Source organism: Ochotona princeps, chromosome X, assembly GCF_030435755.1.
Source record: "Ochotona princeps isolate mOchPri1 chromosome X, mOchPri1.hap1, whole genome shotgun sequence".
NCBI lineage: Eukaryota > Metazoa > Chordata > Mammalia > Lagomorpha > Ochotonidae > Ochotona > Ochotona princeps.
Window position 1 is genome coordinate 81,441,033 of NC_080865.1, and position 68,710 is coordinate 81,509,742.

General features: G+C 43.3%; 1 protein-coding gene and 1 pseudogene across 1 annotated transcript; both read left to right on the forward strand.

The window, feature by feature from the left end:
- The first annotated feature begins 37,290 nt into the window (after nt 1-37,290).
- Nucleotides 37,291-43,338, forward strand: RHOXF2B (Rhox homeobox family member 2B). The gene is made up of 4 exons (XM_058658761.1): nt 37,291-37,557; nt 37,724-38,174; nt 40,323-40,368; nt 42,248-43,338. The coding sequence occupies exons 1-4, from the start codon at nt 37,473-37,475 to the stop codon at nt 43,181-43,183; spliced, it is 1,518 nt and encodes a 505-aa protein (XP_058514744.1). The 5' UTR covers nt 37,291-37,472; the 3' UTR covers nt 43,184-43,338.
- A 10,170-nt stretch (nt 43,339-53,508) lies between these two features.
- LOC131478648 (speckle-type POZ protein-like) lies at nt 53,509-54,046 on the forward strand (annotated as a pseudogene).
- Nucleotides 54,047-68,710: the final 14,664 nt, after the last annotated feature.

Genomic DNA, 68,710 nt, shown 5'->3' on the forward strand with positions numbered 1-68,710 from the left:
AGACTTGGGGCAGCCATAGCATGGTAGTTTGCAGGACTTGGAGTGACACCGATTCTGGGTATGGCTGTGGGCTCTGGCATCTGTAGCAGCAAGGTGATGCAAGTCTTTCTGGTAGTCAGGGCTTGTCATATGTAATCAGAACTTGTAATTGCTTAATACAGCTCTTTAAAGGAATCTTCAGTGTCACACTTGTCATGGAAACCCATGAAGGTGAAGCAGTGGGAGTCCTTGGTGTAGTAATCCCAAGGTATGTGCATATCGCCAACACACAGGTACTTCTTCTTTTTTTAAAGATTTACTTATTTTTATTACAAAGTCAGATATACAGAGAGGAGGAGAGACAGAGAGGAAGATCTTCTGTCCGATGATTCACTCCCCAAGAGAGCGCAACGGCTGGTGCGCGCCCATCCGAAGCCGGGAACCAGGAACCTCTTCCAGGTCTCCCATGCGGGTGCAGGGTCCCAATGCTTTGGGCCATCCTCGACTGCTTTCCCAGACCACAAGCAGAGAGCTGGATGGGAAGTGGAGCTGCCGGGATTAGAACTGGTGTCCATATGGGATCCCGGCGCATTCAAGGCGAGGACTTTAGCCGCTAGGCTACGCCGCCGGGCCCAACAGGTACTTCTTGATAGACCACCTCAATATGCCAGGTGATTGGCTGGAAGCTTGGGTCGTTCACCTTGAAGGACAGCGTACCTTTCACATGTGGGCATGAGTTATGGACAGCCATAGCTCATGGCTATGAGGTGACCTGAAGCTCAGTGAACTGGTGCTGAAACTCTAACACTTGTCTACACCTTACATGTACGTCTTCCATCAGTTTTCCCTTGAATGCTGTATATAATGTGAATAAGGGATCAATTTAACTTTTATGTTTTTGAACATCCAGTTTTTCAAGCACCATTCACTGGAGAGTCTATCCTTTCCCCATTGTGTATTCTTGATGCCTACATTGAGCACACATGTATAGGTTTACATTTGGGTAATTAAGTCTGTTCCACTGGTCTGCACTTCTCTTTTTATGCCAGTAAAGCAATTTTGGTTCCTATAGCTTTATATTCTTCATACAATTTGGAATCTGAAAGTGTGTACCTCTCGTTTGTTCTTGTTAGTTCAGAATGTCTTAACTACTGGTGGTTGTTGATGGTTCCATGACATTTTTAGGGTTGTGAGTTTCTATGTGCATGATGCCACTGATGTTTTAAATATTTCCTTCAATCTGTAGATATTGGTAGGTAGCATGAATATTTTTACTTTATTCTTCCAATTTATGAACAGAAAATATCTTTTCATGTGTTTCAATTTCATAAAACTTATAATTTTACATATATGTTTTTTTCACCTCTTTGATTACATTGACTCTTAGGTATTTAATTTTTTCCAACACCATTGCAAATGGAAATTTTCTTTTTTGAGTAACTGACTTTAATGTATATAAATACAACTGATTTCCCCATAGTTATTGGTATTTTGATTTTATTAGTTGTCATTTGCCTGTGGTGGACTTTTTAAAAGGCATGTTACATATAAGATGATATCTGAAAACAAATAAATTCTTCCTTTCTGATTTGGGATTGGAAAATTGAAAAATAATTTTGGGGGTCAGGTGTCATGGTGTAGCATGTTAAGCTGCTGCCTATTAAACCAGCACTCTATATGGGCACCAGTTCAAATCTTGGCTGTTCCACTTCTGATGTGGCTCAAAGCTAAGGTGCCTGAGAAAGCAGAAACAATTGGTCCAAATGCATGGGCCCCAGGCATCTCCATGGGAGACTTGGGTGTAATTCCAGGGTCCTGGCTTTAACTTGACCAAGCTCCGGCAGTTTTAATCATTTGGGAAATGGACCAGAAAATGGAAGAGCTCAACATCCCTCTGTTTTTCAAATAAATACATATTTTTAAAATGTTTTATTTTTTATTTCAAACTCCACCTGGATCTTCCATGTTCTACTGGTTTCTTACTAGAGATGGATAAGAAGGAGTGCTGGCATTGTAAGCATCAGCTTAACCAGCTGCACCACAATGGTGGCCTTGTGTTTAATTTCTATTACTTGCCTAAATGTTCTGGCTAGGACTTCCTGTGTTACCTTGAATAGAGATAGTGAGAGTGGGCATTCTCTTCTTGTTAAACTTTTCATTATCAGAGCAGGCTTATGGCGAATGACTAATGTGTATTGAGGTATGTTCTCTTTTCTCCTGATTTGTTGAGAGTTTTTTTTTAAACATTTTGAAAGCATGGTGACTTTGTTAAATGTTTTTGTCTACATCTATTGAGATAATCATGGGGTTTATTGCCCTTAATTCAGTTGTTCTGTGGTGAATTATTTCTTGATTTGTGTATACCAAGCCATCCCTGCGTACCAGGGAAATTCCACATGACCACGGTGTGTATGATCCTTTTTGCTAACATTTGTTCTAGTTTTCTGATACTTGTTGAGGATTTTTACATATACGTTTGTTAGGTATTTGGGCCTGAATTTTATTTTTTTTTTTACTAAGTATTCTTGTCTGGCATCAGTTTCAGGGTACTGGTGGTCTCATAAAGTGAGCATGGAAGTGTTCTTTGACATGGAAGACCCCTGCTGATCCCTTTCTCCTGCTAAAGTTCCCTCTTCATTGCCCAAAAAGTAGCGTTTGGAAGCTTTAAGCCTCTAGACTGTGTCATGCTGTCAGTGATTTCTCCACCCCGAAAATTTTCACTTAGTTTCTGTCTGCTACTGCCACCTTGTGGTCACATATTTTCCCTTGCAAGCTCAGAAATCACTTGAAAGTCTAAAACTCATTTTTTTTTTTTTCTGGTTTATATTAAGTAGTTCCAGATAACACATTACATAAATACTACTGGGTAACTGTGTAGTTAGCTAATTATTAGAACAAGAGAATTTGAGTTTGGAAAGTGAGCTAGTCGGTTGGCACTGTGCCCGTAGCCCTGGTGCTTCAGGGCCACCAACGATATGCACCGTGCGCTGCCTCCAGCCATGGCCTCCTCCTGGGCCTTCAAAAACCCATGGTGCACCTGCTCTTCCTGGCCCTGGCTCCAGAAGACGCCCTCATGCACCGCGGTGCTCTCCTCCAGCCTGGATTGTCCTGCTGATACTGGCTGCCAGTACTTGCCCTTGGGTCCCCAGTGCTTGACTAAGGGTCTCCAGGGCGGGTCAAGAGCTTTGGTAGCCAAGGGAAGAGCTGCTTGTGGGAGTTCTGCAAGATGAATGTGGAAAGAAATCTATGATTTTCAGTCTGACAAGAACGTCTGTAAAACCAGACACCCCAAGTCTCAGCATCTCCCAATCCTATACCCGACAGAAGTTGATTTAGCTCTTCCACTTCACCAGTTGGGCTGCTTTGCCTGAGCAGGATGCACTGCAAGAAACTTGACCAAGTTCTTTGTAGTGCAAAAGTACAGCCAGCTCTTCCCTCATTCCTGACCTTGCCAAGTCGGGTCTCTTGAGTTATGAGTCCCTCTTGGAGGGGCTCAAATGCACCTTTTTAGGTGCTTCTACAAAGAGGAAGAGGAGAGATGAGGTCAGAGAGGAGTATAATATTCCTCAAACTGGTTATGACTCCTATGTGGTCATTTCTGTTTGACCTTGGGCAGCTTTTTACCTCACTGGTCTACAGTTTCATTGTCTCTTTGTTGTGAGCTTGAAGAACATGATGTTGCTGCTTTATCTGAGTCATTAAGGAATTCAATGAGAAAAAAAAACGTGTTTTGATGAAATGAAGCTTAAAAACACCAAAATCCATGAGATACAGTTTTGTTGATCTTTGTTCATGAGATCTATCTCCTGTAGGCAATAAATAGATGGATTTTGTGTTTTTAATCTAGTCTATTAAGTTGTGGCATTTGATTGATGAGTTTCAGCCATTTACATTCAGGGTCAACCCACTGTGTACACATGTGGCTCAGGTCTGAGAACAGGCTAGGTTGGGCCAATTCATAACATTCACTGGCAGATAGGAGAACCAGCACGGGTTGCAAGATGTGCCAGTTCACATTAGCGATGCTGAGATAAGGTGAACCATGCCAATCTGGGCACGATGGTTGCTGGGTCCATGAACTCTAGTGGCAGGGGAGTCCAGTAGGGTCTGGATTGCCTGACCTGGGTCCCTGAGCCTGTCTCTGTGGTGGGTGCTTTGTCCATGAACCCCAGGGGTGAGGGATCTGGCGGGCCCGGGTCCCATGGCCTGGGTCCCTGGGTCTGCCTCTGTGGTGGATGCTGGGTCTGTGAGCCCCAGGGGTGGGGAGTCCAGCGGGACCTGGTTCCCATGGTTGGGTCCCTGGGCTCACCTGTGCAAATAAGTGCCGGTCCATAAGCCGGGGGTAGGGGCTCCAGTGGAACCTGGTTCACTTGGCCCAGTTCCCTGGGCCCACCTTCGTGGTACATGCTGGGTCCATATGCCAGTTCCTTGGGTGTCTGCTACTGATGGTGTGGACAGTTTTAACATGTTGGGTTGTAATTTCTTTCCTGCTGACAATCAAAAGATGCCTTCCAAATCTTGTGCACTTTCATGAAAAGAGGATTGCACTCTGTTTCACAGACATGAGCAAAGGAGACCTTGACAGCGGATGATACACTTTGAGGTTGCAGTGGTAGATGGCCTAACTGCCTTCCCCCAACAGATTCTGCCCTTAGACAGGGAGGTGGCCTTGGGAAAGGATCTCAGACAGGCTGTGTCTTCAGTGGTGAGAGACAAAGAGCTGAGGAGTAGTCCAGCAGCATTCCTTTTCTCTGGGTGAAGGACAGGGCTCTGGATAGACTATGGAAACAAGAATCCAGGAGTGTCTGGTCATTGTAGTCAGGTGCATGAGTTGACAGTCCCTATTTCTCCAGGGGTCAAGCTGAAACAGGCAGGAACTTTCATGTCCTGGTCCACAAGATGTTTCTGCACCACTGAATATCATCATCTCTCTTTGGCTTCTGGAGGGTGGCAGAACTGTCTGCATTTTCATCTGTGAATGTCAAGGTTGAACGGGATGGGCACACAGATCCTTCTCAGGAGAAGTAAGAACACAACTGAGGCACTTGTAGTCCCATGCAGGAAGGGATGGCATATGTGGCAGTGTGGCACAGCATGGTGGTTTCTTTGCTTGATGCCTTGACCTCTGCAGAGTTCAGCTTTCTTTCCTGCCAAGAGCTGAGGTTTCTTAGGGAATGCAGGACTTTGAATTCCAAGAGAGCCTGGCAGATGTGGCATACACAAGCCTCAGGTACGGATGGGGACATCGCAGATGCAGGCTCACACTGGCTAGGTTTCAACCCCTCTGGACCCATCCTCAGGTTGCCACCTGCAGATCCCTTGATATGAAGGCCTTTCAGTGGCAGAGCCTGTGTGCTCTGTGGCCCAATGAGGTGTCTCATTCCCCAAGCAATTCCCACCCTCAACAGTATGACAATGGAGACCATGTATAGTGACTTGTGTAGGGTTTGTCTCTCCAGATCTCATGCCAATGATTTTACTCTGATATTAATGGTAGACTGATGAATTGTGATCACTTGGTCTAATGATGGCTTCTGAAACGTGAGGTAGTCAGGTGGCCTTTAGGACATCAGGAGTGTTTCTTTGGAGAGGTCTGATGGTTGGAATTCAGTTCTACAGAGGGTCTCTCTGCTTCACCCTGTTTGTGACTGCACACCTGTCATACCAAATCAAGTAGATGCTCAACACTTTGACATCTGAATCCTGTTTCTCAGTCTCTAGGCTTAACTTAGTAGGCTTTGAACCTGAGGCCAGCATTCTGACATGTAGTCCAGGCAACATGAAGGGATCAGACCTGGGGGCTGTCTTTGCCTGTCATGCTCAATATAGGTCACAGCCCAGAGGCTGCTAGGCCCATGATGTCATGGTTAGCACACAGACATGAACCTCAACCTTGATATGGACACAATGACAGGGATGCTTGTCAGGTTTAGGCCTGTTTCTCTACCTGGACCCCTTCCCACTGTTTCTGAACCAAACAACACTAGGAATTCAAGGTAGCTAGGAGCTGCCTGCCCTTGGACATTTGGGTAGTTGGAACAAATGCTCATTGGCACTCAGGTAAATATCTCCACCTGATGTTTAAATGAACCATGTGAAGAAAATTCTGCCTTATCCCATGCTTATATAGACATGGATATTAGAGAGGCTTTTTATGGAAGCATTATAAATTGGGAATGAAAGCAGTGTGTGCATTTGGTAGAACTGAGCAGGGGAATAAAGGCACAGTCTACTGAAATACCTAGTAGAGTGCTTTACAGGAGACACAGATGCTCTGATATGTTAGCTAGTTGTGTAATATCTCCTGTTACTACACTGCAACTCATGGCCCAGATGATGCAAAATATGAGAACTAATTAGAAGTCACACTGATTAGGAGTTCAAGAAGTACCAGCAATGTTTACTAAGGAAATGTTGCACCCTTGTCCTTTGAATCACAGTAGCCCTAGCCAAATGCCAGTGTTTGGAGGATGTGTTATAATATTGATGAGAGCTGTCTATGAACAAGTGTTGAAACTGAGTAGTGTGCTCAAGAAATTCATCTTGTGATGCATTGTTTCTTGTCCTTTTGGCTAAGATCAAGTGTAGCATCTTAGGATGTTCCCTACTTTTCTATGTATGACATTTTGTAAAATTAAAAGTTGTGATGATAAGCCTGAAGAATCAAATGCTACCAAGTTCAGTCAGATGAGGCCAATGAGAAAAGAAAATTGAGTGGACTTTTAAATGCACAGGCAATATTCAGTTCCATTTCAGTGTTGCTGGATGGTATTGTTGGGCCAGAAATGCTAAGTTTTAAATTCTTTTCAAGATTGATCTAAATCAACGTGTTTATATGAAGGCTCTAGTTCTTTGATTGATGGAAAGTGACTGGGGGGTTTGTATTAGAAAGCGTGATGTATCATTTAGAGACACAGAAAGTTATGATTATGGTGATTAGATCATTGGATGCTTATTAAGTTCCTGTGATCCACCCCTAAACCCAGAATTCTGTACAATAAAGGAAAAATAACTCTCATATGTTGATTTTTTCCTGCTTGGATGACTTTCATTCGCTGAGGTTTTTTTTTTTTTTTTTTTTCATTTAAAAAAATTCACCCTGAATGCACTGATTAAGAAACCCATTAGGCTGCTTTAGCCATAATTACTTGTAGTCCTGACATTTATTGTGAGATATTATATATAGTGTTGCCATTCTGTCTTACATCTATTGAGTTCAATCTGCCCTTGCTGTATTCAAATTCAATTCAATCTATAACCTCCACTGTAAACCACAACGCAACAGTTCTTATGTATATCTCAGCAGTTACATAAGACTTTATAAACAAACATATTTATTCTTATTTGAAAGGCAAAGTTAGGAAGAGAAAGAGTGAGAGTGAGAATGAGAGAGACATTAATCTTCCATGTGCTGGTTCACTTCCCAAATGGTTGCATGATTGGAGCTAAGCCAATCTGTAGCCAGAAGCCTCTTCCAGATGCCCCATCTGAGTGCAGGGACCCAAGGACTTTGACAGACTTCTTAGCTTTCCCAGACCATAGTAGGGGCCTGGACTAAAAGTGAAACGTTTTTACATAAACCACTGCCCACAATAGGATGCTGGTGCCATATGCACAGGTTTAATCTACTATGCCACAATTTTTCAATAAAATCTCCCCAAGTAGACTGCATTAAGATCTCTCCATTCAAAAACAAAGAAAACAAATTTATTTACAGATAAAACTGGTAAATATTCCCATAGATATACAGCAATGAAGGATGACTGAAGACTGAAGTAAAATTTGTTGAACACCCTAGATTGCCACTGTATAAATACTTTGAAGCATCATACCTACAATTTGTATTAATAAAAAGATGGAAATGATAATGTGAATTTTTCAGTTAGTTTATTTGAAATCCCAAGATAGAACAACAGACAGAAATTCAATGATTTTCCATTTTCTGGTTTACTCCCCTGACACCCAGAATAGTCAGGTATGGCTGAGAGTAAAGTCAGGATCCTGGAATGCCATATGGAATTTTCAGGTGGAGGGGAAGCACTCAACTACTTAGTTCATCACTTACTGTCTTTTAGAATTTAAGCAGGAATATTGAATCAGAAGCAGAGACAGGTCCCCAAACCAGACACCCTGACATGGGATAACAGCATGCCAAACAGCATCTTAACTGCTACAGAAAATGCTACCACAGGACAATATTTAATTTCCTAAAATAAGCTTCTGAGTCTATAGGATGCATGGCTCATTATACTACCTTTCAGATTTTCTTAAGAATTCCACGAGTCAGCTGCTTACACTAAGAACAGCAGCAAAACGTGTCAGGACAGGTGTTACCAACAGCCTGATTTGTTATCCAGCAGCCTTTTTTCTTGGAAGTTTGAAATGTGTTGGTGCTCAACAGGCAGATTTTGAAGTCTTACCTCCAGAAAGTAGTAAAGGACACAGAGCAACACATGGGATGCACCCATTCCATTATCAGATTCCTTGTGTTTGAGTCCTTTTGTGGTAGCCAAGGCAATAGCAAATGGTGAAAGTCAAGTTGGGGCCCTTAAAATAATGACGTGTCCATAACTTGGCACTCGCCGTGACCACAAGTTCTAGGAGAGTCCCTTTCAAGAGTGAGAGTCTGTATCTCAAGAAAATATCTCATTCTGGGATGGGATCGTACTTTTTGTCTGGCAAAGCCTCTGAAAGTCACATCCTGTTTGATATAGGCCTCCCAGAGAATGAAGGGAGATTACAGACACAGTAACATCATTAACAGTCTTATTGTTTCTCATGTTGGTGCAGGTGGTCAACTTTCCCCTTATCCTCAGATTAGCATTCAGCTACAAAGTCTCCTCTGACAACCCAGCCAAAACACAGATCTTTTGTGCACTTATCACTGCCTTTACCAGCTGGTTGGCCATTTCAGAGCCTGAGTATTCCCATGCATCTGATAAGACTCCAAGGGCAACAATGACAGGAAAGAGTACCTAACCTTGAGAAGACAAAAAGAATTCCTGATAGTTCCCCCTTTGTCACATAATGCAGTGCCAAAGTTGGCATGGTTCATTGGATAGTTTTTTTATGCCCATGCCAATGTTAACTTAGTGGACTAGCTTTTCATGCCACTGTGAGCTTAAAGAGCCCTGACAGTGGCCCATTCAGGACTGTTCACCCTCTTCTACTTGCAGTGGTATGGGATAGTCCATTGGCTAGTGACTAAACTGCTGAGCTTCTACGAATTTGCCTCCAACTCATTTTTGGGATGCAGTCAGTCAACACTTTCTCCACTTTTGGCCCAGTGTCTTGCAAATGTCCACTAGGAGAGGGAGCAGAAAATAATTCAAGTACTCAGTTCCCTGAAACTCATAGTGGAGACTCAGAGTTGCAGGATCCTGATTTCAGCTTGTTCCAGTTTCAATAGTTTTGAGTATTTGGGGAGTGAATCAATGAGTGGTAGTCATTTGCCTCTCCATCTTTGCTCTCTGCTTCCCTTGCCCTCCCCCTCCATCTCTTTCTCTCTCTCTCTCTCTCTTTCTCCTACCTATATCTCTGCCTTGCAAAGTAAATAAACTATAGATGAATTTGTAACATACATTAAAGCTTAAGGAGTGGAGAGTGGAGGATGAGCATATAATAGAATAAAACTTACAAGAAAAAAATGACAGAATAAGAGCTTTCCAGGATTGTTAGTTTTGGCTTTCCATTTAATGCTACAGAGTCCAAGCCAAAAATGACCATGTCAGAAGCAACTGTAAATTTGCAGCTGCTGGCTGCTGACTGAATCTGACCAATTTTAAGTGACCAGACCACATTTTGATTAAACTGGTGAATTTGTGGCCACATAAGAAGGATAAAATTTTCATTAAAAATAATTATATTTCTGTCCAATCTTTGAAAACAAGAAAATCTTTATAAAAAATCTCAAGAGTGTCTCCATGGCCCCACATTCCCAACCTGGTTCCCAGAAACACAACTGAATACTAGCTTTGCCTTTTTGAGGACACACTCAGACCTCCACAGATGCGCCCCCCCCCCATGGTGTTTGATCCATTAGTTCTTGTTCAATATTTAAGATAGCCAATGTAATTCAATGGACTCCTTAAGAACATCTCCTAAATTCCCTCATATACCCAACAGGGAAATTCAGATATCACAGTATCTGATACATTATAAAATACTATTCAGACATAATAGAGAATGAAATCCTGTCTTTTGCAACAAAATGAGTACAACTGCATATCATTATACTTAATGAAACAAGCCACTCTCAAGTGCTATACTATTGTAATAATACGGGGGAAAACAGCAGGGAAGATGGGGATTGGAGGAGGTGAAAGGAGAAATCCTTGAACCTATGGAACTGTATCATAAAAAATTAAAAAGTTTTAAAAGTACATAGAAAATATGGATTATGAAAAAATCCTGCAGATTTAAAATGTTTTACACTAAAAATTGTTGATTGCAAAACAAAGAGACAAAAGCGTGTTTTCTCTGATATGTGACAACTGATATAGAATACAAAAAAAATGCACAGAAATGAAATGGCTATTTTGGATATGACCATCGTTTTAGCCCTTGTTTATACTTCTGTGGAATTGTGGCCTTTCTAGCTTTTATTTGTTGAATATTGTGATTAGTGGTGAATTAAGGCTACGGATAGAGTAAATTAAATTTAAATCTTTGCAAAAAGGACGAAGAGAGGGAGAGAAGGAATTTAGGGGGAAGCAGAACGACGAGTAAAATGCCATTGTATTCTTGGAATGTACCTAGAGAATACATAAAATCAATTCTCTAATAAACATTAAAGAAATAATAATCAAAATTAAAAATCATACTTCAAACATTTGTCTCTAAATGTTATAAATATTATAATGATAAATTACAATAATTCTGGTATTTATTAAAAAGTGAAAAGCAACATGAATTTATTGGAGTGACAAATACTACACACTCTTAGACTTTAAGAAGCATTATAATTCCATACTATCTTTCCAGAATTTTTCATTAATTATATTACTACAAAGGTTTCACATTAAACTCACCATATTCTCAATAAAAAAGAAAACCTATTGCTGAATTTTTCTCTTTTTAAAAAAGATTTATTTCTTTTTATTGCAAAGGCAGATATACAGAGATGAGGACAGACAGAGAGGAAGATCTTCTGTCTGATGATTTAATCCCCAAGTGACCGCAACTGCTGGAACTGAGCCAATCTGAAGCCACGAGCCAGGAGCTTCTTCCGGGTCTCCCATGAGGGTGCAGGGTCCCAAAGCTTTGGGCCGTCCTCTGCTGCTTTCCCAGGCCACAAGCAGGCCACCATCTGTTTCTCCCCAGTGGGAAACTGGAACCCAAGTACTCAAGCCATAATTTGTGACTTCCCAGGCCCATGTCCAGGGAGATAAATGATAAGGGAAAACACCAGATCTTGAGCTTCCACTTGATAACGGGTGCAAACGTCACTTATATTGGCTTCACAAGCTGCATCATAGGGTCCACTGCGCTTTGACTCCGTAAGTTTTCTCCTGGATGAATCCACCATCCTGTTTATGATTTCCTTTAAGCTCCTGAGAAATTCAGACAAATTCACAGAATTGTATTTGAACCATTCCTGTATTATACACAATCCTGTAGGATGTTACTTCAAAAAATAATAGAAAATGGGCCCGGCAGCGTAGCCTAGCGGCTAACGTCCTCGCCTTGAACGCACCGGGATCTCATATGGACACCAGTTCTAATCCCGGCAGCTCCACTTCCCATCCAGCTCCCTGCTTGTGGCCTGGGAAAGCAGTCGAGGATGGCCCAAAGATTTGGGACCCTGCACCCGTGTGGGAGACCCGGAAGAGGCTCCTGGCTTCGGATTGGCTTTGCTCCAGCCGTTGCGGTCGCTTGGGGAGTGAAACATCGGACAGAAGATCTTCTCTCTGTCTCTCCTCTCTGTATATCTGACTTTCCAATAAAAATAAAATAAATCTTTAAAAAAAAAAGAAAAGAAAAAAGAAAAATGCTGACAAATACAAAATATTGCTAAGATGACACTGTTAGAAAACTGAAGTTGTAATACCCACAATATTTAGAAACATACCTTTTATTATTAAACTTTTATTTTAAATGATAGTTGATCAGGGTAAGAAGGATTGAGGGTCAGGGAAAAGTGGGTGTGATCATTGTTTCCAAGTTTTCCATTTCTTTTTCCTGTATCTGGGGGCAGGGTGGAGACCAGGGGAGAAGCCACACCCAGCCTCCCAACCATCCCAGCACCTGGGAATAGGGAGCGGCCACCCAATAGCAACCTAGGGTCCTGATGTATCACACGCGCAAAGGGTTCTGCCCAGGTGGTTTTGATAGTTCTGAAATGTTGTCAATCTTGCCCATCCAAAGAAGAGCGAACACTTTTAATATCTGTTGGCTGACAGAGTCCACCATAGAGTCTCCTCCCAGATATTTGATGTCATCTTGGGCCGGGGTAGTTGTCCAATCTGTTCTATTTTCCTTCCTCTGCTATACTAACAGATGTCTTCTACAAATCCCAATGTGCTGCCATATCCTCTATGTGGATATGGGCCAGCCATCCACTACTCCGTCTTTTCCCCTGAGGAGGATGAGCTCTCACAGATGGGCCCAAGGACCTGACCCTGGCAACCCAGACCCACAGGACCACCCGCCCCTGGGGCTCACAGACCCAGCACCCACTATGCAGGTGGGCCCAAGGATCCAGATCAGGAGACCCGGACCCCGCCGGACCTCCTACCCCAGGGCCTTACGGACCCGGTACGAAAAACTTCTATAAAAGCAAAAGATACACTGTGCTAAAAATTACAGGTCCTCAATTCAAACCAGCTTTTTGCAAACTAGCATGCTTTGGTGTTAGTAGCTATGTAAATAACTATTATACTACAATCATAAATACATGAGCTAGAATTGTACATACAGACTAGATAATACATAAACTAGATCATAAACATACCATTTAGTCTCCTGTGTGCTCAGAGCGTCTGGGTTACATGCCTGGGGCCTTCTGATTTCAGAAGGCCAATCTTTAAGTTCCATAATGAGACATTCAAATGAGTGCAAAAGAAGACTCTTTGGGGGAAAACAAAATACAGAATCTGCTCATCTGAATGCCTTTGCTAGGCAACCTGTATTGCTACTTTTAGACTTGTATTCCCAACCGAACATATGTTAATGGTAACAATACTGAAAATCACTAATCAGAAAAAATTGATGTGTTAATGCTCTGCTACAGCAAATGAACCTAGAAACTCAAAGCAGAATTGAGTTTTCAACACTCTGGGAAGGATCTACCATATAACCCAGCCTTCTACCCTGGGAATTTACCCAAATGAGATGAAATCATCATATGAGAATTACTGAAGCTGAATTCAAAATAACTAAGATATGGAATCCATGGAGATGTCCAACAATGGATGACAATATCAAGAAACTTTTGCTTATATGTACACAATGGAATACTACACAGCCAAAAAAATAAAAGTCTGTCCTTTCCAATTAAATGGCTGGAATTAGGAACCACTGTGCTTAGTGAAAAGTAGTCGTTAATTATATACCCAAGAATTAGCAAGTTTGTTTTGTTTTGATTCTTTTTCTGCTATCATAATTTCCTACTTGCTAGTCCCTGTATCTTTACCTAATGGAATGCGAATCCTATGATTTAAAAAAATTAAGGCTAAATCAGAGAAAAAATGATCACAGTTATATTTTTTCTCTAAAAAAAACTAAGCATTGTATTTAAACTTTAGCATCAGGGCCAGTGTGGTAGCTCAACATATTAATCCTCCACCTTCAAGTACCAGAATACACCATGGTATACTATTGAGCCAGAAAAAAATGACACCCTGTCTTTTGCAACAAAAGGTATCCAACAGGAAACGATAACACTTAGTGAAATAAAACAGTCTCAATGACAAATGTCATGTTTTCTGTGATCCGTGGTAACTAATTCACAAAGTACAAAAGAGTACTCTATAGGAGCAACATTTTTTTTTTCATCTCTTTAGATGCTGAATTCTTTAAAGCACTGTTGGGCCCGGTGCAGTAGCCTAGCAGCTAAAGTCCTTACCTTGCATGTGCCAGGATCCCATATGAACACCAGTTCATGTCCTAGCTGCCCTGTTTTTCCTTCAGCTCCCTGTTTGTGGCTTGGGAAAGCAGTCCAGGATGGCCCAAAGCCTTGGGACCCTGCACTCATGTGGGAGACCTGGAGGAAGTTTCTGGCTCCTGGCTTCGGATCGGCTCAGCTCTGGCCTTTGCTGCCACTTGGGCAGTGAATCAGCAGATGGAAGATCTCCCTCTCTGACTCTCCTCCTCTCAGTAGATCTGCCTTTCCAATAAAAAACTTTTTTTTTTTTAAAAAAAGAAGAAGTGTTAAGCCTGGGATGCAGAAGTGAATTGAAAGAATGCCATCGTAAAAATTTCAAAAACAAAATGGGGTGGGGGCAACAGAAGGATGGACAGGGAATATGAGCAGGGGGAGGTTCCGAAGGGGAAGCATTATTATGCTAAAAAGACTGTACTGTGAGATTCATAAACTGTGCTTACTTTAAACAGAATCATATATATGTGTATGTATGTACATATATGTATATATATGTGTGTCTATCTGTATAAAGTAAGCACAGTTCATGAATATATACACCAAAAAAACACAAAACAAAACGAAGAAGGAAGACAGACTTACAGCTGAGAGAAGACAAGTAGAAGAAAAGATAAGGGAAGGGAAGTGAGGATGAGCAGGAATGTGGGAAAGGAAAATTTAAGAGGATCAGAATGGCAGAAAGGTAGCCCAGGAGGAATATAATTCAAGATCTAGGCTACAGTGTGGTAGGACAGAGTCCTGACTATAGAACCACTGCTTTTCTCTCACTCTTTGAGAAACTGAAACTGTCCCCAGGGCCTCTAAGGCTGATTTCAAAGCAAGTATTCTAATTGTTTCTAACATACAGCTTCAATTCTGCAATGAAGAGGCAGACTCTGTGAGTTTTTTTGAAAGCAAATTCAAGTATATGCTGTCTACAGAAAGTCATTTTGATTCAAACACACAAATAGATTCAACGTGACAGAAGATGACATATTTATGTCATATTGAAAAATCCAGCTCATGTTGCCACACTAAGATCATGTAATGGATGCCTTACCCAGAAAATATTACAGGACATAAACCAGGACATTATATACTGATAATTATATATATATATATATATATATATATATATATATATATATATATATATAAGGGAAATCAGTGTGGGCAGGGGAATTGGGGGAGAGGGGAAATCCCTGAGCCTATGGAACAGTATCATAAAATAAATAAATAATTCTTTTTTTTTTAAAAAGAAGATAAAATATTCAGTGAGCATTTGGTTTGTTGGTTAGTACATCTGTTAGGATGCCTGTACGTGGGCTCCACTCATAGCTTTGGCTATTGATAGGTGTTCCTGATGATGCCTATCATAGAAATCAGCAATGTGATGGCACAAAAAGGGTCCCTCCCAGCAATGTGAGAGATTTGCATGGAGTTGCATGTTCCTGCCTTGGGGTTTGCTTAGAGCTGGCTGTTGCGAACTTCTGAAGAGTGAAGAGCAGCTTTCTATGCTTCCAACCTAGTTCGCTGCTAACACAACTAGGGAGTAGCAAATGATGGTTGAAATTTCCAAGTTCCTCCTGCCATTGAAAGACTCCGATGAAACTTTTGGTATCTCGATTTGGCCTACTTCTTTACAGGCCATTGAGCTTATTCTGGGAGTGAACCAGTAAATGGAATCACATGCGAACACTCTGTCTCTCTTCCTCCCTTCTTCCCTCCCTCCTCCTCCCTCAATCCTTCTCGCTATAGTCTCTTTCTCTCTTTTCCTTTTTCTGCATCACTCTGCTTTTTTTTTTTTAAGATTTATTTATTTCCATTGGAAAGTCAGATATACAGAGAGGAGGAGAAACAGAGAGGAAGATCTTCCATTCGATGGTTCACTCCCCAAGTGAGCCACAACGGCTGGTGCTACGCCAATCCGAAGCCGGGAACCTGGAACCTCTTCTGGGTCTCCCACGCGGGTGCAGGATCCCAACGCATTGGGCCGTCCTCAACTGCCTTCCCAGGCCACAAGCAGGGAGCTGGATGGGAAGAGGGGCTGCCGGATTAGAATCAATGTCCACATGGGATCCCGGGCATTCAAGGTGAGGACTTTAACCCACTACGCTATTGCACTGGGCTCCACTCTGCCCTTTGAAATAAAAAGTTTTTTTTTTCTTAATTACTGACAAGAAAACTTATTTTAAAAATAGCATAAATTTCAAACTCTTCTAGATTAACAAAAAGACACTCAGAACCCCAAATCAGAAATTAAAAAGAAAATAGTGCCACAGAATTGACAGAAATCAACAGAATTGTAAGGGAATTTTATCAACATTGAACTCCAACAAATTAGATAACAAATGTTTGGGATAAATTTCTATAAACCCAGAAACTATTAAGACTATCCAAACTAAAATAAAACAATTCCGCATACACATGGAACAAACATAACTTGTGACTTTTGCTGAAGGGCTATACCATTGTAATAATATGGTGGGAAATAGTAGGGGAAAGTGTGGGAGGGAGGAAGGGGAGGTGGAGGAGGGAGTCTTATACCTACAAAACCATATCGTGGAAAATAATAATAACATTAAATAATTATATTTTAAAAAGAACAAACATGATAGTTGACAATGATGTTAGGTTCATTTGAATGTTAAGTGTACCGCACCAAAGCCAAGACACAAATTTAAAAAGGTTGAGATCTTTTCTTGTAGAAAGAAGCAAATCTTCCTTCCTACCACCAGGGGTCGACAGAGAAAGGGATGTAGATCAGTCGGGAATTCTGTTCTCACAGTGCAATCTGATTGCCGCACAGAGAACCTGCTGGAGACTTGGTTGCGGTGTATCCCAGCTGCAGCCACCATACAACAATCAGCAAAGGAAAAGCTATTGTATGAACTGGAAAAATACTCACTTTTAAAATTTGGTTTCATAAAATTGATTATTTCAGGAATTTCAACAACTGAAAATAAAGCTTAAGTGCAGAAACTGAGCAATTATTTCATCAGATGTACTTTTATGATTCTTGGGATTTATTGTTTCTGCTACTGTTGTTGAATATCCGTGGCTTTCTCATCTCTCACATCACTCAAGAGTACTATGTCATTGTAAATATACCAGGATGGGGCTCCTTGTCTATCTCTCTTGTGAGGAGGTAATAAGGGAATTAACAGGCAGAAAGATAGGAAAAATAATGGGTTCTAAGAAAGGGAACACTTCTGTGTCCTTAAAATAACTATAAAAAATTCAAGCTCTGGTGTCAGATTGATCACAGTTATTTGTAGTTGGTCAGAAACCTTTTCAACTGTAACATCTTGGAAGTAGTCAGCAAGATAACTTCTTTCAATTGTTTCTGGTCAGCAAGATGATATTCTCAACTGATCAAAGACCATGACCTCAACTGCAAGATAACCTCACAGAACTCATGACCACTTTCTGAGATGTATTCGTGATAAACATTTCTCACATAACCGGAAATCAGACCCTGTGAAACAAACGAATGCAAAGAAAAAAATAAATAAATAAAAGGCACACATAATTCTACTTTCAAAATTTATCAGTGGTAAGCATTCCCTCATCCAGAACCTTTCTGGAACCTATCCGTGGGTCCCCTTCCATTTAGCAGGAGTCTTTGTTCTTCAATAAAAATTTTAATTTGTTTTTGTTCACTCTCTTTGTCTTCTAGGAGACAAAAGATCAACTCAAACTCCTGCAACTATTTTTAAAAACGATTTTATTTATTTTTATTGTACAGTCAGATATACAAAGAGGAGGAGAGACAGAGAGGAAAATCATCTGTCCGTTGATTCACCCCCCCAAGTGGCCAGGAGCCTCCTCTGGGTCTCCCATGTGGGTGCAGGGTCCCAAGGCTTTGGGCCATCCTCGACTGTTTTCCCAGACCACAGGCAGGGAGCTGTATGGGAAGTGGGCCTGCCGGGATTAGAACCTGCACCCATATGGGACCCTGCCCGTGCAAGGCGAGGGCTTTAGCCCCTAGGCTGCTGTGCCAGGCTCTCCTGCAACAATTTAATTACATAAATCTAACCTTTGAGATTTTTTTTTTTTTAAAGATTTATTCATTTTATTACAGCCAGATATACACAGAGGAGGAGAGACAGAGAGGAAGATCCTCCGTCCGATGATTCACTCCCCAAGTGAGCCGCAACGGGCCGGTGCGCGCCGATCCGATGCCGGGAACCTGGAACCTCTTCCAGGTCTCCCACGCGGGTGCAGTGTCCCAATGCATTGGGCCGTCCTCAACTGCTTTCCCAGGCCACAAGCAGGGAGCTGGACGGGAAGTGGAGCTGCCGGGACTAGAACCGGTGCCCATATGGGATCCCGGGGCTTTCAAGGCGAGGACTTTAGCCGCTAGACCACGCCGCCGGGCCAAACCTTTGAGATTTTAACTAGAAATTGTTCAAGGACATGCTATGAACTAACGAAAAGCTGCAGATTGGTGAAAATTGCTGAGGGTTTTACAAAAAACACACACAGGTAATGTTTAAGAACATAAGGGTTCTGCTGTCAGTGAACTCGTCTCCTGGAACCATCACCATGGAATGAGGATGGCACCAAATTCATTTGATGGAGAAATAGTAATTCAGTCTATAGCTCTGAGGGGATCAGCATTTGGAAGCAGTCTAACACATTTGTGACTTTGCAATTTCTAGAAACATATGTTTCCCCATGGGACACTTGTTTATGATTATTAAAATATTCAGCTTCTCTATATTACACAGAAACAAGATGGCAAACAGAATACATGAACAATAAATATATTCAGTAATTAGTTTTGTAGCAGTTAATCTGACCTAGAAAGTATCTAGACTTTTATTTCAGGCAGACATAATATTAAACAAAGGGAACCTTCATTTTAAATAATTTCCTAGTAATTATTTTCACAGCATGTGCATGTTAGGTAAGCAGCACAAAAGCAGAAACCTAACTAGTTTCAGCATAAAAGTTGGAGATTCAATGTAACACTTGATGCACAGGAGGTAAAGGATACCACATACTTCACTTTTACTTCATCTTTACTTTTCCATGTGACCTTAGATTGTGTTTTATGGTTTCTCTAACCCTAAATTTCCACTAGACACAATAGTGGCTTATTGAACAAGTAAAGGCATGTTAAATGAAAACATGTGCTCATGTTGTACTTAAAGCTGAAAATTCAGAAGGCAGAGCTGCTTTTATTAAGCCTATAATGTTAACCTTCCTTATTTATCAAAGATTTATCTAACACATGTATATGTAAAAGGCATTTTGGGGGGCCAGCATGGTGGCACAGCAGGTTAACCTGTAGCTCTGCAACACCAACATCCCATATGGGCATTAGTTCATGTCCTGGCTGCTCTACTTCCAATCCAGCTCTCTGTTTATGGCCTGGAAAAGTGACAGAGGATGGCCTAAGTCCTTGGGACCCAGCACCCACATGGCAGACCCAGAAGCTCCTGGCTCCTGGCTTTAGATCAGCTCAGCTCTAGCAGTCACAACCATTCAGGGGGTGAAAGCAATAGATGGAGGACCTTCTCTATGTCTTTCCTTCTGTTTCTGTAAAATTTACCTTTAAAATAAAAACAAATCTTAAAAGAAAACCATTTCTATTTATGCATTTCTGGGAGTTACACAAATTAGAAACACATATATAAATATATATGCATATATTTAGAGAATTACATATTTAAATATACATATACTTATTTACTAAGGTAATCTGAATGGAATTTTTCTACTTCATCCAGATGTGGAAAAATCACATATATATCACATATACTCATATGAACATAGAGACAGGTCCAGAGATCTTACAGCTTTCACTCTGTAACATTAGCCATACATCAGCTATACATATGTCAGCTGGTAGAATGTCTCCAAAATGCATTAGTGTTGAACAAATATTCAGTTTATTTTCAAAAAGCTTTTTCTGCTTGAGCCTCAGGTTGTTCCTTTGGGGGATCTGAGTACTTTGAGAGCCTAGTCATAGCTGGGGATGTAAAGTTAATGTGACTGAAGACAGCTGACTGACTGAATTGGCAGCGTGTACCCAGGGGTGCAAGGAGCAATGGTCCAGAGGAGAAGTATTAGAGCTTTCAAGGCAACTGAAGAGAGAACTAAAGATGACAGGAAGAGGAAGGAAAAAGCTAGTGGGAAGAGACAGGCATTAGTTTAGTTTATTAGGGTATATCTTATTAAAAGGTAGACTGGTTGATTGATTGGCAGTGACAGAGACACATACATACAGACAGATACCTTCCATCCGCTGCTCATTGTAAACAGCTACAAGAACCAGTTCCAGGCCAGCCTCAAACCTCAAGTCTGGAAATCCATGCAATTCTCCCACATGAGTGGCAAAGTCTAGATACTCAGGCCATCTTCCACTGTTCCATTGCAAAACAGAAGAAAATGAGGAACACAGAAGATCCACAAAAGTCAAAGAAGAAAAACTCCAGCCCTGAGAACCATGGAAGAATCCCTACTCAAAATGAAAAGCCAGGAAAAAGACTTTCCAGTCAAGGAAGTATCTTACAAACAAAGCCCAGGACGCTTAGGGAGCTCCAGACAAGGCACTCAGAATCCTAGCTAGTGTAAACAGAAGTGTATCTGGGGCAAAGCATCAGGAGTCTGGTCCACCAATAAGTTCCAAATCCATTGGTAAGGTGTGAAGAAAAGGAACTGCCCTGGGTAGTTAGGAGACAGGAGACAGGTGCAGGAGTGCAGTGATGAATCTGATATTGTACAAGTCATGGTCCCATGGCTGTCAAATTAAAAAATATATACATATATACTTGTTTAATATAGTTGTTATAATTTTATTTAAAGGCAAACTAAAATAGGTAAAGAGACCACTGTAGCGTGCTCTTACAGTGAAGATTAGAGATGGAATTTATTGTGAATATAGCAATGGTCAGGTTGAACTGAATAACCACACAACAAGAATACACACATTTACTCAGAGGATACATTCAGACTACTGATGATTCTTGCTAATGCAGCCTAACAGGCTCCTTGACGAATGCAGACCAAGATGATCAGAAATTACTGGAGAGAGAGGAAGCTGAGGGATCAGATCAGATAGCAAGAACGATCAGACATGGAAGATAGATTACAATTTAACAGAATTCCTATTAAAATTAGGCAATACATAGAAAAAAAAGACATCCAGAAGTCTAGACCAAGCAGAAAAAAAAAGCGGTTGAGTGAGAGCTATCGTTATCAACACTGCTATTTTGCAATAAATAAAATAGGGGTCCCCCTTGCAGGAGTTCAGTCTAGTGGAAAATGAAGACATGCTCTTATTGATAGATTAATAAAGTGAATTCCAGTGACTGTGATAGGCTTGTCATGTGGATTCCACTAGTGTGGAAGGGTGAGAACAGCAACCAGGCCATTCCATGAAGAGAGCTGAGGAAAACTGAGTGTGGCAGATGCCTATGCAGTTGCTTCAGGCAGAATGAAGCTGGAAGGAAAACGGGTGCAAGGCAGGCAGGGAGTGGCAACATGAAAAGCGGTTTTCTGGAAAGCAGAGGCCCCACTGGCAGAAGAGCTCGCTCACTACTGTTTTAGGCTGTCTTTCTCTGCATTCTGGCTTCTGCAGCCTTAGTCAAGGTCACTGGCTGACGGTTGAGTTTATACTGGTTCCCAGACCAAAAGTGGGAGTCTGAACAAAACTGGTGGCTTATGGGCAGTGGGCAGATCTGATGGGCTTAGGCATCCTTGTTCAACCTTGTTCCTAGGCCTCTGAGATGGCACAGTCACTGCTGCTGCTGAACAAGGGGACCTCTAAAAAGCAGCCCAGACGGGGCTTCATGTGGTTGTCACACAATAGTCCAAGGCTAAGGCAACCTAGGACACAATTCCAGATACACTGACAGACTTTCTCACACCTGGAGTAGACTTCTGTCGACGGATGAGAGCAAGAGATCAGTAGAAGCAAGCCTACTGGGCAATCTTCTATGGCTTTGACTCCTACCACCTACAAGTGATGGCAGTCTTAGCTGAACAGGAGACCTTGTCTGTGCCTCATTCTGGAAAGCCTGAAGGAAAAGGCACAGGCCACAGAGCAACTCTTCAGCAGCACAGTCAACTCCACTTGATTTTCAATGTGTGTTTACATTCTCTACTATATAGCATGGGTTATATACTGCAACAGGATTATGTACCTGAATATATTTATAGATATATATATATGAGAGTATTTAAAAACACTAGCAAATTAAATTAAAATACAAGTTTACTTGCTATAAAATTGTGAAATGTATACATAAGGGTTTTTCTTTTTTGGTCATTTATTTAAAAAGTTTAATGAATTACCGAGAGGTAATAGAGGTAAAGTACAACTGTGAAATTTAAGGGGCGTATTTTCTTCAATAGCAAACAAGTCTAGAAAACAAAATATTACAGGATGAATAAGGGAATTATAAACAAAAGTTTTATAGAAAAGCTAGTGACTGGTTACAAAACCCAAATATTTAATTCAAAAAATTCATACATATATAATCCAGTTCCATCCTAAATTAACATGTGCCTAGGATTATATCTGGATGGAGTTCCTGATTTCTAGCTTCATGATGGCCCCATCTTATCTGTTGCAATCATTTGGAGAGGGAGAGCGAGAGAGGGCAGGCTGGCTCCCTACAGAAGGTTTTTCATCAGATGCATGTCCCATGAGCTTTTTAAAGACACTATAATGCACAGATTTAAATATAAATATAAATATAAATATAAATATAAATATAAATATAAATATAAATATAAATAAATATATATAAGACTAAGAATAAACTTACTTTGCATGGAAGTGTCATACCACAAACTGTGGCTCCACCCTCAGTAAGCCTAGCACCTAGTCAGAGCCTACTACTTCTCTCCAGTGGTGATGCAAGCTCCAAGAAAAGGTTTGGGGTTGGTTTTTTACCCAGAAAAGCTTGAAGTAAAAGAGTTCAGACCTGTGTCTATATCTGGATTGCAGCTATGGTAGATTTGTGGGGTGCCATTTCCCACCCCATAATAAGCACAATTCCCAGTACTCTGCCCCACCCCCATTTCCATGCAGGGAACTCACAGAGATGGCCAACTGCATTTCAGATTCTCATGAGAATCTGGAAGATACTGTGACTCGAAGAATGTTAAAGGAGCTGAAATGGTGAACCTGTCCAAAACCAATCATCATCACCAATCCTGCAAGGAAGACTACATCTTTTATGCTTGAAAATGACAATGTATATCATTGGTCTTCCTCCTGCTTGGCACCTCAAGATATCCCAGTCCTAGAACTGCTGCAAGTGAAGTGGCAGGTGCTTTCAAATTACCCTACCTTACTTTTTTTTTTTTTTTTTACTGCCTCTACTCCTCCAACTCCTAATGTAGTAAATAACATTCAGTGGAATCTTGCTCTATGTGAGCTCTTACTCTGAGCACTTCGTGTCCATCAATTAATTATACCATCAAATTAATCACAGGAAGCAATTAACAGTACACAAGAGATTCAGAGAGGTGAAAAGATCTGCTGAAGGCAGTATGTGGCTGACCTAGAAGTAAAATCCCTTCTGTGTAAGTCTGGAGTTTTTTTCTTCTACTTAGCCACATCACCTCTTATATTTACCCTGCCCTTCTCCAGTCCCTTATCTCACCAAATCATGTCAGCATGCACTTTCCACACTCACGTTCTTGATCTATGTGGTATCCGATAGGCAGGGGTCTCAGCATTTCTTCCTGGATGAAGAACAAACAAAACACTTTACTTTCTTTGTTGGAATGGAGTCCAATCATCTTAAAGCAAGAATACATCCCATACACCAAAGCATGCTGTTTAAATGCAGGGTAACTCAGACTTTTGGAAACTCATGCACTAAAAAATTAAAGTAAAACTGGGTTCTCATGTCGGGTCATAGTTTTAGCATTTCACCAGCTGAGACTTCAAAAAAACATCACTTACAACAATACTGACTGCACTACTAGTTGAACCTCTTCAGAGAGGTTATACAATTTCCCTTGCAGGATTTTCTATGAATTTACATAAATATGTTAATCTTCATAAAACCCTTACTCAGGATATATTACCATCCTTGTTTTATAGCAGAAGAACCGCAGAAGGCGCTGCTCCCAAATCTATACCAATAACTGTGAAACTGTGCTCTGATTCCAAATGCCTTCCCACAAGACATCTTTGAATACAAGGACATTAAAAGAGGCCTGATTTCAGACCTGTGGAATCGCTCAGTAAAAGCACAGGCACTGAAGCCACTGGATTTAATACTTGTGCACATTATATAACACTAATTCTTCGTGAGTATGTTCATGTGTCATACGAAAATACATGTTTCCTCTGAGCATTATGGGAGGATTTGACTTTATACATATTGAACACCCAGCTAATGAACTGTCTGGCACAGCTCAAAGTTTTAACATTTACCAGCTGAGGAACTTTCACTGATAATCCCTCCTGACACAAACCTGTAAGTTTAATGCCTGCTGGGATGAGACCAAGAATGTGTAACACAGGCTGGTTTTGTTATTGAAGCCATTTCCAAGATTGTCCATACCCCATCTTCTCTCACCCATTCTATCGCTTTCTGGAAGTACTGGGGAACAGGAACAAGGGGAATCCACTGGGAGGGCATCACAAAGTAATTTCCCCTATAGTGTAAAAGGGTACAATTTTGCCATCTTCCCTTTCCTGTTCCAGCAAGGGACTCCCTGGGGAAATTTTAAAGCTTGAATCTTCATAGACAAAGACTTAGTGATTTTTCTGTAATGTAATCAATCCAGTTTCTCAAAACCAAAGTGCTAGAATAACCTAGTAAAATGCTAAGTTCTCTTCAAGATAAAGTTGCTCTCTGTATAACTGAATGCCCACTAAAACACCAATTTACTCAACTCTACCCTGTTTTCTTGTGCTTATAGAATGCACATAACTGAAATTTGCTCTGTTACTCAGCTCTACAAATCAACTAAATTTCTGAACCAATACGAACTGCTCCGTCTCCCTCTTCACCTTCCGTGTGTCACCAACTGGGGATTGACAGCCCACACAACATTCCCCTCCCACCGTGGAGGCCCTGCTTCCCTATCCCCCACCCACAGTTGTAGGAACAAAACTAGGACGGATCCTCTCACTAATACTTTTGGATATTCTGGTTCCTAGACAAAATAAGATGTCACCTTGGGTTTGCAAACTGTTGCTGTGGCGAAGAAAGTGGGGTGCTCTAGCACACAGTTAATAACACATTTCCCTGGCTCCCGAGAAAGGCCATAGTGGGACAGCCCCAAACGTCGGTTACCATGGAAACATTTCCTGGTACAGCATTAAAATCTTCCCCAAGCCAGCATGTGTCAGCAGGTAAACAATCCTCTACGGAAACCAGTTTCTTCAGGCTTTCTAGTTCCACTTAGGGTTCCCCACCTCTTCACACCCACCTCTCCACTGCCAACTTACTACAATGGACTGGAAAGTGGTGTCCGCCTAAAAGTTCAAATGCCTTAAAGGAGGGAAAACATGCCACACAATAAAAAATTTTAAGGTGTATGTATTTATGTGAAAGATTCATTGAGAGGGAGAGAAAGGGGGGAGAGATAGAGGCAGGGGAGGGAGAGAAGAAAGGAAAGAGGGGGAGAGAGAGAGAGAGAGAGAGAAAGAGAGAGAGAGAGAGAGAGAGAGAGAGAGAGAGAGAGAAATATTCCTTCATTCGTTGATTCACTCCTTAAATGGCCACAGTGACTAGAGCTGAGACGATTCAAAGCCAGGAGGCAGGAACCTCCTCCAGGTTTTCCATGTGGGTTCAGGGACTTGGGCAACACATTACATGAAACGGACTTCACAGACATGAATGACACGTTCCATCCAGCAGCAGAAGAGAATACACATTCTTCTCAGGCACACAGGACCAGTAGCCAGCATATAATACAGGCTAGGGGACATCCTGCAGCTCTTTAAAAGAGACTGTGACAAAACAGTTGTGACCAGCACTGACTTGTTCCTTTCTGGCTCCATGTTCTAGCTGGTCCTGTCCACTTACGGTAACAATCAGCCTCCTGAGCGGCTCTTCTTCCTTCACACAAGTTAAACACATGGTCTTCCACAATGGCATGCATCTGTCCTTTAGTTCCAAAAGTGGCAAAATGTGACAAAGAATAATTTGAGATTAAATGGGAAACTTGAGATCTCTCTCGACTGGCTCATATGAGACCTCACCCTTTTCCAGCACTCTCCTCCTTTTCCTACTTTTAGTTCCTTCAAGGTTTCCTTCACTTCTGTCAGATCCTATGATAAGTCCCATTTTAATACCTTCTACCCTTCTAGGCACACCAGCCAGGCACCATCACTGCTATAACAGCCCCTCAACTCTCTGTAACATTAGACCCCTGTACTCATTAGAAGACACAATGGGACTTGGAGGCCTGAAAAATAATCACATGACACGGAAAACATTCACTGGAAATAAAATTATTTTTAATCCATTCAAATGATGGTTAGACTCAATACAGAAATCTTTGAAGTCAACCTAATCCCTCAACCAAAATTTAGCTCACTGACCTGGTGAGATCCCATGTCATATCAGAATAAAGGGATTATTTTTAACACTATTTTATTTATTTGAAATGGAGGGAGTAAGGAATGGAGACAGACAGACAGAAGTTCTTCAGTTATTCCACTCCCTAAATGGTCATAGCGGCTGAGGCTAGGTCAGGCCTAAACTAGGAACCAGGAGAAGTGATCCAAGAACTTGGGTCATCTTGTGTTGATTTCTCAGACATATTAACAGATTGCTGAATCTAGAATGAAGCATTCAGGATATCCAGCATTTCAACCAATGTCCATATGGGATGCCAGCCAGCATCACAATTGGCAGGTTAATCCATGAAGTCACAACACCAGCTCCAAGAAAGGAATTCTTTTTTTTTTTCTAGATTTTTTTAATTGTTATTGGAAAGCCAGATATACAGAGAGGAAGATCTTCCATCCGATGTTTCACTCCCCAAGTGAGCCGCAACAGGCTGGTACGTGCCAATCCGAAGCCGGGACCAGGAACCTCTTCCGGGTCTCCCACGCGGGTGCAGGGTCCCAAAGCTTTGGGCCGTCCTCGACTGCTTTCCCAGGCCACAAGCAGGGAGTTGGATGGGAAGTGGAGCTGCTGGGATTAGAACCGGCGCCCATATGGGATCCTGGGGCGTTCAAGGCGAGGACTTTAGTCGCTAGGCCACGCCGCCGGGCCCCAAGAAAGGAATTCTTAACAGCATCCTTCCCAGATATCAATGGAGTTTCACAGTTTGTTGGATGGGGGCCTCAACATGTTTCATCTTCCAGAAACACACTCCTGATCAAAAATTCAAGTGGGGTTAATACAAGAGCCTACTGCTGTATATAAACCAGGATTAAGCGTTTCTGTGTTTATCCCTGAGTAATGACTGAGATTTTCACAGCAAAAGTCTATAATGTCTATTTGTGACAGCCTCCATGCTCATACATCTGGATGTATAAAAACTCTCAAAGGGTTGTGAACACTGGAATGAAAACAAAAGTTCATTCTGGCACAAAATATTCAGAAATCCATGAAAACAAGCTAATAAAATTTTATAGACAATGCATACCATGAAAAAGGTACCAATGGATTTAAATATTTTCTGTATCATTATAGTTTGATTTTGTTCTTTTATGATCAGTATCACAATAGCTACAAAAAGTTTAGATATCTTGGAACAAATCTATCAATGACGTGAAAGATCTCTGCAACAAAAATTACAAGATATTAAAGAAAGTCAAAACATAAATAGAGGCATTTAAAAGGAAAACACAATAGAGGCAATATATTAAAAACCCATAGCCAGCATCATATTGAATGGAGAAATTTGGAGACATTGCCACCAAAATCCAGAATCAAACAAGATGCCCACTCTCACCACTGTTATCAACATAGTCCTAGAAGTTTTAGACAGAGCCATTAGGCAAGAAAAAGAAATCAAAGTTATACAAATTGAAAAGAAGAAAGTCAAGCTATTCTTATTTAAAGATGACATGATTTTTTATATAAGGAAACCAAAAGACTGCTATAGAACTATTAGAACTCATAATGGAGTTTAGTAAATTGGGAATACATTTAATCAAGGGTGTTAGTGATCTCTATGATGAATATTATAAAATATTAAAGAGATATATTCAGCTGTAGGCAACTGCCTAGGTTGCTTCGTACCTAGGCAAGTGTTACACTGCTGGGAGAAAAGCAGCCAATAGCCAGCGGGCATTCTGGGCCTTGTTAATACCAAATTTGTGTTAACTATACTGTTGTACCAGCATAGTTCCCTATTCTGTTTTTTAAAGATATGTGAGGAAGGCAGGGAACTCTGGGCTGGGACATGCCACTCTGGTCTCCAGGTGTGGAATGGCTGGGATGCTGCAGGTTGTACGGGGAGTGGGTCTGGGAACAAACTTGAGTGAGAGCAGCTGAGTGTATGTTTCACAGAGGAGGAACAACTTCTGGAAACTTTCACAGACCATGTCACTGAACTCACAGACAAATGAGGGAGGTGACAGATTGATTTTGGGGTGTGGGGGGTTGGGGCAGAAACTAGAGGGCATGCCTGGGTCAGGCAAAGACATCCTCCCATGTGAGAGACTTGGTCTGGGCTTAATAGGATTGCCTGCTGCCCACTGACACTTGCAAAGGCTGGATCTGGGGGGGGGGGGTCAGGTCTGGGTGGCCTAGGCCACAGTACCTGCCCATGAATGTCAGAGCAGGGGAGGGCTACATCGGGCTGGGCTGCAGCACCCAACAGAACATAAGAGTATCAGATCTGGGGGAAGATTCAGTAGGGGACTTGTGGGCTCACATCTTTGGGACTGTAGCATTCACCAGTTTACCCAAGAGAGCTGGGAGTGGTGACAGGCCAAGCAAGGCTGGACCAAAGAATTCACCTGATAGGAACTCATCTGACATTTGCTGGAGCTGGGGCTGGAAGGGGGCTGGTCTGCATCAGGCTGCAGTACCTGCTGGCACATGCAAAGGCCAGGACTGAGGACAGGGCCTTGGCACCTGCTGGCAAACTTGAGATCCAGGGCTGAGAGTGGACCTGGTAGAAGAACTTGGGGAACTTCCCTGCTAGGACACAGTCCCACTGAGGAGCACAAGAGCTGGGGCTGGGACTGGGTCAGGACAGGCAAGACTGCAGCACTCCTCAGCATTTGTGTGGGCCAGGTCTGGGAGCAGACTGAGCTGGGCCAGGCCACAGCACCCATTGGCATGCAGGAGCCAGGATTGGGTGTGGGCTGTGCCTGGTGGTTAGGCAGGTGCAACTATGAGAATGCAGAGCCAACCAAGCATTTAGTCACCCGAGGGAATGAAAATTCAAACCCCAGACACGCCTGGACCCCAGACTACTGTCCAGTTGCATTAGTTATGGGTGGCAACTGAGCCATTGTTGTGTGTGTGTGTATGTGTGTGTGTGTTTTACATTTATTTATTTTTATTGGAAAGTCAGATTTACAGACAGGAGAGACAGAGTAAAAGATCTTCAATCTTCTAACTTGGGTTCACTCCCCAAGTGGCTGCAATGGCTGGAGCTGAGCCAATCTGAAGTCAGGAGCCAGGAGCTTCTTTTGGGTTTCCCACACAGGTGTGGGGTTCTAATGCTTTGGGCTGTCCTCTAGTGCTTTCCCAAGCCATAAGCAGGGAGCTGGAAGGGAAATGGAGCAGCTAGGATGCAAACCTATGGGATCCTGGTACAGGCAAAGCAAGGACTTCAGCCACTAGGCTACCATGCAGGCCCCTCCTTTTCTGTAAGATTCATTTATTGATTTATTGGAGAGGCTGAGTTACATAGAAACAAATACACACATGAATATGCACACAGAGGAAGATCCTGCATCTGCCGGTTCATTCCCCAGATGGCTGCCATGATGGTCTAGGGGAGACCAGACCAAATCCAGGAGCCTAGAACTTCCACGTCTTTCATGCAGGTGCCAGGGGTCTGAGCATTTAAAGTTACCTTCTGTTGATTTCTCAGGCACTTCCCATCCAGCTCCCTGCTTGTGGCCTGGGAAAGCAGCAGAGGATGGTCCAAAGCCATGGGACCCTGCACCTGTGTGGGAGACTAGAAGCTCCTGGCTTCTGGATCCTGGGTTCGGATCAGCTCTGGACTTTGTGGCCACTTAGGGAGTGAACCCATGGATAGAAATTCTACCTCTTCTTCTCTGTAAATCTGCCTTTCTAATATATATAAATTAATATTTAAAAAGAAATAAATTAGAAGACAACAAATTCTGGCCAGGATGTCGGGGGAAAGGTACCCTAATTCACTGTTTTTGGGAAGGTGAACTAGTAAAACCACTATGGAAGAAATTACTGAGATTCCTCAAGGATCTGCAAACAGATCTAGCATATGACTCAGCCTTCACACTCCTAGGAATTTATTCAAACTAAATGAAATCAGCATATGAGAGAGTTAGCTGTATCACCATATATGTAGCAGTTCAATCACAAAAGTAAGATATGGAATCAACCCAGATGCCCATCTACTAATGACTAGATAAAGAAACTGTGGTGTACACACACACACACACACACACACACACACACACACACACTGGAATACTACTCAGCCATAAAAAATTAAAACTTGCTTTTTGGAACTAAATGGATCCAATTGGAAACCATTATATTTAGTGAAATAAGTCAGCCCCCCAAAGTCAAATATCATGTTTCCCCTCATCTCTGTTAAATGATACACAGAGTACAAATAAATAATCTGTTTGTGTGAGATTGACATCCTGGGGTTTGATTATATTTTATAGCCTTTGTCTATACCCCTGAGGAATAGTAGGTGTTTTTTTTTCTACTTGTTATGTACAGACATTTTTACCTAATGGATTGTCAAGCCTTTGATTACAGAGCAAAATGAAAATACGCCATTATAAAAATTAGGGGGGGGGGGGAGGAAGAGGTGAGGTTGGAAGGAGATTCACAGGTAGCCAGATCTTTCAAACCTCCTATGTATACCTTGTAATTGTGAATATCACACACAACTGCCCAAGGCTGTATGCATGCTCAGTACAGACCAGAGAACTGCCTAGATTTCACCTCTGACTGATTGGCAGGATATACACAAGCAGAAGCTGAAAGGTATCACAAAGAAAAAGTGTTCCTTCTGAGGAATGAAGGAGTGGACCAACACAGAGACAACCTGCAACAACAGGATGGATTTTGTTTCTTTTCTGTTGTTTCCACTTAAGATATTTAGGAACAGAAATACTGAGAACATTGCAGTGGCCACAGAAAATGAAAAACAGACTTCTCAAAAACAAATTGACCAGGAGCAACATGCCACAGGAACAATGAACCTAAGATAAACTTTGTAGTGAAGAGGGGAATCCCTGAGCCTAAGGAACAGCATGATGAAAAATGAGGAAGTTTTTAAAAATTTATTTTTAAAATTTTATTGGAAAGTTAGATACACAAAGAGGAGAAGAGACAGAGAGGAAGATCTTCTGTCTGTTGATTCACTCCCTAAGTGGCCCCAGTGGCTGGAGCTGAACCGATCCAAAGCCAGGAGCCAGGAGCCTCTTCCAGGTCCCCCATGTGGGTGTATGGTCCCAAGGCTTTGGGCCGTCCTCAACTGCTTTCCCAGGCCACAAGTAGGGAGCGGGATGGGAAGCAGGGCTGCTGGGATTAGAATTGGTGCCCATATGGAATCCCGGTGTGTTCAAGGCAAGGCTAGGCTATTGCACTGGGTTCAAAAATAAAGAATCTAAAACAAACACAACAACAAAAAAAACCCAAAATAATTGAAATAACAGCAGTTGATTTCATAAACTGATTTAACTTATTTGTGGGCAAATTTATAAACTATTCAAAGCTGGACATTGTTTTCTATATCAATTTTAAATCAGAAATATCTAACCATCTTTTTTAGAAGTTTCTAGAAAAATCTAGTAAATAAAATTATACTACAAAAAAGATTATCAGAGATATGCATCTTAAACAAGAAATTCTGTGCCACACTAAAATACAAGAAACCATCTCTCTTTCATCAAAAACGGAAAAATCAATTTAAACATTTCCACAAGGACATAAATCGAAGTGACAGCTAAAATTCTCCTATCAAACAAATTCTCTTCCCCCTTTCTTCCTCCTTTCTGTGGTGTTCCTGCTCTTGCACTATGTGCAAGTTCAGACCAACTATCTCTACCGCCTTCCACTACAATCATTAAGACCATTTCAAGGCTGCACATCTAGCACAAAGGTAAAAACAAATACAAGCATCAGTACATTTGTACCAAACGTGTGAGGCAAGAGGACTCCGTGTTTGAGAGCAGTAGTAGGGACCCAGGCCCTATCACTCAGCTGCCCAGGGCATGTTCATTTCCTGGAGTTTGGTGAAGCATCCCCTCTGTCCAGGCATTGACCTGGCAGTTTTACCCAGCCTTCGTCTACTCACAGGCTTCAATAACCAATACCATCATGTTTGTGCACTTGTAGAGGCTCCCTGTCCTGAGTTTTGGTGACGAAATTACAGGTCTTTCAACAGTACACTGGGTTATGTTTGCAAGGAAAGAATCTTGATTGAATTTGAACTGTAATACTGCATCAAGGTGGAGGAATCCACCAGGGGGGAGGGGAGGGAGAGGGGTGGGGGGAATTCCCAGAGCCTATGAAACTGTCACATAATGCAAAATAATTAATAAAAAAAAAACAGTACACTGGGTTATGTAGAAGCCAAGGAAGTATTCAGTCGTGTTTGTACTGTATCTGACTCATGTTCAAAGTATACACATACTCTCTGTTCTTTCTCCTAATTTCTGCATGACCCATGTTGACCCTTCTGGAATGCACAAGGAGATCTGACTTAAGTCACAAAACAAGGGAGGGTTTGCAAGAACACACTGATAAGGGCATCTGTGTATGCAGCCTGTGGCTAGTTTGGAGCCAGGATCTAGAAGCTTCTTCCAGGTTTGACATATAGGTTCAGGGTCTCAAGGGCTTGTGCCATCCTCTGCTGCTTTCTCAGGTATATTATCACAAAGGTAGACTGAAGTGCAGCAGTTGGAATTCAAACAAGCATTCATTTGGGATGGTAGAGTTGCCATAGGCTTCACTTGCTAAACTACAGTGCTACCCCTTATACTCCCTGTTATTTTAAAATAATACTGCAATCACATTCCAACATACACCTGAGGCTTTGGGTATAGGAACCCAGGGATGAATTATCTGAGCATGCACCATAGAAGAAACCTGTGAGTTAAGCTCAAAGATTCTCAAAGTTTTAGTGATGAATTCACATTAGATTTCAAGAAGAGAAATGTGCACAATGGTTAGTACATCTAAGAGTACACACAGGTGCATAGGGGCTTTAATTAACCTTTGGGTGAGGTCTTCCCATCTTCCAAGCAAACTCTCTGCCTCTCCACTCCTCTAGCCTTTTTTCCCATAGAAATTTATTTTAAGATATTTCTAAGGAATAAATACTTTTCTTATCAAATGAATAAGAATTGGATTAGAACAAGAGTGCTAGGATTCTTCCTTAAATACTTGCTTTATAAATACTAGAGAAGTGCTTATATCCTGAATCTTGCATGATTCATCCTATTATGACATCTGTAGCCGCCATTTTCATCATTTCTATTTCATAACATAAATTAACCCATTCTTGTAGAGTCCTAAATGTATCACAGTACTTTGGGCCCAGCACAGTAGCATAGTGGCTAAAGTCCTCACCTTGCATGCACTGGGATCCCATATGGCACCAGTTCTAATCCAGGCAGCCCTGCTTCCCATCCAACGCCCTGCTTGCAGCCTAGCAAAGCAGTTGAGAACAGCCCAAAGCGTTGGGACCCTGCAACCCCACATGGGAGACCTGGAACAGGCTCCTGGCTCCTGGCTTCCTATCGGCTTCCTATTGGTGGGTGCTGCAGCTTAGCCCTGTGCAGTTTGCTCCATCCCAGGCTCCTCTAAACAAGTAGGTGTGATAGCCTAGCCTGAGATGACACACACTTTATCCTGGTTCCTGCACTTGTCAGTGAGCTAAGGTTGGCCTGGCCCTGCCCTGTCCACCCCCTTCCAGATCCAACACAAGCTACCCTATTAGGCCTGACCAACACCCAGGCCTGAATCACATGCTCACCAGCAAGTGCTGTGGCCCACCAGGTCCACTCCCAGATCCAGATCTCACATGTGCCAATGGATGCAAGTCCCCCACCCGGCACAGTCTGCCCCTTCCATCCCAGCCTTTTTATGAACTGGTGGATATTGCGGCTCAGCCTGCCCTGTGTGGGTGCACCTCTTATTAGGTGAGTTGGTGGGTGCTACAGCCTGCACCAACCCCAGTACCCACGAGTGTTAGGAGGTTCCATGTTCATGCCTAGCTCAGCCTGTCACCACCCCAGCTCTTAAGCTAACCAGCAGAAATTACAGTTCCATAGGAGTGGGCCTACATATCCCCCACAGAATCTGCCCTCAGAGCTGGTTCTCTTTCATGCTGGTTGGTGTTATGACCCAGCCTAACATTACCTATCCCCTCTTCCAACTCTCACTGGTGGGTACTGTGATAGAGCCCCGCCAGGTAGGCCCCCAGTGCTAGCTTTAATTTGGGCCTGTGAGTAGTGGTGAGCTGTAATCCATGCAGATTAGCCCAGTTCAGGTCTCCCATGTGGGGTGGTGCACCTGTCTGACCCACAAAAGTCCTGCAGCTTCTGCTCTCTAAACCACTCTGTCTTATACCCCTTGTTTACCGGCAAGTATTGTGGCTTTGTGGATGGGAGTCCCTCAGAAACCATTCCTCACCTGCAACATACTCCCTCAGCAGTCCTTCCTCCCCAATGTCCCCTTTTCCTGATTAAAGCACACGGGTTCCCCGGCTCAGTGTACCAGCACTCCATGCCAGGATGCTAATCCAGGGCTTGATTCCTGCTCCCCGCTTCGTTCCATCCTTGCCTGGGGTCAAGCACATGGGGAAATCTCCAGGATTGCTCCACCTGCCTGAGCACAAGACACAGGTCCCTGCATGCCTCTGCTGACACTATCTCCATCACCCAGTTTCATTAACCTCACAAATCCCCACCCCCAGTCCCCTAGGAGTCCAGTTTCAGGCTGGCCACTGCGACGAGCTGGCTCCAGCCCAGCATTTCTTCCTATAAGGATACTAATCCTATCACATCAGGGCCAAACTCTTATTACTTCATTAGAGGCCCTTACAGGGGAGAAGCTGATGTTGGGGTTGGATTTAAAGCCATTACCAAATCTGCTAGTGTGTGTAGTATGGGTATTGAGGGGAGAGGCAAGTCTCATATTGCAAAAAGGCAATATGAGTTAGTGGGAGGAGTACAGAAAGGATCAAGTTTTGGGGAAAGATAATGGGTCTACTATTAATGTTGCCAAGTTAGCATGCTGGTGGGCTTTGAGAATTTCTAATATGTCTGATAGACAGTTATATCATGTCTGGTGTAAAAATTATCCCTACAGATGTCTGGAAGCTGCAGTTAGGAGCTACAACTAGGACTCAAACTCAGGTTCTCTAGTATGGAACATAAGCAACTTAATAGCTAGGCTAAATGCCTGCCCCTAAACATCAGTTTTTAAAGATATATTCATTTATTTGAAAGGTAGATTTTACACAGAGAGGAGAGACAAAGAGAAAGGTCTTCCTTCCACTGGTTCCCTCCCCAAATGGCTTCAACAGCTGAGGCTAAACTGATCCAAGGCCAGAAGTTTGGGGCTTCTTCTGAGTCTCTAACATGAGTTCAGGGGTCCAAGGATCCCACTGTATTCCCAGGCAATAGGCAGGGGGCGGATCCAAAAAGCAGCAGCCAGGACACAAACCAGCACTGATATGGGATGTTGTGGGTGCTACAGGCAGAGGATTAGCCTGATATGCAATTATACCAGCCTCTAAAAACTACTTTTTTTGGAATTTGGTTTTCTTTTTAAATTTTTGAAAAATTTTTTTCAAGATACAGTTCCATAGCCTCAGGGATTTTCTTTTTCATACTTCCTATTCCCTTTCCCCTCACTGATTTCCCCTATATTATTACAATAGTATAGTCCTTCAACAGCAATCACAAGTCCAACATTCTATTTAAGTATATTATGATATTACATATATAAACAAATGTAGAAAGTCCAGCATCCTATTGTCAAGATATATTTATCCCTCTTTTATTCAGAAGTGGAAATGCGTAATGCAATGTATCTTCAAAAACCACTTTTAAAGCAAGAAACACTTTTAAAGCAAGAAATATATAGCCCTTCTCAGCCTTTACTGTATCTCTTTAAATGGCAGTGAACAAAATGCAAAGCCAAGATCCAGGAATTCCATCCTTCTAAGCCACATGGGTGGCAGGGACCAAAGTACTTAGGCAAGCTTATATTGCTTTCCCATGTGCTTTGGCAGGGGTCAGGATAAGAAGTAGAGCACCAGGGACTCAAAATGGCACTCCAATATGTAGTGCTAGCATCGCACACATTGATTTAATCAGTTGTGTGATAACATCCTCAAAGAATGTGCCTATTTCTACATAAGAGCTAAGAAAAAAATTTTAAAATAGAAGAGATAATAATAAAAAGAAGGAGGCAGTAGCATAAAACTGAGGAACTCATGGTAGGTCGGGGCACCAGCTCAGCAAAACGGTGAATTACCCACAGCAACAACCAGGGGCAAAGAAATATCCCATCTGAAGTTTAAGACAGCTCAGATGCTATAAACATTCTGTATGTCTACTCTCACACTGTAATGTAGACCCATTTCTAAAAGTCTGGAGGTTTTGGGCTTTCTCAAAGGGCATGATTTATTTTCTACAGAGTCTCAGTAGTTATTGAGCTTGAAAACCCAGCCCCCAGCAACGGTTATCAGAGACCCAGGAAGTATGGCCAACCCAACTTCAGCCACTGCAAAACATCAGAACAAGCAGCCTCTGAGCTAAGAATAGTTCATTTCTACCCTCCACCATAGATTTGTTGCTAAATTTACCAGGGCTTGGGCCAAAAGATACTTTTTATAATGCAATGCCCCCCCCAAGAACTCGTGGTAGGTATCTCCACCCTACCCCCTGCAAACTCTCTTGCAAAGCCCTACACAGCTGCTTCGCCCGGGGAGGTAGCCGACCAAGTGGGAAAAACACAGATAAACTCCAATTTGGAGGCCTTAAACATGTAGCCATCCTGCCCTCCCACAGCATTCCTCTTCCAAGAATCCCCACCCTTCCCCCATACACATTTGAGCCCCTTGCAGTAGATACACCTCTAGGACCCAAACCCATAAAACCTGTTGGTGAAGGTCAGGGCGTCCGAAACTAGATACACTGTGACTCGTCTTAGGCGCGAAAACACAAAACGTACGGGCTTGCCGCTCACAACGCTAGCTCCTCCCCGGCGACTACACGGGACTTCAGCTCAGAAGCCGAAGAAGCAACAACTTCTCCAGCAGCTCTCTCGGAATGGAGCCTTCGGACCAGTACCCCAAGAGCTTTGTCACCACAATGCCAGGTCTCGGAGACGACGAGGACCAGGAAGAACTATGTGGTCAGTGCCCGGACAGGCCACATGCTTCTGCCTTGTCCAAGAAACCAGGGTTCCCCGGGGGAGGGATGGCCGCCCCATTCCCGAGAACCCTCAAACCCAAACGCCCTCATCTTTCCCTTTGGTCTTTTAATTCTTTCCACCCCCCCCCCCCTTTTTTTCTTTACAGACATGAGGCTTGCAGGGATCTCATTTATTTTAGATGAAGGAGACACGGAAGATTATGTGGCATTCCAACAGGAGCACGTGGCCAATGAAGGAGAGGAAGGAGAAGAAAGAAGAGGAGGCTGCCAGGATGGCTCCATTGCTCCGGGGCCCCCGGTAGCCATCTACCCAGAGGGCGGCAGCCTGAGCGGTGGAGGCCACTTCCTGGACCAGCAGCTGCGGGAGCTGTTTGCTGCGGCAGCCTACAGCCCCCCAGCTGCGAACAGGCGGGAAGAGAACGCCGGGCACACCACTTTGACCCTAGCACATCCCAGGCGCACCACTTTGACCCCAGCACAACCTGGGCGCTCCACTGTGACCCCAGCACAACCTGGGCGTACCACTTTGACCCCAGCACAACTGCAGGAGCTGGAGAGTATTTTCCAGAACCATCGATACCTCAACAAAGCTGCACGGTAAGCAGATAGCCTGGGAGCGCACCTACTTTGTGGGAAAGTTGGCCTGGAGTGTAGTTTTGGGTCTCCCAAGTTTCCTTGCTTGCTTCCTTCCTGAAATAAGTTACCTCGGAGATTCCCAGGATATGGTCTCCTTTGTTCTTGAGTTCTTAGGAGGGGGTTTGGGGTCATGCTAACAGGAAATGAAGGTAAATGTTTTCATGAAGTATAGTTTTAAATGTTGTTCCTTTATTTGAATTTGCTGCAGATGCACAGAGACACAAATACTACAGGATTCCTATCCACTGGTTTATTTCCTCTAATGCCCACAATGTATAGCCGGAGGACATGGAAACAGGGAGACAGGAATTCAATCCAGGCCTCACTCATGGGTGGTAGAGATCTAACCACAGGTTGATTCAGACACTCCATAGAAAGCTAGACTCAAATGACCTGACGTGGTGTGGGGGTATCCGAAGCAACCTCTTCTTATTTTTTTTTTTAAGATTTATTTATTTTTTTTGGAAAGTCAGATATACTCAGAGGAGAGACAGAGAGGAAGATCTTCCATCCACTGATTTACTCTCCAAGTGGTCACAACGGCCAGAGCTGTGCCTATCCTAAGCCAGGAGCTTGGAGTCTCTTCCCGGTCTCCTACACGCGTGCAGGGTCCCAAGGCTTTGGGCCGTGCTCTACTGCTTTCCCAGGCCACAAGCAGGGAGCTGGATGGGAAGTGGAGCTGCTGGGACACAAACTGGTCCCCATATGGGATGCTAGTGCTTACAAGGTGAGGACTTTGCCTTAGCAGCTAGGCTACCATGTTGAGTCCACAGCCTCTTCTTAACCTCTTTGTCATGGATAATATACTCTTATACAGTATTTTATTTAATCAAATTGAAAAATTTTGTGTGTCTACAAGAAGCAAAGCAAGGGTCCAGTGTTGTCAACTACTAGTTAAGCCAGCATCCCATATTAGAGCACCAAATGGAGTCCAGCTTCTCTGCCTAGGATCCAACTCCCCACTAACGTACCTGGGAAAGTAGCTGAAAACATAATATACCAAACTCTAGGGCCCCTGTCAGCCATGTTGAACACGGGGATAGGATGAAGCTCTTGACACGTGGCTTAGCCTTGTAGGAAGCCTGACAATGGCAGCCATTTTGGGAGTGAATCAAACGGACGAAAGTTTGCTTTTTGTTTCTCCCCCTCTCTGTAACTCTCCATTTTTCTTTCGACTTGTTACGTGTTAAAATCCAACCCTGAAGGAGTGTTAAGCTTGTGATTTTGAATTGAAATGAAGGTATGCCATTGTACAAATTTTAACAAATAAGGGTGAATGTGGGTGGGTGGGAAATGGGGGCAGAAGGGAGCCTTGGGTGGGAAACATCACTATGCTTCTAAAATCTATATTGTGAAATATGTGAAATTTGTTCACTTTATTTATTGATATAAAAATGAATTATAAATAAAGAACCAAGGCAGGGATAAAGGTGAGGGGCCTGAGACTGCCTTTATTAAAGTTTTTACACTTCTGTCCACCACAGATAACTTTTGGGATAATATTTATATTTTTAAGAATAGTGTTACTACCATATTTCTAAAAAGCCTCAGCAGGATATAAATAGTGTGCTGGGTGGAGAGGAATTAATGGGACACATACAAAGGCGGGGGGAAGAGAATCCCCTATGTTTATAAATCACTATTATGAATAATGTGAAGCTTTTTACTCATTTTATATAAATTAAATAATTAAAAAAAACCGCGGGGGCAAACATTGCAGGAGTTTAAGATGTAGCTTCAAAAACCACTTGCCTATATGGGAATCCTGGCGTTGGAGTATCAGCTGTGCTTCCCATTCACTTCTACATGGTGATGCAATCTGATAGGCAACAGATAAACAGCTCAAGCGCTTAGGTCCCTACCACCCATGTGAAAGACCTGGAAGGAAATGCTGGCTCCTAACTTCAGCTTTCCTGGCTGTTGTGGGCATTAGGGGAGTGAATTGGTGGATGGAAGATTACTCTTTCTTATATCTCTATCACCGTCTCTCTCTCTCTTTCTAGGGGGTGTATGTGTATATGTATCTAATTTTGAAAATAGTAAGGAAATAGAATCAACTATTTGATCCATTGCTTAAAATACTGAACACCTGTGATATTCTGCCAACAGATTGGAGCTGGCGAGACGCATGGATGTGACTGAGGCCAAACTGCAGGTCAGTACACCTAGAAACAAAACCTAACTCCTCAACATGGCCAAGTGGTGTGTTTATTTAATTTTTCCTGCTTGTGAAACTGATTTAGCATTTGGGGGTCACTATGGATATAAAATGGCATAATGAAACCCTAACAATTTCCCATTACCAGAGAAAACAACTACTAAGGGAAGAAAAGAAGATACGTAAGTGATCTTTTTCTCTTGTAAACATAGATGACTCTTGAACAATATATTACATAAAATGTTTATATTAATGAATAAAAACATTAATTATGCATAATTGTAATGCTGCTTTTATATATTAAAATACAAAGATATATCTAAATTATAAATCCATGCTCAAACAAGTGAGTGTACTTATATATTTTATATTACCCATATATTATCAACTAAGCTTTCTGATTCAAGCATTCTATAGGGGACTTTTTTGAGAATCACATTGGGGCTAGGACTGACTTGGGGATTATTGAAATCTGAATGTACCAAAAAGCTATATTATAAGAGGAATCATTTGTAGTCCTAAATTATTTCAAACATATAAAACCAAACGTAGGCGTTTTGCTTAAGCAGTACTTTTGTAAACATTTAAGCCTTGGTGTGAAGGAATAAACCTCACACAGGACACACTGCTAAGCTGTAACTGGTGGGAAGGCAATGGGTTGTAAGGCCTAATGTCATATTGTCCTGCTATTGAATTTGCAAGACTGGTAAAGCAGTGTGGAGTCAGCCTTAGATGGTAATCTTTCTGGAATTCTTTGGTGTGCTAGCCTGCAAACTTTGCTCCGATTTCTCTTGAGAAATCGGTCCCATCTGGAATCCAATCTTTCCTCTCTATAGTACTGCTAGGCAGAGGTAGGCTTTGAGGAAGTTAAGGCTGTCGGTCACCAGCTTTCACATCCAGCCAGGTTCTTCTTATTAAATGGTAACTTCAATAAGAAGTGTCTTCTTTTTACATGCTCAGGCAGCAAGCACTAATTTGTAGCTCATGCCATCAGAAGTGGGTTATTTTAGACTAATTGCCACAAAGGAATTTCTCAAGGGAAATCAAAAAAGAGAAAACATCCCTTGGAAGCATCTCTCCTTTTCTTAAAATTTCAAGAGGTTTCAGGGCATGCATGACTCGTACCACTTGGTCACCCTTGAAGGAAAACCTGTGTTTAAAAACAACCTGCTCCATTACTGAAGATGTGCTTTTCAAGGTGGGGTTGTTCCCTCTCTAAAGAATCTAAAGGCATGCAATTTTTAACCAGTAGTCTAGATGACAGATAATAATTTATGTATTGATGGGGGGCAGTGTGATATTGTGGGACACGTCTACCTGGTGTAAGAATCAGCTCGGGTTACTTAGGCTAGCCACCAGCTCAAACACTTACCATTTCTCTGTGATGAAAATGCCTGCAGATCCGACTTCTAGCTCTTTTGATTGGTACAATACAGTGTTGTTTGCTGCAATCACCCCTGTGTGTCATGGCACACCAGAACACTTTCCTCCCATGCACAAGTCTGGCATGGTGACATGTGCCTGGTGGCAGCTGGATTGCAGCTCAGGATACAGATGAGCCAGGTATGGCAATCACAGAAGGAATCTAGTCCTATTCATCAGTCACTGCAGCAACAATCCATGTGCACAGAAAGATGCAATTAAAGGTAGGAGGAAAAAGACAAAGCAAGCAGTGCACCAAGCCAAAGCTGAGCACATATTTGAGCTCACGAATGGAGGGGGTGTTCTTTGCCTTAGATATTTGAGTGAGAATGAAGTAGCTTTTCACAGCAAGGAAAAAGGGTTTAAGACACATAAAGTTGTCTGTTGTGTTCTTTCTTTGATGACTAAATGCTCAATGTACTAAATCAGTCTCTGTTTTCTTCTCTGATTGAAGGTGTGGTTTAAGAACAGAAGAGCCAGATGGAGAAGACGTCAGAGGACCTTTAGAACCAGAAATCAACTCCCTGAAGTCCAGGACAATCCTGTCAATACAACCGCAACTGAGTCCAACTACACCGTACGAGCTTGGGACCAAAATTGTCCATCAGTCACTCCATCACGAATGTCGTTGTGGCAGCCCAGGTTGCCACAGGTATCTATGTCAGAGTCTATGCTGATGCCAGAGCCACAGCCAATGCCACCGTCTGTGCCACGCCGCATGCCATCTTCTGTGCCATACCGCATGCCACCATCTGTGCCACAGCCCATGCCATTGCCTGTGCCACACCGCATGCCACCCTCTGTTCCACACCGCATGCCACTGTCTGTGTCACAGCCCATGCCACTGTCTGTGCCACAGTCCATGCCACCATCTGTGCCACACTGCATGCCACTCTGTGTGCCACAGCCCACACCACCATCTGTGCCACAGAACATGGCACCTTCTGTGCCACTGCCCATGTTGCCACTGGTACCCATGTTGGTGCCTGTGCTGATGTCAGAGCCACAACCCATGCCACTGTCTGTACCACAACCCATGCTGACATTGGTACCCATGTTGGTGCCTGTAATGATGCCAGAGCCACAGGCCATGCCACTGTCTGTGCCACCACTCATGCTGACACTGGTACCCATGTCAGTGCATATGCTGGTGCCGGAGCCACAGCCCATGCAACTGCCTGTGCCACCACTGATACTGCCACCTGTGCCACAACCCATGCTGCCACTTGCACCACCACCCATGCTCCCACCTGTGCCACCACCCTATCCTCTGCTGTTCTCACCTCCTCCGCTTTTGTATGTCACACCCGTGACTCATTTTATCCAAGACCTGTGTGGTAGAATCTGGCTCTTTGTTCCTGTCTGCTGTTTTGAAAACAATTTTAATTAAGGAATATTCTCTGTGACATTTTTTCAAAAATTTTTGGAAACCAAATGCAAATTTTATATGGCATAACATCATGACCAATTCATCACATGCCTGTTAAACAAATAAATGTAAATGAAAGCACAATGTCATTGACCCACTTTATGTCACAGTTTTGTCTTTTCAATAAAGAAATTGACAGTGAGTTCCATGTACAATTGATTGAATCACATGAGCGGTATGGATGGAAATTAAATTAAGGATGGAAATTACTTTTTAAAAAATGTAATTCAAGGGTCCGGTGCCATGACACAGTAGCTTAAGCCTCCACCTATGGTGCTGGCATGCATATGTGCACCAGTTTGAGTCCTGGGTGCTGTACTACCAATCCAGCTCCCTGACAATGCACCAGGGAAAGTGGAAAATGATCCAAGCACTTGGACTCTGTATCTACTTGGGAAACCTGGAAGCAGGTCTTGGCTTCTGATCAGCCCAGCTGTGGCCACTGCAGTCATTTGGGGAGTGACACAGCAGATGGAAGATTCTCATTCTTCCTCTCTCCCCTTGCTTTGTAAATCTGCCTTTCAAATAAAACTAAATCTTAACAAAAAAAAAAACTGCCATTTACACTGTGGCTGGAAGCCTCCTTCCATTTGGTTAGGTCCTAGGTCACCAACAAGGGCTGCGCACAAAACAGAAGCTGCGTGAGCACACAGAGCAGGACTCCACGGACCTACAGTCCTTCCACCTGCCTACCCAACACTCCACACTCATCCCCACCCTGCCCCACTGGGACCACATACATCTGCCAGATGGGGTGGTGGAAACTCCTGATGAGAACAGCCTTTCAGCTCAAACCTGGATCCATCCTTGCTGCCAGGCTCAGGCAAGGCACCAGACTCCAAGGAATGCCTCCCCACAGGGCCCTCGAGACCTGTTGGAGCAGTAACAACTGGGCAGTGAGCTGATAGTCTCCCAGTTCTGTTCACTGCTGGCCCTTGGCATGGGGAGGACGTGGGGATATTATCCATGACAGCAGGAGAGTCCTACCCTTGCAATGGACATCAAGAGGACACGCCGCCCAGGTCAGGAAGGGGTTCCCTTTCCTGTCCACAACCCCCAGAGGTGCAGTGCATGTTGCTGTACTTTTCATAGCTGGTACACTGTCACTCCTTCAAATGTTGCTTATCACCTTCAAGGCCACTGAGAGAACCCTGGCTCCAAGTAATTAAACACTGAAAGGGATTCTGTTGGTTTACTGCTGCCTGAAGGAAGAAATAGTCTGAGAATTATCTAAAACAGTTTAAACAGCAGTTAGATCTTGGCTTTGTGTTGAGTTTTAACTTGAAATTTCCTTAGCTAAATACACCAAAAAACAGGCTGCTGGTGAAGAAACCAAGCCCATTTTAAAATTCGCTGTTTCCTTTCCAGCAATGCAAGGCTTCCACAAGGTGGAATTTTATTTGAAAGTGGACTTGTAATTAAAGCAAATGAATTATACACCTAATATTGGCTAGAACAGCAGAATTTGTTATACACATCTCAAAAATGTGCTCTCATAGTCATGTGGCATTATTTTTCACATGTCTGATAAGTTATCACTGAGAAATCACATCTGAGATACTGTTCAGCTTCTGGTAGACTAAATTCTAGAGTTCCAAAGAAAACCTCTTATGCCATAAGCAAGGAAAATCAGTAGAATTTCATTCATAATATCTTTTAATGTAAAATTACAACAATGAAAATTAGCTTTGGACTTTGTTGTTGGTATCATGTATAGTAGTACTATTCAATGCAGTAGGTAAGGAACAATTCACAGATCTTTCCCTGATGAGTGTTGGTGGCGATAGAACTGTTAAATCCTTTTCCCTCCCCACTCATTATTAGCTTAATCAATTATGCCTACACTGTGGTAAATGATATACTGCATAATTTACATTAATTATCTTATTTATGTCAGAGCAAACCTTAGATAAAGGAATGAGTTTCTGTTGTTACACAGCACAATAGGGAGACTGTATTTCACCATGACCTAGAATATGTTGTGTGAACAGATAGCAGAGAGAAGCCTCAAGATTCCAATCATAAAGCAACTTCAAATAAGATGAAACATTGATTACCCTGTTTTGTTTCAGTACTATCATGTAAGTGCACTAAAATATCACACCATAACCCATATATATGTCCAATTATTTTTAAAAGATTTATTTATTTATTTTTATCGTAAAGTCAGATCTACAGAGAGAAAAAAAGAGAAAAAGATCTTCCATCCGCTGGTTCATTCCCCAAGTGGCCTCAGCATCTGGAACTGAGCTGAGCTGATTTGATGCCAGTAGCTTCTTCCAGGTGTCCCACATGTGTGCAGGGTCCCAAGGCTTTGGGCCATCCTCTACTGCTTTCCCAGGCCACAAATGGACCTGAAAAGGAAGTGGAGCAGCTGGGATATGAACCAGAGCCCCTATGGGATCCCAGTGCAGTACATGCAAGGCAAGCACTTTAGCTACTAGGGTACCACTCCAGGCCTATACAACTATTAATAGATTTTTAAAAAACCTATCTTCTATGTAACCATAATAACCTTTCCATATTTAATAAAACTGACACTTTTAGAAAAGCAGATCTTAACAATGGGATACAATGCAGATTTTTTAAGATTTATTTATTTTTATTACAAAGTCAGATATAAAGAGAGGAGAGACAGAGAGGAAGATCTTCCATCCGATAATTCACTCCCCAAGTGACTGCAACAGATACGAAGCTGGGAACCTGGAACCTGGAACCTCTTCCGGGTTTCCCACGTGGGTGCAGGGTCCCAAATCTTTGGACCGCTTTCTCAGGCCACAAGCAGGGAGCTGGATGGGAAGTGGAGCTGCCGGGATTAGAACCGGCACCCATATGGGATCCTGGGGCATTCAAGGCGAGGACTTTAGCCGCTAGGCCACACAGCCGGGCCCCACAATGCAGATTTTTACAGAGAGAAGGAAAGCCAGAAAGAGAGGTTTTGGTTCATTTCCCAAATAGCTGCAATGGCTGGACAAGAACCAATCTGAAATCAGAAGCCAGGAGCTTCTTTCCAAGTCTTCCACAGGACATTAGCAGGAAACTGGATCAGAAGTGGAACATCTGGGACTAGAACTGGTGCACATATGGGATGTCAGAACTCTAGCCTGAGGATTAGCCTGCTATACCACCGTACTGAGCACCATTGGGGTAATTTTTTTTACATGTTTCATTTTCTGTTTTTTTTCTTTTTGACAATATTTACATGGTTAATTGGGGCACAAAGGTTCCAGGGCTACAGGAAAGTGGGCAAAACTATTCTTTCCACATTCTCTCTCTCTCTCTCTTGCTCCCTCTCTCTTTTTCCCTGTACATGGGGTAAGATAAAGGGAGAAGCCCCACCCAGCCTCCCAGCCATCCCAAGTCCCTGATGTGGGGCATGCTCTGAGAGTCCTGCTCAAGTGGTTTTGATAGTTCATTATGAATTGCTGTCAATCTCACCATTCCAAGCATGATGAAGTCACTGCAGAATCCATTGACCTACACAGTCCATCCTAGAGTCTCCGTTTGCCCAGTCTTTCACTGCCAACGTATGGCCGGGGAAGTTGATTGATTAGTTCTGTCCTCTGCTGTGGTACCAGGCATCCTCCACAGGTTCTGATAGACTGCCACATCTTCCATGCACCCGACCATGCTGTCCACTGCTCCATCTGAGCCTCTTCAGAGGCTCAGGTCTGGCATCTGCACTCCATGGCAGACCACAGAAAGGGTTCTGAGTCCAGCAGCTGGATTGGGGAGATCCCCAAAGAAACTTCATCTGAGGTGATCCCAGACCAGATTCTTGTGTGCATCTGCAAGCACAGGGTCCAGCACAGTCCGCTCCAATCAGCTGGTGGTTGCAATTGCTGGGCCGGCTCTGCCTCCAGCCCTGTACCATGCCAGAACCAATGAGCACTGCAGTCCAGCCTGACTCTGCCTAGCACACACTCGGTCCCCACACAAACCAGTGAGAGCTGCAGCCTAGTTGGAGCGACCCATAACAACCCCCACCAGGCCTGCCCTCTGCCCCAGTTCCAGTGCTTGCCAGTATGCATAGCAGACTAGTCCAGTCTGTCCCACATCCCACCCAGCTCTCATACATGTCAATGGGCATTGAAGCCTAGTTCAACCCAACCAGCTCCACTATCCAGCCCACACACATGCTGGTGGGTGCCATTCTGTCCAGCCACCCCTGCCCCAGTCCTGGTTTTCATGCTCTCCAGTGGAAGTGGTAACTCAAGAGGGAGGTGCCCACTATTTCCCTCCTAGGCCATTCCCACTCCCAGATCACGCACTTTCCAGATGATTCTGTAGTTTAAGTTGACAGATTAGCCACCGGTGCCAGCATCTGCTATCTGATGATGCGGCAAAGCCAAACCAACCTTCAGCCATTCTGATTTATGTTTGCATCAGTAGGGACAGTCAACCAAGCCTAACTCCTCCCTGATCTGGCTCGCATGAGGCCCACAGGTGCTGTAGCCCTGCCCAGTCTGGTCTGCCCCCATCCCAACTTATGCTCTCCAGTGGGTGAGGTGTTTCAGCACAGGGGGCCCTCCACAGTCCCCCTACCAGCTTTACCCACTCCCTCCATGGTTCCTACTAGCGCTGTGTCCCAGTCTGGCATGGCCTGCCTCACCTTGGCGTTTGCTAGTGGGCGCTGTAGCCTGGCCCAGCCCGGCACACCCCCAACTCCAGCCAGTGAGGGCCACAGGCTAACCCAGCCCAGCACGCACCCCATCTCAGCTATAATGTGTATTGGTATGTGTTGCGACCATACCTGGTCCGATCCACACTGTTTTGGTGCTTGGATTCGCCAGCAGGTGATGTGAACTGGTTCAGCCTGGTCCGCCCCAACCTTTGCCAAATGTGTGCCGGTGGGTACCTTTCCCTGGCCTGGACTGGGCTGTTCCTTATTGTGCTGCTTGCGCTTACCTGCAGGGACTGTGTCCTGCCAGAGGAGTTGCCCAGGCTCCTCCATCAGAACCTCTCCCAATGTCAGATCTTGTGCATATCAGTGGGTCCGTGAGCCAGCCTTACTCAGTCCACCTTCTGTCCTAGCAGGAACAGTGGCCTTTCCTGATTGGCCTTCAACCCATTCCGGTTCTTATTGTTGGATGTTTCAGCCCAGCCAAGGCTCGTTCATACTCAAACACAGCTCACATATGGCTCAGTAGGGGCAGAGACCAAACCTAGTCCATCCAGGGCAGGGACCATACCCTGGTCCTCCAGAACACGAAATGGTGCTGGAGTCTAGCCTGGCTTGGTGATTCCAGTACCAGTCCACATTTGTGCCAAGAGAGACTGCAGCCATATCCAGACCAGAATGCAGCCCCCACTCCAGCCCCTGTGCTCCTCAGTGGGAATTCTAACCCAGCTAGGGTGTCCCCTTAGCTTCCCAACTGGGCCTGTTCCCAGCCAAAGATTGTGTACATGCCAGTGGTTGCTCTGACTCAGCTTGGCAAAGTCCCTCACCTTTCCTGGCCTTTGCCTTAGATGCTGTGGCCTAACGTCGCTGGCTCATGCAGACCAGTAGGTATAAGAGCCTAGCTCAGCATGACTTATGCTCCATCCTGATTTCTATTTTTGCTTGTGAGCTAAGGTTTGCTTGGCCCTGCCCAGTCTACCCCGTTCCATTACTGACCCACATATTAGCCAGCTGTTGGAGCCACTTTGCCCAACTTGTCCAACTGCCAGTCCTGGACCATGCGTTCATCAGCGGGAGCTATGACTCACCAGGGGAGTTTCCCAAGTTCCTCCACTTGACCCACTACTAGACCCAGTTCTCATACATACCAGTGTCTGGCATAGTCTGGCCTTCCATTTGGCCTTGTATGAGCTGGTGAACGTTGCAGCCAAGCCCACTCCACACCCTATTTAGGAGGGACATTCGGGGTCTGCTGCCTTGAGCAGTTCAGATTGTTGTCGGTTCCTTCACCTGTGAGTGATGGCAGGCTCCTTGGTCACACCTAGTTTAGTCCATCACCATCCTAACTCTTTAGCTAACCAGTGGGACTAGTATTTCCACAGGGTTTGGCCCACACCCCCCCCACAGAAACTACCCCCAGGAATGGTTCTCTCGTGTGCTGGTTAATGTCATGGCACTGCCTAATGTGACTCGTCTCCTGATCCATCATTCTGTCAGGTACTAGGATATGGTCCTGCTAGATAAGCCACCAGACTTAGCTTTCGCATGGACTGGTGTGTGGTGGTCAGCATTGTTTGGTGATAACAAGTTCTACACAGGACTCAAAGGAGGCTGGTATATCAGTCTGACCTGTGAAGATCATCTGGTACCTCTCTTCCAAACTACCAGGTCTCAGTATAGAGTAATTTTTAAAAAAAGATTTATTATTTTTATTGGAAAGGCAGGTATACATTGAGAAGGAGATACAGAAAGATCCTCCATCCACTGACTCATATCCCAGGCAGCCATTCTGGAGCATAGCCTATCTGAAGCCAGTAGCCTCCTTTGGGTCTTCCACATGGGTTAGGATCCCAAGGCCTTGGGCCATCCTCCACTGCCTTCTTAGGCCACAAGGAGGGAGCTAGACAGGAAGTAGAGCAACCAGGACATGAACCAGTGCCCACATAGTACATTTGGAGTATGTCTACTGATGAAAAGATGTCAGGAAAAAACAGTTAAATATACCTCATGAATTCAATGATGATAGCTTCTCTACCTTTGTCTATACCTATAACCATAATGCAAATAACCAGAATGTTAAACTTGTAACTTACTAAAGAACTATATTACTGTAATAATATGGGTGGAAATGGTGGGAGGGGAAATTGGGGAAGCAGAAAGGGGAAGAAAGGAATCCCCATAGCTACAAAATTGTATCATGGGAAATAATAAAATTAATGTTTAAAAGTTTCATAATATCAGAAAAAAATTAAGTAAACCAACATGTTATATAAACATTTCATGCCCTGTTCCCTAGAATTTAGAGGATTTTTCTCATGTTTCTGCTCCCCAAATACTTCCAATTTTCCCTTTCTTGTGAAAGATAGGAAATTGGAAAGTAACCTGCGAAGAGTTTTTTAAATGAGCTAAGTAGATATTTGACCACAATTTAAAAAGTCTGATAATTTGGCTTGATAAATATATTGTGTTTATGTTTATAAAAATGACCCATGTCCTTTTTTGGTTGTTTTTGAAAAAAAATTGAGAGGTGGATCAACAGAAATAGAACTCCCATCTTTTGGTTCACCTTCCCAATGCTCACAAGTACTAATTTTGGGAACTTGATCTGAGTCACTCAGGTGGGTATCAGCTTGAACTACTTGAGCCTCATCTACTGTTTCCCAGAGTGTGCATTAACAGCAAACTGAACTCAGGGGGCAGGGTCAAGATTCCAATCATGTCACTCCAAAATGGGATACAGGCATCTTAAGCTCTTGACTAAACACCTGCCTCCAAAATGGTCTTGTAAAAACACACACAGAAATTTTTACTGCTAAAATGAATGTGATACACTTACTTGATCCAAAAAATTAAATATAAACGTGTCGGAGATTGGGTGAGGGAAATGATGAAACAAAATTGAGTCTGTATGATAGTTGTTGAAACTGGGTGATGGTTACATTGGGATCATTTTATGAACTTCTTCTCTTCTGTATTTGAAATGTTCTACACTTTACCAAAACTTGTTTTGAAAGTGATAAAGAGTTGTAAAAGAAAATGCCTAAATAGCCAGATGACAAAAATGAGGGAATATGTAGAGCTGGACCTGTGGAAATCTACAAAACAATGTGTCTTCTTCTAAGAAGGTCGTCATTACTACTTCCAGCCCAGTTTTCCTTTAAAAGTTACAAATTTCCCAGTGTTTTTGAGACTGGGTCTGAGTCAAAGGTTTACTTGAAATCTTTATATATTTAAATGTCAGCAACTAATTCCAAGATATTTTTATGATAGTGTGCTAGCCATGCAAGACAGACCAGCATTATAGTATTCAGCATGTGGCTTCCAGCTAACAATGGCTGACAAGATGATTTTAGGCAATTTTCTAAGCTTTGAAACCACAAAATTTAATTTAAAGATCTTCCAAAGCCAAGTAATCCTAGAGTGTCACCATCTCCCCTCTGCTGCCTCAGGGTAAGTCCTGCCCCAATATGCCCTTAGTTCTCAGCCTGCTGACTCTGAATGTGTTTTTATATCAACCATTTAACCACTGAGGACCAAAACATCATAAGTATCAAACAAACACAAAACCAATACACACACAAAAAAACCTTCTTGGTGATGAAGCAATGCGGGTGAAGAGTCTACCTGATGTTATCCTTGTTTCTGACGCATTTTCCAGCTCTTACGAATTGTAAGCAGGATGGTTGTGTGGGTCAAAAGAAATGTACCACAAGGGGCAAGATAATAGCTTGGAAAAATCAAGCCACCTGGAAGGAGGATAGGGGTTTTAACGGAAATAGTATCTCCAGCAGTCAGGAGATAATTTTCTGAAACTTAAATACTCTTTAAACTCTTTGGTCTCTTTCTTTTATTAAATTGAAGCAAAATTGAGATGAGTACTTTTGTACATTTAAGAGCATAGGTAGTAAGATAGCAGTCTTAACTCCTTCTCTTCATGAATGCATCCAATCACTTTTTCTTATTTATTTTATATGCAGAGTTGCCGCTCAGTGTTCACTATCATCTTTGATTATGCATTGGTCATAAGATGAGAAAAGATTTACTATTTCTGGTTTGGAATTTTAGGAATTGCTTGCATTTTTATTGTAGTAAATTATGCTTTTTAGGTTTGCAACACTGTTTAATTTTAAAAGTAGGAAGAAATTTGAAAGTGAAAAAAGCATCAAACTTTTTATTTTGTGGATCTTGAGAAGAGGGCAATAATTTTGCATTTCTGGATAAAATATAAGATCCACAGTTAAAGCTAAATTTTAGATACACAGCTTTTAGTTTCTGACTCTAGGATACTTGTGTATAAGTAATAATTTTCATTTTCTCTCCCACTTCCTCTCTTATTAAATCTTTTAAGAACATTATATATTCTTTTTTAAAAAAAGATTTATGTTTATTACAAAGTCAGATATACAGAGAGAGGAGGAGAGACAGAGAGGAAGATCTTCCATCCGATGTTTCACTCCCCAAGTGACCACAACGGGCCGGTGCTGCGCCGATCTGATGCCAGGAGCCAGGAACCTCTTCCGGGTCTCCCACGCGGGTGCAGGGTCCCAAGGCTTTGGGCCGTCCTCGACTGCTTTCCCAGGCCACAAGCAGGGAGCTGGATGGGAAGTGGAGCTGCCGGGATTAGAACCGGTGCCCATAGGGGATCCCGGTGCGTTCAAGGCGGCGACTTTAGCCGCTAGGCCACGCTGCCGGGCCCAAGAACATTATATATTCTATGAGGTGCATTTGCATGTATTCAACTGATGTGTAATCAAATCAAGTTGGTATTCCCAACTCTAAATTAATTTTTACATTTTGATTAAGACTTCACAATTTCACAGATCTATGAAGGATTTTGAAACAAATTTATAGTATTTTTGATGAGGACTGTATTATTGCTTTTTCTTATTTTAGCAGTGACAGACACTAAAGAAGAAAATTAGAGGGGGTTAGGTACAATATTTGATTTAATCAGTCTCTTTGCTTGGATCATTCTGTGTCTATATTAAGGAATTTAGCTAACATGAGACCTAAATCTTAGATGGGAATGGTACCATGTCATAAAGTCATATAATCAGTCTTTATTTAAAGTTGTATTTAGAATACCTATAATAATTTCAGTTCAGTGAGCTAGTGTTAGTTTATCGAGTAAGGCCATCACTTGGGATGGCAGAATCTCATCTGGATGCTGGTTTGACCATTGGATGTTCCACTTCTCACCCAGCTCATTGTTACTGCACCTGAGAAAGCAGTGGAATATGGCCAAGGTGCTTGGGCCAGTGCACCCTGGATGGAGTCCCAGGTTCCTGACTTTGGCCTGACCCAACAGCTGGTGTTGTAGCCATTTGGGGATTGAATTAGCAGAAGGCCAATTTCACTCCCCTCACCCACACACTCTCTGACTCTGCCTTTAAAATAAACAAACAAATCCTTTAAAAAAATTACAAACCTAACACATGACTTTATTCATTTGTTTTCAAAATGGAAAATTTTCATCATAGTCAAGAAGCAAGGTAAATGTTTGAGTTTGCAATATAACAAACATGGGGTAAAATACCATTTAGATAATGAGAAAAATGACAAATAATAATCAGAAGAAAACTAAAATCAGCAGAGATGAAATTCATGCTTTGTGACTGTCTAAACACTGACCCTACCTCTGCCTGGAGATATGCATGCCTGCCCTATGGTAGAGAACATTAATCACTTCAGTTTTTGTGGAAAAGAAATAGGTGAAGTATTTAGATGTTCAGTGCTTTCATCTGGCTAAGATGATGAAAGTAAAGAGAAAGGGGTTACATGATGACCAGATTACTTGTCCTTATATATCAAAAGTGAAATTCAAGCAAAATTCAAATTTTACCCAGCAAACACTGAAGGACAATGAACAAAAGCAATGCAAAGGCAAAGGACACATTGATTTGTGTAAGGAAATGACTGGTGCTTTAAAAAATGTTTTCAGAAGGGATGTTTTTCTTGATGAAGCTAATGCTCTTTTACAAAATAACAAACTGACAAAGTTGCATGAGGTAAGTGTGGTCCAAGACTCAGCAAACACGTCAGGACATACTAATACAAATATTTTAAATGGGGTTGAATGTCAACTGCCAAAAGATTTAGGTCATCTCTGGGAAAACACAAGATTTACAGATTGCAGTTATTCTGTGAGAGGACAAGAATCTAAGGATTGTAAGTCTGTACTTGCACCTCCATTCCATTTTTAGTGTTTGAACATGAACAGTAGAAGGTTAAAAATTGAGTGGAGGGCCTGGCACGATAGCTTAGCGGCTAAATCCTCACCTTGTAAGCGCCAGGATCCCATATGGGTGTCAGTTTGTGTCCTGGCTGCTTTACTTCCCTTTCAACTACCTGCTTGTTGCCTGGGAAAGCAGTAGAGGATGGCTCAAAGCCTTGGGACCCTGCACCCACATGGGAGACTCAGGAGAAGCTCCTGGCTTAGCTCCAGCTGGTGTAGCCACTTTGGGAGTGAACCAGCATATAAAAGATCTTTGTCTCTCTTCCTCTCTGTATATCTGCCTTTCCAATAAAAATAATAATTCTTTAGAAAAAGAATTGAGTCAAAATAAATTATTTAGACCTGAGGCTCTTAAGGAAATGCTGAGATTTGTTTATGCAATGAAAGCATCAAATATTGATAAAATTGCAGACAACTTATTGGTAGCTGTAAAAAAACATGCACTAGAATGACTGAAGTTTATGTGAAAAGCAGCTTTATGTAGTAACCTTTCAGCAAAAAAAAAAAAAAAAGTCATTGATACTCTTTCCTTGCAGATTTGCACAGAACAGGACAGCTAAAAACATAAAGTATAGAGTTTATTAATAGGTGTAGCACATTTGAACAACTTTGTTGGGAGGGTGGAAAAACCAGAATGGCAATCAACATAATGGAACTGTTGTGGTGACAGCTTATGATCCAATCACACCCTTACAAGCAGAAGGCTTTCAAGCACTAACATCTGAACAGCGTGCAAAATTTTGCATTCCATGTAAATGGCTAAAACGCTCTGCGAATAGCCCATGAATGGTAGAAAAACAGAGTTGATCTTTACTCCTTCAAGTCCAGAATAATTCTATACAAATCATAATAAAAATTGTATCTGCTTTTTGAAACATTTGATTTGCATTTCATATGGTTAATTTATGGTTTAATCTTCAGCTTTCAATAAGGCCTGACAATTAACTCCAAGACATTGTATTTTCTTCAATGACTTCACTTGTTTACATAATATTTTAATTTTTTTTAAGGTGCTTGACATCTTGACTAAAGCTATGCAGGGTTATACTAGTTTCATAACGATTAATAACGATTACTGAAGAAACCATGATTCAAAAGGATCTTTTATTATTTTATTGTTTTTTTTAAAGATTTATTCATTTTATTACAGCCAGATATACACAGAGGAGGAGAGACAGAGAGGAAGATCTTCCATCTGATGATTCACTCCCCAAGTGAGCCGCAACGGGCCGGTGTGCGCCGATCCAAAGCCGGAAACCTGGAACCTCTTCCGGGTCTCCCATGCGGGTGCAGTGTCCCAATGCATTGGGCCGTCCTCAACTGCTTTCCCAGGCCACAGGCAGGGAGCTGGATGGGAAGTGGAGCTGCCGGGATTAGAACCGGCGCCCATATGGGATCCCAGGGCTTTCAAGGTGAGGACTTTAGCCGCTAGGCCATGCCGCCGGGCCCCTATTATTTTATTGTTATGAGAACAATTACTTCAAATGTTTTATCCTTTGCTATCTCAAAGTTAAGTCAAGGTTTTCCTTAAAAGCATTTGCATTAGAGGAACTGGCTTATCTTCAAAATGAGTTATGGCAAATACACTGGTTCAATACTAATTTCTTTTTCCTTTAAAGAGGCAAATATGTAATAAGTTGACCCAAACTTTTAGTAAAAATTGTGATGCTTGAGTCTGTGTTAGCTATCCAATGAACTGTGGCTTTTATCCAAGTTTACAGTGATTGGGAATTGAAAGGCTAAAATTTCAACAAGAAACCAGTTTTGTGTTGAAGTAACATTTTAAAAAAATTATAGTGCTCCAAGAAATTCTCCACCTTCTTAGAGTGTGAGGAAGACGTTAAGTATAACCTATCAAGATGATAACAGTTAACGTACAGACAGCAGACTCGAATCTGCATTAGATATTAGCAAAGACATACAGTGGGATCCAACAGCGATCCTGACAATCCTCTAACAGATTATATGCCTAGAGCGGTGGTGGGGGGACCCCAGAGTGGAGCAGGAGGACAGGAGGAGGCTTGTATCCCAACCCCAGAGACGCCCGGATCCTCACCAAGGACTATAAGTACAAGCACCAAGGACTATATCCCAACTGCCAAGGAGACCACGGGGAATTAAAGTGCCCTCGTAGGCCGAGAACTCTGAGGTCATCTATTCCCTACTGGATCTGCCACACGGGATTGAAGAAGCCCAGATCCTTCCTCACAGGACCTAATGTCATTGGAACAACATGGGGGGAGGGATTTTTGGAGGGGTTGGGGGAATCCCAGAGCTTATGAAACTGTGTCATAAAATGAAATAAAAGGAAAGAAAAATTATAGTGCTCTACTGAGCAGCCCTCAGAAACAGAAGAACAGTAAACTTCCTTCAGGACTCAGGAGAGGAGCTTTCTCCTAGTTCCAACTTTGGATCCCCATCTTCTCTTGCAATGACCATCAGAGTTGCTCCGGAGGTCCCCCCTCCAAAAAAAATTAGATCAGATAGACAGAGACCAATAAGGAAAGCTTAGAACAGACAGGAAATGGTCAGCTTGGACTCACATATACCGTACTAGGTAGGACACAAAGATTAGTTACTCCTCACTAAGGTATTGAAGATTGCTCTGCACACCCCTCCTAAAACTGTTCTGCGCCTCAAATGTTAACATATGCCTTGGTAGAGTTATAAACCTGTTTGGACTATCATAAAAATTGCCAAGTTCAGGGGCCCAGCGGCGTGGCCAAGTCGCCTTGCCTTGAACGCACCGGGATCCCATATGAGCGCCGGTTCTAATCCCAGCAGCTCCACTTCCCATCCAGCTCCCTGCTTGTGGCCTGGGAAGGCAGTCGAGGACGGCCCAAAGCTTTGGGACCCTGCACCCGTGTGGGAGACCCGGAAGAGGTTCCTGGCTCCTGGCATCAGATCAGCGCAGCACCGGCCCGTTGCGGCTCACTTGGGGAGTGAAACATCGGATGGAAGATCTTCCTCTCTGTCTCCCCTCCTCTCTGTATATCCGGCTTTCCAATAATAATAAAATCTTTAAAAAAATTTGCCAAGTTCAGTAAAAATCATGCTTCAATACTATATACTGCTAAATATAAAAATGAAAATAGACACGAGACAGCTGAATAGTACGCTATAGCCATTTTAACGCAGCCGGTTGTATATAAACTAAAATTGAAATGTCAATGAAGTAGTCACAGGATGTGGTTAAGAACTTGCATTTTCTAACATATTGGTCACTCAATACCATGTCAATTAACTCCATAATGTTGTAAATGGTTGTTGATGTTATGTTGTGGCTTTTCATTGGAGGGGATGATATTCTGCCAGCTCTACTTTCAGACCACGGATGGTCTCCCAATGAAACTGTTGAATTGATCTGGACAATAAGATGCTGGACTCTCTGTATGGTCCATGCTCGCAATGAAGGAATCATGACTGGATATGAACTGTACTACTGTAACAATGTGGAGGAATCCACCATCGGGGGAGGGCTTTTTGGAGGGGTTGGGGGAATCCCAGAGCCTGTGAAACTGTGTCATAAAATGAAATAAAAAGAAAAAATTTATAGTGCTCCACATCTAGATGAAGAAATGTTCATGTGTTAAAAGTAAGGATGATCAATTGTAAATTTAATGAGTACACCAATTAAGAAAGGTATACTCATTTTAATGTGTACCTTTTTGTACGTAGAATGGTACAATATACTTTTTTTGTTTTTTAGAGAATTAATAAGGTACACTTAATTGTGTCTTAACTGTTGGAATAAGTTTTAAGATCAAGGGAGGCAACTGGGGTGTTTGTGATAATAGATAGATAAGAAAGATATCCTGGATTTGACTTAAGCTACTTTGGGTTTCAGATATTTGTTATTGACTTTATCCCTATTTTATCACACTTTGGGAAAGTGAATCTGACCAACAAATGAATCCTGGACAATCTACTCTCCTTCAAATCGGTGAACTGCCTTTGTAAGATGAGTATAAAGGAGAGAACATTTAGAGTGTTTCAGGCCACACTATGAAAATATGTCCCCCTCATTGTAGTAATACCTTTTTTGTACTAGTATTATGGGTGATACTGAAATTTTTTATAATGTTAATAGGAGAAATTATTTGTAAACTGATAAAAAGTAAAAGCTTAATTGTGACAAATAGCTTAAACTTTTGCAATAAGTCAACTGTTTGATATAGAGAGATAACGGGTACAAATTAGATTGAAAGGCATAAGGTTAAATCAAAAGTTTTAAAAATATTTTTGTGAGGAGAAAATCTTTGCACACTACACAAAGATAGGAGATTAACATTCAGGATATATAAAGAGCTCCACAAACACAACAATAAAAAATATAACTGGCAAAGAACACAGATCACATAACTGCTTATGTTAATGGCTGAAGAGTGTGAGGATTGAAAAATATGAGGCTGTATTATCAGCATTTTAAATAACTAACATTGTGGCACAGCAGATTAAGTCATTGCCTGAGATACCAGTATCCTATATCACATTAACAGTTTGAGTCCTGGCTACTCCACTTCTTATCTACCTCCTTATTAATGTCCCCTGCCATACATATCAGAGATCTGGATGGCCTGGCCCAGCCCTGGCCATTGAGACCATTTGGTGCATAAACTGACAGATGGAAAATATTTATTTCTCTGTCCAGCTCTCTCTATCACTGTCTGTTAAATAAATCTTTGTGTAGAAAAGAAAAAAAGTAAAATAGCTAACACTTGTATTTCTTAAGTACTCTCTCCCTGCTCCATGCATATACATGGATTTCAAAAAACTTGTGTAGCAAAATAAACTTATTTTTCGTAGCATTTTCCATGAACTTTCAGAAGTACCTTGTGTATGTGTGTATGTATGTGACTTAATGTATTACATGCCATTTAATAGTATATATATAATTTAGTGCCCATGAGATTGGTAGTATTATTATGCCCATTTTACAGCAGAGGAAACTGGTATAGAAAATTTCAGATGGTGGCTCAAATTCAGGGACAAGAACATAATCTGATTCAAAAGTTTTGCTCAAAATGATCCATATCATGCCTCAAAAATTACACCCACCTTATCAGATATTATATTTTAAAATCTATTTTTATTTATTTGAAAGGATGGGTTACAGAGAAACAGAGAGGAGAGAGAGAGAGAGAGAGAGAGAGAGAGAGAGAGAGAGAATGAATTCCAATCTGCTGGTTCACTCTCCAAATAGCTGCAATGGCCAGAGCTAGTCCAGACTGAAGCCTGGAGCCTGTAACTCTATTCTGGATGAAAATCACTCCAGAAAAAGGTAGGGAGTTAACTCTAAAACCTCTTTGAAAATGTAAATATATTTTTGTGGAGTTTCATATTTCATTTTTGTTAGCAGCGTGCACAGACAAAAAAGCAACATGGTGTCTTTTTTTTCAAACACGGGAAGATGGCACCAACAGAAATGCTCCTGCACATGTGAAAAATGTTTGAAGCAAAAGGTTTGCTACTTAGTTGTGTTTTACACTATACAAGCAGTGTTTTGCTTTCTGTTCTGCTGATGCCCTTTATTGGAGTGAGATTCAGATCTTTGAGCAGGCCTGGTAGGGGATGTTGGGGAACTTGCCTACTAGCCTATAGCTCCTACTGGTGAGCATGAGATCTGAGGCTGGGTATAGGCCAGACCAGGCCAGGCAAGGCTGTACCACTGGTTGGCATGTGTGTGGGCTGGCTCTGGGTGTGGGCCAGGCTGCGCCAAGCCATAGCACTCACTGGGGCATGTGGGAGCTAGAATGTGGTGTGAGCTGTGCCAGGATAGGCTGCTACACCAGCTGGTTCATGTGAGAGTCAGAGTTGAGGGCAAGCTGGGCTGGGCTAGGCCACAGCACCCACTAGTAAGAATTGGGACTACAGACTGGCCAGGTCAGACCAGGCTGCAGCATCTACTAGCAAGTGCCTTGACTCGGGGCAAGGCATGCCAACCTGAGTCAGAGCAAAAACAAGATGCATAAGATCCCATGCATAAGATTCAGGGCTGCAAGTAGGTCTGATAGGAAAACCAAGGAGCCTCCCTTGCTAGGCTGCATCTCCTGATGGTAAGCATGAGAGCTAGGGCTGGAGGAAGACCAGGCTGAACATGACTAAAGCACTCCTCGGCATGTGTATGTGCTGGGTCTGGGGTGGGCCAGACTGAGCTAGGTGCCAACACTCACTAGCACTTGTAGGGTGGGCTGGCCTAGGTCACTGCACCTGCCAGTCCACATGAGAGCCAGGTCTGGGAGGACGCCAGGTGAGACTGGGATGTAGCAATCCACTGTTGAGAGTCAGAATGGGGGTGGGCTGGTCAGGCAGGGCCACAGTACTCACCAGTGAATGCCAGGGATGGAGGCATGTCATGGAAGGCTAGGCCAAGCACCCGCCCTGGCACATGCAAAGTCTGAGACTGGGAGTTGGTCTGAAAAGGGAACTGAGGGTACTCCCCAGTTAGGCTGCAGCTCATGCTGGGAGGGCCAGGAGAGGCCATCACATTCAGTGGCAAACATAAGAGCCAGGATAAGTGCAGGCAAGCCAGGCTTTGCCCCAGCATCTGTTGGCAAGTGCCAGGACTTGGTTCAGGTCATGTCAGGCCGGGCAGCAATACCCCTGGCAAATACAAGATCCAGGACTGAGAGTAGATCTGGAAGAGGAACTGTGGGCACTCTTCTGCTAAGCTGCAGCTCTTGCTGGTGAGCATGAGAGTCAGGGCTGGGGGCGGGCCAGGCTAAACAAAGCAGCAGCACCTGTTGGCATATGTGTGAGCTATGTCTGGGGGTGGGTCAGGCTGAGTTGAGCCACAGCACCCATGGGTGTGTACAAGAGCCAGATGAGATGTAAGATGAGGCAGAGTAGAACATTGCACATGTTGGCACACATAAAAACCAGTACTGGGGTGGGACTGGTAAAGGTTACTGGGGGTTGCCCCAAGTATGTTGCAGTTCTTATTGGTGTATGTAAGGGCCAGGTCTGTGGCAGGCTGGGTTGGGCTGGGCTGCAACACACATTGGTTTCCATGGAAGATGGGGCTGAGGCAGAACTGACCAGGCAGTTGCACAAATTGGCATGTGCATTGGCTGGTGCAGGTGATGGACTAAACTGGACCCTGTATTAGCTGGTGTACACAAGAGTGGGTCTGAGGTTAACCCAAGCCTGGTTTCTCAGGGACTCCCCAACTAGATCATTGGACTCAACCTTGCTACACAGAGAAATTACAATATATGTGGTCCGACCTTGGAGTGCATATGTTGGGACTGGGTCACCTCAGTTGCTCATACCCATACAGTAGAGAGCATACAAAAATGTACAAGGAGGTCATGACAGTCAGCTCATCTACACCAGTGGAAGATGTGGAGTGCATCCTCAGAGGACTGAAAGCAGAACAGATTGGACTATTCACCTGGCCAAACTTTGCAAAATGTTCCTGGGTCTAGGGATGTCCTAAGGTGGACTTAGTCAACCAGCACATCTTAGAATAGCAAAGACATGTAAACAACCCAGATGTCCATCAAAAGAGGAATGGATAAAAAAAAAAACTGTGGTATATATATACTCTATAGAGTAACACTCAGCCATCAAAAAGAAGGAAAAATTCTACCATTTGTAACCAACTTGTCCCAATTAAAGACCATTACAGTCAGTGAAATAAGTCAATCTCAAAAAGACAAATAGCATATGTTCTCTCTGATATAAGGCAACCTTCATGCAAAATACAAGATCAATAGATATATAGGTAAACATACATGTACATACAGTCATCTAGAGAACTGTATAATAGAGACTATCATATCAAGATGTGAAGATACAGTGCAATGTGCATCTCTACTTCCAAATCAAATACAGACTCCCAATGAAATTGTTAAATATATCTTGACAATAGGTTGATGGACTCTGCCATTCTCCTTACCTATAATGTCAGAATACAGTTAAATAGCAGAATGATGGACCTATGACTGTTTTCTGAAGGATTTTATAATTGTAATAAAATGGAGGAAATAAGTATGGGGAGAGGTGGGGAAATCCCAGAGCTTTTGGAACTGTATCACAAAATCAATTAATCAATTTTTTTTAAAAAGATGTCCTCAACCCTGGTTCAGTGACACTGATATGTCTCAGAACTGTCAAAACCACTTATGGAATACTCTTGGAACATTCTTCCCTACATTGGGGTCTCTAAGGTGACATCAGGTGACTGCTCCCCAATCCCAGGGTGTTCATGTAATCTGTCAGCAAGGAGTGGCCCCCTCCCTGAAGATACAGGAGAAAAAGATGAAAAATTGGAAATATTTACCCCACCTAACTTCCTCCTTACTTTGAGCCACCCTACCCTAATCAGAGGCCCACTTGTGCATGTACCCTTCTCAGTTATATAAACACAAAATAAAATAATTTCTACAAAATGAGGGGAGAGAATCAGAGCGATCCCATTTGCTGGTTCACCCATCCCCCAGATGCCCACAAGAACCAGCATGTTGGGGAGCTCAGGATCTGGGAACCCACTGCAGGTCTTCCATGCAGGGGCCAGGGATCCTATTACCTGAGCCATCACATCTGTTTCCCATGGTATGTATTACCAGGAAACCAGAATTGGGATCAGAGCCAAGATTCCAAGTCAGGTGCTTTCACAACAGATGCAGGCATCCGAACTTTAGGCCAAACATCTGTTCTTCATATAAAATTTTAAACAAATGATATCATAATTGTTGCTGAAATATGGACACACTTGTGAAGGATCATACAGTTAGAAACCAGTGAGCACATAAAGAAAACCTGAGATGTGAGAGGGCATTTACTTTGAAAAATCACGGGTGTCCCAAGAAGGACACTATACATTATGATTAAAACCTTTGTAGGTTTCTCACAAAATAAGTTATTCCAAGTCAAAATTGCACCTGAGGTATCTAGGTCAGAGAAAGAAAAGAATGCAGAACCCAACAGATCCCAAGCTGAAACGAACATGCCTTGACGAAAGTCCAAAACACAGACTGTAGGATTGCCATTTATTGCCAAATTTTGTAAATGAACTGGGCAAGTACACATTTTCTTAGTTATCTTTTTAGCCATCATCTAGGAACATGAGGTAAGTACTTGCTCCTTAAACACAGTAAGTGAGGTAATTAGAATCCACAACACAGTTAAGGGACCATTAAAATGGTTTAATTTCTTTTTTTGCATTAATATTACTTTTTCATATGTGCCTGGGGTAGTAAAAATTAATTAGCTTACTTTTTACCCCCATCCCTATGCCCTCCAAGTACGTTTTGCTAGATTTGCAGGGCTGGGTCAACACAGGCTTACATACGGTTCTCTAAGGTCCCCGGAAGTAGTGTGTCTTTTCTAGCCCAATTCCCCCCACCCCACCGTCCCTTGAGGCAAACTTGCTTGCAAAGCCCTACACAAATATTTCCCCTAGGGAGGTAGCATACCAAGTACGAAGAAGGCAGACAAGATCCAACTTTGAGGCCTTAAATTTGCAGCTACCCTGCCCTGCTGCAGCACACTTTAAAAAAATATTTTAATTAGAAACGCAGATTTACAGGGAGGAGAGACAGAAAAAACGATATTCCACTGGTTCACTCCCCAAAAGGCTGCAATGGCCAGAGCTGAGCAGATCCGAACCCAGGAGCCAGGAACTTCTTCTGGGTCTCCCACGTGGGTTTAGGATCCCACGGCTTTGGGCCATCCTCAACTGCTTTCCCAGGCCACAAGTAAGGAGCTGGATGGGAACGGGGGCAGCCAGGTTATGAACCGGTGCCCACATGGGATAACAGCCAATACAAGGCAAGGACTTTAACATCTATGCTACTGTTCCAGGTCCCTCCAGCACTCATCTAAGAATCCCCTCCCCGAATACACATTTGAGCCCCTTGTAGTAAATGTACGTCTAGGACCGAAATCCATAAAACCTGTTGGTGAAGTCAGTCAAGCCAGGGCATGTGGCACTAGATACACTGTAATTCAGGCTAGGCGCAAAAACACAAAGCCTACAGGCTGCCACGCAAATCTCTAAGCCCTGCCCCGGTGATCACGCGAGATTACAGCTCAGAAGCCGAAGAAGCAACAGCTTCTCCAGCAGCTCTCTCGGAATGGAGCCTTCGGACCAGTACCCCAAGAGCTTTGTCACCACAATGCCAGGTCTCGGAGACGACGAGGACCAGGAAGAACTATGTGGTCAGTGCCCGGACAGGCCACATGCTTCTGCCTTGTCCAAGAAACCAGGGTTCCCCGGGGGAGGGATGGCCGCCCCATTCCCGAGAACCCTCAAACCCAAACGCCCTCATCTTTCCCTTTGATATTTTTTTTTCTTTACAGATGTGAGGCCTCCAGAGATCTCACTTGTTGCAGAGGAAGGAGACATGGAAGAGTGTGTGGAGTCTGAGAGGGAGCACGTAGTCAGTGGAGCAGAGGAAGAAGAAAAAGAATCTACAAGAGCAGATAGAGAAGAAAGCCAAGATGGCGACAGATCTCCGAGTCCGATGGATCAAATGGAAGGCCTGGTCGGCCCCAGCATTCCAGGCCTCTCAGAGGCAGAAGGCCTGGTCGGCGCCAACCTTTCGGGCTTCTCAGAGGAAGATGGCAGCCTCGTTGGCGTCAATCTATCAGGCCTCTCGGAAGATGGCGGCCTGGTCGGTGCCAACCTTTCAGGCTTCTCGGAAGATGGCGGCCTGGTCGGTGCCAACCTTTCAGGCTTCTCGGAAGATGGCGGCCTGGTCGGCGCCAACCTCTCGGGCCTCTCGGAAGATGGTGGCCTGGTGGGCGCCAACCTCTCAGGCCTCTCGGAAGATGGCGGCATCGTTGGCGCCAACCTCTCGGGCCTCTCGGAAGATGGTGGCATCGTTGGCGCCAACCTCTCGGGCCTCTCAGAAGATGGCGGCATCGTTGGCGCCAACCTCTCAGGCCTCTCAGAAGATGGTGGCCTGGTGGGCGCCAACCTCTCGGGCTTCTCGGAAGATGGCGGCATCGTTGGTGCCAACCTCTCGGGCCTCTCGGAAGATGGCGGCCTGGTCGGCGCCAACCTCTCGGGCTTCTCGGAAGATGGCGGCATCGTTGGCGCCAACCTCTCAGGCCTCTCGGAAGATGGTGGCCTGGTCGGCGCCAACCTCTCGGGCTTCTCGGAAGATGGCGGCCTGGTCGGCGCCAACCTCTCGGGCTTCTCGGAAGATGGCGGCATCGTTGGTGCCAACCTCTCGGGCCTCTCGGAAGATGGCGGCCTGGTCGGCGCCAACCTCTCGGGCTTCTCGGAAGATGGTGGCCTGGTGGGCGCTAACCTTTCGGGCTTCTCGGAAGATGGCGGCATTGTTGGCGCCAACCTCTCGGGCCTCTCGGAAGATGGTGGCCTGGTGGGCGCCAACCTCTCGGGCTTCTCGGAAGATGGCGGCATCGTTGGTGCCAACCTCTCAGGCCTCTCGGAAGATGGTGGCCTGGTCGGTGCCAAGCTTTCAAGCCTCTCGGAGGAAGAAGGTGGCCTGGTCGGTGCCAACCTCTCAGGCTTCTCAGAAGATGGCGGCATCGTTGGCGCCAACCTTTCAGGCCTCTCAGAGGAAGAAGGCGGCCTTGTCGGTGCCAACCTTTCAAGCCTCTCAGAGGAAGAAGGTGGCCTGGTCGGTGCCAACCTTTCAGGTCTCTCAGAGGAAGAAGGCAGCCTGATGGGCACCACAGCTGCAGACCCCATGGATGAAGAAGACCTGGCTGCTGCCAGCCCTCAAGGCCCAGGGGCCGATGGCAGCCACCTTGTTGGTGCCACCGACATGGCCCATGCTGCAGAAGGTGGTTTGGTTTGCACCACCCCACTGGGCCCCGCTGATGAAGAGGACACTCTGAGTGGCGCTGCCTCTGTGGGCCCCATGGCTGTGGGCCCCATGGAAGAAGATGATGTGCCGATTGGCACCAGCACCCCCGCTCCCACTGATGAAAATAAAGGCCAGGTTGATGCCATCACTGCAGGTACTGCAGAAGAAGGCCTGGTTGGTGCTATAGCTCCTGGCCCCACATCTGAGGAAGGCCTGCTTGGTGCCAGTGTTTCAGGCTCTATAGATCACAGCAATCCTGAGGGAAGTACTCCCAGAGTAACAAGCCAGGAGTTTTGGAGGCAGCAGGAGGAGCCATTGCCAGCGGTCAGCAGGCAGGAGCAGCCAGTCAGGCAGTGTGGCGCGTTCACCCCATGGCAGGTGGAGGAGTTGGAAAGTATTTTCCAGGGCAATCATTACCCGGACAGACTAATGAGGTAAGCAGGTTCTTGGGTTTTGGTGCCTACTTTCATGGAACATGTGCTGGCCCAGTGCAGCTATTAGTTTTCCCAGGTTCCCTTTCTTCCCTTCTGAAATAAAACTGTAAGTTTATCCTGGACTCCAGGGTGGCAGGGTGCCCTCCCCCTTGCCCTTCAGTTCTCAGTCTTGCCCTTCTGTTCTTGAGTTAGAGTTATGCTATGCTATGGGAATTAGGTTTGCATGCTATGCTAATTGGGAACGAAGGTAAATAGTTTCTTGCAGTATTTCTTAAAATTGTGTTCACTGAATTGCAGAGGCACAGAGGGTATTTTCCCATTCATTGGTTTACCACAAAGGTATAGCTACAGCAGACCAAAGCCAGGAGACCAGAACTCGTTTGAGATCTGGAACATGGATGGCAGAGAGCTAACACTTAAGCCACCATCTGCTGCCTTCTCCAGTGTACATTAGCAGGAAGTTGGAATCGATTAACTAGTCAAATTCAGCACTCCAGTATTTGATGGGGGCATCCCAAACAGGCCTCTTAACTGCTGTACAAAAGGCACTCCCTCATGCAGTGTTTAAATGAGCCAAATGAAGCAATTGAGGGTGGTAGATATAAAAAAGGTGGTATATTTGAGCCAAGACAGGAATACAAGTGAGGAACCTGGGGCATGGTGGAGCAAGTGTGGGGTGGGGACCACCTTTACAATTTCATAATCTGTTCATCATAGATTATTTTTATATTAATGCCCATATTTTTAAAACACAATATTAGTACCATATTTATCTTGATTACTGATTTTGTGGAATCATTTTAAGGTTTGGACATGAGAGGAAATTCCCTTAAAAAGTTGTTTCATTTGAATATTACTAAAAATAACATGGTAGTTGGAGAAGAAAGGGGGCACATCTTGCAGGAGTTAATGATTCAGCCTCTCAAATTCCTGCTTCCTGTTTATGCACTCTGACACTTAACGGATAAACAGATCAAGTACTTGGGTCCCTACCACCCATGTAGAAATCATAGACAGAGTTGCTGGCTCTTGGCTTCAGGTTTTCCCAGCCCTGGCTGTTATGGTAATTTGAGGACTGAGCCACTAGATGGCAGATTTCTTTCTTTCTTTCTCTCTCTCTTTCTTTCTTTTTTTCTTTTTTTTAGATTTATTTATTCTTATTGGAAAGTCAGATATACAGAGAGGAGGAGAGACAGAGAGGAAGATCTTCCATCCAATGATTCACTCCCAAAGTTATCACAACAGCTGGTGCTGCGCCGATCCAAAGCCAGGAGCCAGGAACTTCTTCCAGGTCTCCCACATGGGTGCAGGGTCCCAAGGCCTTGGGCCATTCTTGACTGCTTTCCCAGGCCACAAGCAGGGAGCTGGATGGGAAGTGAAGCTGCCAGGATTAGAATCAATGCCCATATGGGATCCTGGTGCATTCAAGGCGAGGACTTTAGCCACTAGGCCACGCCGCCAGGCCCAGATTTCCATTTTTGTATCTGTCATATCTTCTTTCCTTCCAAAGTAAAGAATTTTTTTTATTTAAAAGCAAAGAGGGACCAGCACTATAATGTAGTGGACATAGTGAGTTAAACAACTGGCTACATTACCTTCTTCCCATATGGGTGCTGGTTTATGTCCCGGCTGCTCCACTTGAGCTGAGAAAAGAATGAAAGACAGACCAAGTCCTTGGGCCCCTGTCACCAGATGGCAGACATGGGTGAAACTTCTTACTCCTGGCTTCAGACTGCCCCAGGTCAGGCTGTAGTGGGCATTTGAGGAGTGAACCAGTGATAGAAGATACAACTCTCTTTCAGTCTGTAACTCTGCTTTTCAAATAAATCTTTGGGGAAAAAGCAGAAAGAAATAGAGCACCCTCTTTTACCCACTACTAAAAAAATTAAACATGTGTATTATTCTGCCCACAGATTGGAGCTGGCAAGACGCATGTATGTGACTGAGACCAATGTTCGGGTCAGTAAAACTGAAAACAGCATTTGGGGGTGGGGGAGCCCATTCTAACAATTGTTCAAGGCTTGGGCACCTTTGAACTTGATATTGCCAAGTCACTGTCTTTTTATTACATCTTTCTTATCGGAGATTGGGTTTTGCATTTTAGGGTCACCATGTATAGAAATGATATAAAGAAGTCCTGCTTACGGAAGTTTACAATTAATAGAACACAACTTTCTGAGGAAAACATATTGAAGTAGATTTTTTTCCATTTCTTATATATATAGATGTGTGTTGTATATTACATGAAATAGGTTTATGATAACACCAGTCTTACATGATTGTAACATGTTTATAAAATGTGTAAATGTATATAAGCATTTAAATTATGTAGTGAAATTGTGAATATATTTCTAAAGTTAATGTCCTATAGGGGACTTCTTTGAGAATCACATTGGGGCTAGGACTGACTTGGGG

Excerpts from the sequence above, each read along its gene's own strand:
- RHOXF2B (XM_058658761.1), top strand. The coding sequence starts at position 37,473 with ATGGAGCCTTCGGACCAGTACCCCAAGAGCTTTGTCACCACAATGCCA. Across the intron at positions 38,175-40,322 it reads TACCTCAACAAAGCTGCACG|ATTGGAGCTGGCGAGACGCA; the intron begins GTAAGCAGATAG and ends TTCTGCCAACAG. Across the intron at positions 40,369-42,247 it reads TGACTGAGGCCAAACTGCAG|GTGTGGTTTAAGAACAGAAG; the intron begins GTCAGTACACCT and ends CTCTGATTGAAG.